Source organism: Cryptomeria japonica, chromosome 5 (assembly GCF_030272615.1).
Source record: "Cryptomeria japonica chromosome 5, Sugi_1.0, whole genome shotgun sequence".
Classification (NCBI taxonomy): domain Eukaryota; kingdom Viridiplantae; phylum Streptophyta; class Pinopsida; order Cupressales; family Cupressaceae; genus Cryptomeria; species Cryptomeria japonica.
In genome coordinates, this window is record NC_081409.1 from 288,773,613 (window position 1) to 288,845,701 (window position 72,089).

A 72,089-nucleotide genomic window follows, 5' to 3' on the forward strand; every position below is an offset into this window, starting at 1 on the left:
ACAATCCTAAAAAACAAGTCATTGTGTAACCAAAGGGAAAAGTTTGCTAAACCAAACAAGATGGGTGGTTTGCAAAGAGAGTACAAATGTGTGTTTGTCCTACACCCTTGCAAGGATTTTAATGCACAAGCTTACCTTGTGAGCTTGAAGGAAGTGAGATAAGAAAACAAATGGTAGGGAAGCCCTTAGAAGTCTAGAGTGGTAGACTTGGAACCCGGAAGGGATAGAAGCAAACCATCAAAGAAACGTAATTGATAGTAAACTAGGTAGCCTCCCTATCAATAGGCCACCTCTAAACAAGCTGAGTGAAATTCTCATACATGATCTCTAGGGTCTCCTTTGCCCCTATACTTTTCAAACTTGGGTGTTTCAAACCCTCATGGAAAAGGTGGCATATGCATGTTCCTATCAAAAGGATAGGGACAAATATTGTTAAGTGAAAACGAAGTAGTCTTCACACCACTATTGAGTTGTTGAGCGAGATTTTCTACTTGTTGTCTCAACATGTCTATTTTTGAAGGAGGAGGAGGTGGAGGATTCCCTTGATGATTAAGGTCATAGCAAAAGTAATCTCTACCTCTTCAACCATTGTTACAACTATGTTGTTCAGATGTCTATCGTATCTATGCGGTATCAAAGTTAGAGGGTACTTTAGCACCCTCTTGAGAAAGTCTCAGAAAATGAGCATTTGCATTGTTTCTAAGGATTCCGTCAAAGAGTCTATTGAACTTGGGATTGTGTTGTGCTCTTTCTATATCTTTGGGAGTTGGAGTGCTAGGATCTTCATCATTTGTGCCTCCTCTAACGGCCTCTTGAAAATCGTTGAGGTTTTCTTCCTCCTCGTCTTCGATCTTTGGTTGTCGGTTTCTCATTGATCTTGTTTGAGCCATGTTGTTGAAAGTTAGAGGTTGGTGAAAGTGATTATGAGGTGGTGATAAAATTTTTGATGGAAGATAAGTGTTTGTGAAATGTTTAGAAAGATGGATCCCTGACACTAAAGGTTGGATGTTAACAAAGTTCTTTGTGAATTGCTCTTGTATTTTCAACAATTTTGATGTGATAAGGTATAGCAAGGTTTGAGATGTGTTACAAACCAAGCTACCTAGCAATGAGAGGATGCACTCATAAACTAGATTTAACCTGTATAGAAATGCCTCTTAGGATGATTGATCCTAGATGTAGAGACACTCTAAAAGTGATATGTTGGTTTGATTTAAGCAATATTTAAAAGAACTTAGGACAAGACCTTTTTTTGTTTTGAGAGTTGAATGGTTTTGTGATGTGTGAAGGTGAAAGTGGATAGAATATGTACCTCAATAAAAAAAATTTGTAACAAAGGGGGTTTCTACTTCTTCATCTCTCTCAAGGGTTGGTGGTTCCCCTCAAGCTTCATTGTAGGTGATACAGATTTTTGGAAAGAAGCAGGGTTGATCTTGCCCCCCTTGTTTTTGTGACAATCCAAGGCTCCATACTGAGTAAAATCTCTATTTTTCAAAGGCTCATTGTCAAATTCGTTGGATTTTCCTTGAAGATACAAGTGCATATGACGCAAGAAGGCTTTGTGTGAGAGAAAAAAATGTCTATTGATATAGAAAAACTTCCTTCTTTGGATAAAAGATTTTGAACCCAATTGTCTCTTTTTCAATGTGGTCTTTTGATGAAGATTCTTTTTTCTCAAAATGTGAGTGATGGTCATACAAATTGATATTTTGTTTCACTTTTTGATGTTTGTTTTGTTTATAAATGTTGGATGTAAATTGTGTTGGATAGATACTTGGTTTAAAATTGTTTTTGAATTCTTTGACAAGAAAACATAGCAAGCACATAAGCACAATAACCTTGCCCCTTTTTCAACAAAAGGGAAAAATAGGTGTGGGTCTAAAGCAACACAATCATGAACTTTTTTTTAACCCTTTTACAAATGTATTTTATGTTTCCCAAAGCCTGAAGTTGGCTCAAATTGTTACTGGTCTGACACAAGACGAAGACAACTCAAACACTTTTTATCCCTAAGATCAATGACCAGTTGCGATATTTTCAGCCCACATCTTGATAATTCTTCGACTTTGGTACTACATACCTTATAAATCCCACCGTGGTAGGTAAGGATGTGATATACTAAGTCTTGCACGAGCATAAAAGATAGATGATCCCTATGATGGGGGAGTCACCACTTTCATCAAGCTACAAATAGCTTTTCAAAAAACCTCGTTTCTACTCAAAGAAATATGTATGGTGAGTATCTTGGGAGCAAAACCATCTATACTCTTGCACTGAACTTTTCACAAATATCATCAATCAATAGAACGGGTGGGCTTCTATAATAAAAGGTGTATAGTAATGTTTGATGTCTTTGGATATAAGTTCATTCTGCAGTGACTCACTTAAGAGCCTTGTAACTTGTGGTGGGGCCCATATGTCCTTATGGCAAGTTACACTGTAGGAACAACTACACCCAAGGCTACAACTTTCTCTCTCACCTGATTTCTATAGCGGCTTGAAGGATTTACCATGCAAGGTCGTTCCTAAGAGTGATGTGTCTCTTGGCAGGCCTCTTTTAAAAATAGAAAATTTCGAGCGTTACTAACACTTTTCTCTTGCACCTAGGACCACGAGAGCCAAAGGAGAGGATACTGTGTGTTAGAAATGGGACCACTCTACAAATTTTGCACAAGTGTGCCAAACACTGAAAACACTTATTCTTTTTAACTGTTTTATCACAATGTGATCTATATGCTATTTGGAGATGTTGCTCCAACAACCATGGTGTTCTTTTTAACTTCACAAGGCAATTTGTTTTCTAACTAGGAATTTGAAAAATCCTAGTCAACAAAATTGAAAGCACGTTGCTCAAAGTAAAACCGATTTTGTTTGTAAATGGACAAGTTGCTTGTTCTTTTTAACTTGCAAAAAAGTTGATTGTGAATTTTATCTTTGCAAGAAATGAAATTTGTTTTGTTTGTTTTAAGCACCAAAATGAAAAATTTATTCCTAACTTGCAAAAGAAAGAAAATTTTGTTTGTTTGATTTGTGGTTCTTTTTAATTTTGCAAAATGAAATTCCTTTTAAGCCCAAATTGAAAATTTTGTTTATTTTAGTCTAAAAGGAAAGATGAAGTTGATTTTAGTCCAAAAGGGAAAGTGAATTCTTTTTAATCCAACTTTAAAAGTAAAGCTTAGAAAGAATAAAGAAATAAACTTTCTAATCCCTAACTCCTCGAATCCTGCAAAACAAGAAGTTAGCAAAACCTTCACAAAAAACAAAACAGTTAATGAAAAAGAAGGTTTTTGGTGGGCTTCTACAAGCCTAAAATTTTGATTTTTTCGGTTACACAATATTTTTTCAACTCTCTGTTACAAAAGCGCTACTCTGTGTAAACACAGAATCGCTACTTTAATACAGACGCGCTGAAAAACTAACAAAGGCGCTAAAATAACAAAAAAAGTGCTACAGGATGTACAAAAGTGCTAATTAAAATGGTCAAACAAAATGAAATCTCTGTCAGACAGAGAGCACAACCACACTAAAAGAGTTACAATAGTGCTATAACTCAGACAAAGGTGCTACTTCTCTAACAGAAGTGTCAGAACTCTGACAAAAGCGCTGAATCCTCAGCTATCAAAGACGCTAAAACACATTCTATAGCACTAAAGAGCAACCTGTGTGTGGCAATTTGGCAATTTTCACAAAAAAATTAGTTTGTTTTATATCAGAAGGTTGCATGTTCAATTCACGTCGGGTTCACTAAATGATGCACTGCAAAAAGGAACACCAGATTCAAACGTTAGTGTTGTTAGTATCAATAAAAAATAAAATAGAAATGAAACTACAATCCTAAGCATGCATATCAAGAGATATATTAAACAGATTATAGAAAGCACACAAAAATGAAGGAAAAACACAAAACCCTCCCAAATGCTCTCCAAAATGCTCATAGTTGCTCCTCCCTCATTCCTCTACTCTCCAATTTCCACATGAGTGTAGCTCTTAGCTTTTTGCACTATTATGGATGTCTTATGGAGATTCAAGATTATGAAAAATGACTAATTATGCAAATGCAAGCTAAATATGGCAAAGTATCTAATTAATCTATGTTAATTTTATTCAAAATAACAAAGAAATCTGCTCCTAGATGCTCTCTCAAATTTGGTATAAGTTTGATGCATACAAGATATTTTGATCTGGATTAAGAAGGAATGGGCTCTATTTATAGGAAAAATAGAGAAATGGATGGTTGAGATTGAGTAATCTCAACAAGGGCCAAGATTGATGGGTTTGTGATCCATGTGAGGGCTTTCAACCCAATCCCAGGATGACAAATGTCAACATGAGATGGCTTGAGAGGAGAGGGAAGAAGCATTAAATGCTTGAAATTACTTGAAGGTTATCTTAAGAGGTAATGTTAGGCTTGATTTGAATGAATAAAGCCTTTATTCAATGAATAATGCCTTTATCCAATGGACAAACTCTTGTGCAAGAGTTAGTGGGGATAACCATGGTCAAAGCAATGAATGCTTGAAGAGAGCAATGAGTTAAATGAGAGTTGAGTTAGAGGGAAAGCCTCTAACCATATGGGCAAGTTGAATTAACCATTAATGGTTATGTAAGAACCATAAATGGTTATGTAAGAGCCATTAATGGTTTGGAAGACTTTGGGGGTTAGCTTGTTGGAGACATAAAACATTTAATGCTTTTCAAAGACGTTGGAGATTTTGAGAAGTGACTCCAAGTTGCTTAGGAATGTGACAATAATTAGGGAGGGTGATTAGGATGATTAGGAATGGTTTAGAAGAATCTAGAATGGGTTAGAAGAGTCTAGTGGGTTTGGTGGGTGAGAGAAAATAGGATTTTAATTAAAATAAAATTAATTATTTCAACTAAATAGGTGCAACTTGCATTTGTAGGAGAATGCAAGTGGGGGGTAGTTTAGAGATTTAAATAAATATTTGTTTATTTATTTAAATGAGGAAAGGGGGTTAAATTAAATAAATGTGTTTTATAAATTTAACTGATTTAGAGTGTGGCTTAATGAATTAATTTAAATAAATTGAATAACTTATTTAACTAATAGGAGAAGAGGTTGAGGATGAAATTAATTAAATATTAATTTGATTAACAAATTATTGATGGTTAAATAATCAAATATATAGTAAATATTCATTTAATTAAGTGGACAGATTTATGTGACTATAAGAACTTAAAGTGCAAGTCATCAAGACCAATTAGTAAACTTTATAGACTCTCTTTCTAGGGCGTATGTGCAAGTGGAGGATGGTAGCATGATGCACAAACGTCTTGTATGGATGAAATACAAAAATCTGTACCAAATAGCACAAAATAACCAGAATTCAAGTTCTAGATGCTAAACACAATGAAAACGAAAGTAGAAATATAGATAAGCTAATGAAAAGATGAAGAAAGGGAAAGAAATATTCGCAAAGGATCTAATAGTGAAGCCTCTTGTAGATACTATATTTTTCCTTGTCAAAACTACACACAAATGAATGGGGACACAAATGTTAGGGTTGTGATAAGAAGTTTGGCTCAGTAAAACCCTTGCTTTGGTATTTCCACCTTTATGATCAACTAAGCTAGATAGATTATATGAAAATGATAAAAAAAGAGAAATGAATGATAACGAACACCAATTAATATGCTTAAACAATGAGAGTAAAATAACTCAAGAAAGAGAACTTCCCTTCAACACCAAAAGTCAAGGAATTGTTGGAGTGAAGAAGAATACAGGATTCTCGAGGTGATGGAGCTTTAATATGAGTAATAATGGAGGTACAATGAAATTAATGAGGTGAGAGAGAGATTACAAGATATTCAACGAGCTTAAAGAGAAGTCCCAATATTCAAGAATTAAAGAGAGGAAAATAAAGCAAGAAAGGCAAGATAAAAAAGACTAGGTAACGCCCTGAAATTGGTGGGTGTAGAAGGAGGCATTACAATGCCAAAATTAGCAAGTGTGGCGTCTTAATGGCCAACTTCAATATGAATTGTTACAAGATGAATGTGTGACACGTGAATGTATCCATGATGTATAAATGTCCATGAATAAATCGGTCTATATGATCAGGAAAGTAAAACAAAACAGATGATGAAAAAGGCTAAGTAGGTGAGGTGGAAGGACAGTCATTGATTCTAATTTAGCTTAAAGCGAAGGCACTATGTGATGTGGAGTTGCATGAGGTTCAACTTATGACATTATATTTTTCTCCCACTTTAGCGAGCATATCAAAAAGGAGATGAAAGCTAACTGAAAAATAAAGTTGAGAAAATTATCCTGAAATACAAAGGGGAGGAAGAGTGTTCTATCCACACAAATTTTCCCCTAGGGAAGAAACTTGAATCGACCCTTCATAGAGTAGTGTTGAGATATATCATCACAAACATGTTAGTTGTAGACAAAAATGTTAGATGAAAAGTAAAAATTGAGATAAAAAAGTGATTTATAATCAAACATAGATTGTAAGATAACAATCATTAAGATAGAAGATCGTTGAGATGGCACTAGTATGGGTAGAAAGTTGTGTTATGCTAGATTTCCATATGATTAGTTGGCATGTGACATACAAAATACATTTTAGAATGGACACATAAAAGATACAAATATTAATTTAGATAAAATGTAGTGATATAGCCCCCATTAGAGGTAATCAATGAGATAAAAGATCCAAGATAAAAATAACTAATATATATGAGATATTGAGATAAATATGCTATAAATGTGGAAATCATGGTCTTCTTATATAATGATATGCATTACAAGGAGGTAACACAAGTCATTCTAAGGAGAATATAAGTTGTGTCATTTCAACATAACAAGATGTTTCCATGGAATGCTACCTTGCAATAGATAGCACACGATACCCACAACATCAACAAAAACACATAAAGAGATAGGGAGATTTGATTATTCGATGATAGTAGAACTCATAGCAGAAAAAGTAGATCATAAAGAAAGGTACATGAAGACAAAAAATAAAAATAAAAATTGAGTCAACATGGAAGAAGGCCTAAATACCCTCGATGCTTTGCATCATGCCCGAAATGTCAAAAAGGAAGATACAAAAAAGAAGAAGAAATATGAGACAAATAGAAGAAGTGCATGATAGATATTATCCCATGTATCCAAGTAACTACAAAGTAACTTGGGTCCTTCAGGATAGCACATATAAAGACAAGCATGTGAGAACACAAAAAATGCATGCTCTATTCTAAGAGATAAGATGAGCACTGATTTAAGGATCCTCCACAATTAGATTATCATTCTCTCAATCTTGATCATATGGGGAGATAGGAAGAGCCCAAAGAGGGACAATCACCAAGGCAACACCAAGCATCTCACCAACAACAAGAGCCAAGGATGTGGTTGCCTCAACATTCTCATGCAACCACTCCTGTTAGACAAGAGTCAATGATTGTGTGAAGATTTTTGACAATGTCGGGATCTCCTCTAGAGAATTAAACATGTACCTCTTCAAAGAACTGATAGGTAACTCACCTAGAAGCTACAAAATAGGAGCAACATCTGTTAGAGTAATTGGGTATTTACTTAATTAATTAAACAATATTTGTTTAATTCTTTAAGTTCCCTATTATCTTTTTACACTTAAGCTAACATTAGGTGCATAATAATTAATTCTTTTATTAATTATTATGTGCAAGCCTAGGTTTTCCCTTTTAGGGTTTCTTGACCTATTAGAGGTTATTTTTCATTTCTTTGTATCATTATCACACTACACTTTTTTTTGGTGAATATTGAACTCTCCTCTTTTGAGCATATTTTGTGTATTGTTCTTCAGATTGCTTTGCTTCATTGCTTCTCCTTGTGACAGATTGTTTTAGCTTGCAGAAGATCTTTAGGCTCCTGTGGTGTTGTGTTTCTCAACTCCAACATGGTATCAAAGCTCAAATCTGTAGCCATATGTTCCTGTTTTTAAGATTTTTTGCATTGGAAGCAGATCTGGGGTTTAAGGCAATTTTTTTGTGTGCTTAGAGATATGCCTTTTTATCTAAGCATTTTGGGCCTAAACATACCTCACCATTGTGCTCAGAAGGCCCAAAAACCCCTATAGTCATATAAAACTTGTCTATTTTTTACTCCTGAGCATCTAGGTGATTTTTTTCTCCAACACCAAACCGTACGACTTTGACACGCAAATCGAGAAAAAAATGTGCCTTTTTACGATATGCAGGTTGGATTTTTTATTTTTTTAAAAAATTCACAAAAAAAAGGTGAAAAAAAAAAAGTTTTTTTAAAAACATTTGTTTTGGGATTTGGGGATTGCGCAGGTACCCATACTGACAGTCTGGCCGCCGTACGACGACCGACCCTACTAGTCAGGCCCGCGTGCAGGTCCCCGCCGGCCCCGGCCACTAGCGGCACCCCCGCCGGCCATCGCCTTGCCGACTCCCCCACCAGAACTCACCACCGCCAACGGCATTGCTCACCGCCTCCGCTCAGCCCAGAATTCACCACCTCCGCTCAGCCCGACCACCACCACCGTCGCCCTCCAGCCACCTCCTTTTGGCTTCTCCACCCTCTAGCCTTTTTTGCGGGGGGTTTGGTTTTTTGGTTCTATCTTTCACATTTGGAGTCATTTTTTGGAAAATGAATAGGCGTCGGAAAACTGATTCCGAGCCGGACGTCATGGTGTTAGATTTTTTTTTCCGACTCTTCTATTTGACTGTACTTTTTTCCAGTCAAAGTCGGGCTTCCTTTCTGCACTTCCGCGGCCGTAGAATCTGCAAACAGACTCCGTTTTTCGAAAACAAATAGGCATTGGAAAGCTCCCAGCATGCTCTATTTAGATTTATGATATTTTTTCTCAGAATTTTCATCAGGTACATAAGATATCAGTTTGAAGTTTTTTTGCTTATGCACTACTTCCTTCTCATCAGTATGTACTAGGGTTTGGGTTTATCTATTGTGGGGTGGTGTATTTTTCTTGCTTTCTATCATTTATATCAGAAATCCAGAACACCAAAACTCTCAAAACAAACAAACAAACCCTTCTGCATCTTCTGTATATTCTGAAAGATCACATAATAAAACAACCAACAAGCAGGTGCAGGTGCAAGTACAGAGTTTTGTCCTCATGGAAGATCCTTCAGTTGAGTTGTTGACTTCACACAACTATCACACCTGGAAGCCCCGCATCACGAGGCTTCTTAGGGCACGAGGGTTGTGGTCCTATTTGGATGAGGTTTAGCCAGTATTGCAGCGTCTTTATGAGCTTCTTCAGCATAGGAACAAGATGGATGAGGCCATGGGTTTGCTCTCTATGCATGTCTCAGACAGTCTTCTATTTCACCTTGATGAGTTGCTCACTCCTCGAGCTATGTGGTTGAAGTTTGATTCTCTCTTTGGGAGGGTCAATGAGATTCAGGCATTGCAGATTGAGGTAGAGTTGGTTTCTTTGGCACCTGATTCCTTTCCCACCATTGAGGATTTATTGAACAAGTTCAAGACTACCAGATCCGTTCTTCAGGGATGTGGCAAGATCAAGACAGACGCAAAGTGCATTCATTTGATTCTTTCAAAGCTTCGGGGTCATTTTCAGTTTTTTGCCTCTGCTTTCTACTCCACCATGCATGGCTTGGGTGCTTGTTTCACCATGCCTACCGTTGATGTCTTTTATGAGCGTTTATCTCATGAGAAGTCTCATATTTCTCAGCTGGATATGCTTTCAGGATCCAAGAACAAAGCATTGGTTGCTCAGTCCTCTAAGGAGAAACAAAAGAAGAAACCGAAGCCAAAGAAGCCTTCTGCAGGTAGTGAGAATCCCTCCAAGCCCACCAATAAGTCTGAATCTAAACCACCATTTCCTCCCAAGCATGGGAAATCTTCACAGTCTGGTGAGTCTTCCTCCAAGACTAAGAAGAAATCAGGAGATACTTACAGTTTTTGTGGCAAGGAAGGACATCCCATTTCCAGGTGTTGGAAGCGTTTAGAGGCTTTAGAGGAAGCCATGCAACAGCATCACATCTCCTCGCCTCAGGCATCTTCTCCTTCCACAGGGAAAGGTCATGCTCTCACTGCTCGAGCTTCAACCTATGGGTCCACATGGATACTTGATTCTGGTGCTTCTCACCATATGACTCACACTCAACAGTTGGTTACTTCTCTTGCCTCTTGTGGCACTTCACAGATTGCAGTGGGTCACTCAGTTCAGCTTTCAATCTTCGGTTCAGGTTTTGTCTCATTGGATGGGGGTACTCTGAAGGATGTTCTAGTTGTTCCTGACATATCTACAAACCTCCTGTCCATTTATCAGATTTGCCACTTTGGCCCTGGTAAGACAGTTGAGTTCTCACCACATGATGTGGTTATTCGGGACCTCCATGATTCTGACTTAGTTGTTGCTACTGGGAGTGTTAATATTGCTTCTCGTCTATACAAATTTGATGGATTTGATCCCTCTGTGGGTGCTGGTTCGTCTCTTATAGCACATGCAGATTCCGTGAGTAAGCTTTGGCATGAGTGCTTGGGCCATGTCAATTATAGATATCTTCAACAGATGAGTACACAGGCACTTGTTCTTGGGCTCCCACAAATTTCTTGCACTGATGGTGTTTGTCATGGTTGTGTGCTTGGCAAGCATCACAGAGATCCCTTTCCAAAGGGAAGAGCTCCTCGTGCTTTGACACCCTTGGAGTTGATTCACAATGATCTCATGTCATTTCCCACTCATTTTTCTGGGGCCAAGTATGTGCTCACTTTTATTAATGACTTCTCTAGACGCACATGGGTGTACTTTCTTAAGTACAAGTATGATGTCTTTGATTCATTTCGAATCTTCAAGACATTTGTTGAGAAGTAGTTAGGTTGTTCTATTCGACAGATAAGTACAGATAATGGGGGAGAGTATGTGAATCAAGCTTTCAGAGATTTTTGCACTGAGCATGGTTTGCAGCATCAGTTTACTGTTCCCTACACCCCTCAGCAGAATGGTGTCGCTGAGCGCAAGAACAAAACCATAGGGAGATGGTAAATTGTATGATTCAGTCCAAGTCCATGGATTCGTCTTTTTGGGCTGAGGCAGTCAATTGTGCCAACTATATTCAGAATCAGATGCCTCACAAGGCTATTTGACATATGACTCTTGAGGAGGCTTGGTCTCATAACAAGCCTGATGTTTCTTTTTTTCGAGTGTTTGGTAGTGAGGCATGGGCTTTTATTCCCAATGCTCAGAGGATTGCCATGGAGCGGAAGAGCCAACCTCTCATTTTTGTTGGCTACTGTGAGGATGTTAAGGCGTATAGGTTGTTTGATCCTAATTCTAGAGAGGTCCTATTTCGACGGGATGTTCAATTTGATGAGTGCCTTCCCACTGTGGATACCCCGACTCCAGTGTCTACTCCTCTACCTACTCCTTCCACAACATCTCTTCAGGATCTTTTTGAGGATGATTCTGATGATGGTGCTGATGATCCACCATCCCCACCTCCACCTGCTCCACCTCAGATGCCCAAGTGGGCTCGCTTTACTATTGAGGCGGCAAGTCCTCTGGTCGGTGATCCTTAAAATACTTGTCGGACTCGTTCTCATACTGTGGGTTCTAGTCTTTTGAGTCATGCTATTTCAGATGATCCTCAGAAGTTTTCAGAGGCTATCGTTCATCGTGAGTGGGATTGTGCTATGGAGGAGTATTCTTCTTTGATGAGGAATCATACTTGGGATCTATGTCCTCTTCCTAAGGGCAGAAAGATGGTTAGGTGTCGCTGGTTGTATCGCACCAAGTATGTTGATGATTGTTCCATTGATAAGTACAAAGCACGTCTTGTTGCGAAGGGTTTCTCACAGGTTGAGGGTATTGATTACTCCGAGACCTTTGCCCCTATCGCCAAGATGAACTCCATTCACTTTGTCCTATCTCTTGCAGCTTTTCGGGGTTGGCCCGTTTTTCAGATGGATGTGAAGAGTGCCTTCTTGCATGGGGATCTACAGGAGGAAATCTACATGGAGCAGCCTAAGCGATTTGTGCAGGATAGTTCTTTGGTTTGCAGACTTCGACGTTCATTGTATGCTCTCAAACAGGCTCCTCGGGCTTGGTATGAGAAGATGGATTCTTTCTTGCTCTCCACTAGGTTCACCCGCAGTCATTCTGATCACACAATGTATATTTAGCTTCTTGAGGGTGAGATCTTGATTCTTGTGCTATATGTTAATGATCTCCTCATCACCGGTAGCTCATCCTTTATGATTCAGCATACTCAGTGAGCCTTGATGGATCAGTTTGAGATGACAAATCTTGGTCTTCTGCACTATTTCCTTGGTCTTCAGGTGATTCAGTCTTCTGATGGGATCTTCATTTACCCGTAGAAGTATGCTCTTGACATGCTTCGGTGCTTTGGCATGCTTGATTGCAAGCTTGCTCCCTCTCCATTTTAGTTAGGGGTTGTTTTGACCACCACTTGCCCCACTCCTTCAGTAGATTCTACACTTTACAGGCAGTTGGTTGGCAGTTTGTTGTACCTGACTCACACCCGTCCTGATATTTCCTTTGTGGTTGGCCTTGTCTCTCGATTCTCCCATGATCCTCATGAGAGTCATTAGCAAGCAGCCAAATGTGTTTTGTAGTACATTCAGGGATCTAGTTCTCATGGCATTCACTATACATCAGGGGACCCTCACATTGTTGGCTACACTGACTCAGATTGGGCTGGTGATGTCACTGATCAGAAGTCTACTTCTGGCTTTGTTTTTTGTCTTGGCTTTGGTCCTATCACATGGTCTTGCAAGAAGCAGACTGCTCATGCATTATCATCTACAAAGGCTGAGTACCGAGCTGTTGTGCTCACCAGTCAGGAGATCTTATGGCTTCAACAGTTGATGACTGAGTTTGGTTTTCCTCCTGATAGTCCCACTATTCTTTGGTGTGACAATCAGAGTGCTATTCATATGTCCCGCAACCCGGTAGAGCATCAGCAGACGAAGCACATTGAGCTTCACATGCATTTCATCCGCCGATTGATTCAGGATGGTGTTCTCATTCTGGAGTACATTCCCACTGCCGAGCAGGTTGCAGACATCTTCACGAAACCTTTTGCATCGTCGCGCTATCTTCAATTGCGCTCTATGCTTGGGGTGAAGGAAGTTGTCCTTGGGGGGTCTTTATGAGGCCTTCCTTCCTTCTTCTTTCAGCATGTTCTTTTATCTCTTTTTGGAGAGGAGTTTTTCCCATTGAGTTTTCTCCTTTGTCTCTGTTTCATAGAGATTTCATTGTATTTGGGTCCCTAATCAGGCGTTGTTGCCAGGACCCATCTTTCCTACTTTTAGTAGTTGTTCTAGGCTTTAGCTTCTCCCTAAGTCTAGCTTAAGGGGGGGTGTTAGAGTAATTGGGTATTTACTTAATTAATTAAACAATATTTGTTTAATTGGTGCATAATAATTAATTCTTTTATTAATTATTATGTGCAAGCCTAGGTTTTTCCTTTTAGGGTTTCTTGACCTATTAGAGGTTATTTTTCATTTTTGTATCATTATGACACTACACTTTTTTGGTGAATATTGAGCTCTCCTCTTTTGAGCATATTTTTTGTTTGTATTGGTCTTCAGATTGCTTTGCTTCATTGCTTCTCCTTGTGACAGATTGTTTTAGCTTGCAGAAGATCTTTAGGCTCCTGTGGTGTTGTGTTTCTCAACTCCAACAACATCGTCAAACCCCAAAATAGGGAAAATGAATTTTTTTTGAGAAGTCAGAGCATGCTCTACAACAAGCACAAATGCAGAGAGAGATGTCTCAAGAACTATTTTTTGATGATGAAACTCAAGAATACTTTTCATGCTTGAATTTATGCTTAAGTAGATGAGGCGAGGGCTTCTTGTCAACTATGAAAAATCTAAGGACCCCATGAGTGCTATGATGAAGATGTGGATCCAGAGGAAGAAAGAGGTCCAAACAACGTTGCATTGGAAGCCACCTATGTATGTAACATGTCTATAGGTTAGGAAAACAAAGGGATATCAGAAAAATAGGTGGTAAGTGGCAAATCTGAGGAGGGAGCAATGAATACCTATACCCAATTAGGGTGAGGATCATAATCACTCTAGGAAGTGGCAAGAACAAAGGATGCAGAAAAAATGAATGTAGAGTTGGTGACGAGAGAAACAAAAAAAAGTAGACATAGATATAGACAGAGTAAAAGTAGACACTGAAGAGTCACCCTCATTCTTCAAAGTAGCCTCACATTCCCTAGCCATCACCTATTGACCATGCTTATGCTCGAATACAAGTTGATTCCAATATATATGGATACCATGAAGAGAGGCCTAAGAGGACTCAGTAACCTTGTTCCATAGGAGAGGTCATCAATGCTATTGTTGGTCGTGAGGAAGGCCCAAACAATGAAGTAGGAAGTACCGCTATAGTAGGTATTGCACTCAACCATCGACACCTTTTCTCATTTTTCTCTAGGAACAATAGAAGGAACAAGAGGATCCCTCAAAGGTTGGGATGCATGAGCCAAAGGAGAAGGGATATCAAATGGTGAGCACTTATCCTTTCCATATAGAGTAGGTTGAGGGATATCTACAAGACTCAAACGAAGGATGAGCCTTGGACTTCAATAACGCAGGTGCCTTTCCTTTATCTATGCTAAATGTAGTTGCAAGAACATAAGACACTACTAGAGGTTGTGTGGTCCTCAAAAGACAGGGAGGTCTACCCCAAGTAACAAGCTTGTCTTTAACCCTTAACAAAGAGGGAGAGGAAGATGCAACATTGTGCAATACAAAAAAAAACAATAATAGAGTAGAGATAGATGCAGGGGTGTTATATTTGTGAGAATTTTGTCATTGATGTCAAACCCAATAATCCAGTTAGGACAAGATGTGGCATGTTGAGTAGCAATGGAAGATAGGTATCTATGTGATATGTAGCAGTAAAGCACGTATGTTCTACTAGAGTCATTTCTAGAAGATCCCCTTCTCCAGATTCTTGTGTTTTGCTTATCATGGTTTGTATCCAGTTCAGGTATTAGTTGTATCATTTGTATCTATTGTATTGTTATCTGAATGATTATATAACATTATGGCTTACGGTTTTATATTTTGGAATCTATGGAATTTGTATCTTGAAGTTAGGAGTCGTTGTGCTTGGAGTTTGCGCTTATGGGTCCGTATCTATGAGTCCGATAGACCCCCGTTTTCTCCCAGTAATTGAGGTGTATGCTTTGGTAAATAAAGTGTGTAGAAAATTGGTGAAGGCTGACTTGGTTACCCTATTTTTGGTCCAAGCATATTTTGGATAACGCGTTGATTGGAGCAATGCATTATTATGTAAATTATTTGTGCTTGGCCAACATATTGTCTTGGTGTATGTGTGATATATGGTGGAGTATGAGTGTGGAATAGCAAGAGTATGTGTGTGTTGTGTGGCAGAGTAAGAGTGTGTGAGTGACATTATTGTGGATAGAAAAGCTATTGCAGTAAGAGAGAAGTATAGAGTGCGAGTAGTGGAATATGATTTATGAGCGAAGGTGTATGAAGAAGAGTCAAAGTGTAGACAATGCTGCAATAATCCTTTACCAGATTTGGTGCAAGCAGTTGGTTTAGCAGAGTGCAGTCATAGTGGTGCAGTAATACTTTACTGGATTTGCTGCAAGTAGTTGTGGACAGTTTGGAGAGATCCCTTACCAGATCAACTATGAGTTTTTGTGAGTTGATATCTGAGCTTACCTTGGAATTGACTTCATGCATTTGGAGATGCAATTTTCCTAGGTTCATTCCTTTCTATTGTAGCGAGCATTCTGGCAGTGAGACACTTTGTAATTTGGTAGTGAGCTATCTGATAGTGAGCCACCCATTTTCTAAACACCATATAACTAGTTATATTATCTTGAGAGTTAACCCTCTCCGTGGTTTTTCCCATTTGGGTTTTCCACATACAAAAATCTGATGTTCATTTGTGGTTGTGTCGTTTGTTTATTCTGCATTTGTTGTTTTATGTTGATGAGATTAATATTTCAGTAAACAATATATAAGTGTGGAAATATTAATTCACCCCCCCTCTTAGTATTCTGGTCCATTCATCCATTCAACAATTGGTATCAGAGCTTGATCCCTTGTTAGATAGCTTAACCGCTTGAGGGAGATCCTTGTTGGTTAAATCATGGCACTAATGAGTATGACAAAAGAATATCATTTGGAAGATGAGTTGAATACTTCTCTTGAAGATTTGGAAAGTGTGGAATCTAAGAATGAAGAGTTGAAAGAGAATGTGAAGATAGCGATTGAATGTGTGCAGAAGCTGAGAGAACAAATTCTGGAAGTTCAGGTTGAGACATAAGGAAGTTAGCACACAATTGAAGCAGGCAAATGAAATTGTTAAAGATTTAATTATGAAGATTGAGGAGAAGAACAAGAAAAAAGAAACCCTGACAGAATCAATTAAGCTGAAGACTAAGGAATGTGAGAAGTTGGAACAAGAAGTGAAGAAGTTGAAGGTAGAAAGTAAAGTCCTTTAAAGTAGCAAGCTTTTGGAAGATTTGATTAACATGCAAAAAGCTCATTGAGACAAGACTGGACTAGGATTTCAAACCGATGAATGTTCAAATTAGAATGATAAAGAAAAAGGCAAGAAAGTCAAGATTGAAGTAGATAAGAAATTTGAAGATGCAAGAAAAATACGGAATCAGAGATCTAATGCAAGAAAACTACCGGTTGAACAACCGAATGCACAAAGGTACCCATCATTTAATGGTTATTGTTTTCAATGTAATTAATTTGGTCATAAGGTTGCATATTTTAGAAGCATTCAATGTTATAAGTGCAAGAAGTTTGCTCATAAAGAAAATTACTGTAAAAATCATGCAGTGGGTCAGAATCATAATTTGGTTGGAATGAATAAGATGACTATGAACTTTCATGTATATTGTCATCTATGCAATGGTTATGGTCACAAAGCTAATCAGTGCAAATCTAGAACACATTCAACAAATCCAATGCAGAGAAACATCAATTAAGTGCAAGCAATCCAAACATTATGCTAATCAGTGGAGAAATGAAGTTGGTATGGAGAAGTCTATGGAGAAGAATGTGATGAAGGCTAGTGAATCAAAGAAAAAGAAAGTCACGATATGGAGAAAGAAGGAGGTGAATAATGAAAACAATCCTGGTGTACTGGAATCCAGTGCTTGCACCTCTTCTTCTGATAACTAAGCTTATTGCTTTGGCTCATGGGGAGTTTCTCAAGGAAAATCATTTGGTCCCCTCTTCTGAAGTTGTTCATGTCATGAGTTCGACATGACTGTGTTTGAGATGTAATCCGGTAATTCAATATATGTGTTGATGTCATCGACAAGATATTTTTTGGCTTCAAAACCCTAAAAGAAATTGGTAACATAAATTTGACTATTTTAGATCATTTTCTTCATTATGCGAAAATAATTGTTTGAAGAGCAGGTGTAAAGTGAAAGAGTGAAAAGAAGAAAAGAAGATCAAGTAATCATGGAAACAAAGATGATTGTTGGAGAATCAAGCAACATAGGTTTTCAATATTTGAAGAAGGTATAGTTAGATGATTTTGACATGTAAAAGATTAGAAAGATGGAAAGAAGTTTAAGTGAAGTAGATTTGCAGAAGGTCAATGAGTTAGGTCATAAAGGAATGGATTTGTCGACTAAATTCTCATGGTTCGACAATGAGGATGTGATTAGATTAATCTCGAGTCACATGCAGAATGATTGTATCATATTGGATAAACCATATCCGATTTCGAAGGATATCATTTCAGCTATTATTGGTTTGTGCGAAAATAGGTGTTTATCGATTAAGAAGACTGTAAAGAATAAGGAATTTGAAACCCTAACCAATGTGATGAGGGATCAGAGAGCGTTATTGATTGACAAAATCATTAATCCTATTGTGAGGTATGTTGCATATGGTATATCTTACAAGATTTATTTCAAGATTAAGGAAGGTTCTACTTCAGCTATTGTTGTGTATGTTGTGCACATGATTGGTATTGAAGATGTTCTATTCGATTTGTGTGAATTGTTAAAAAATCAGTTGCTAGAAAACATTAAAATGACAAAAGAACAAGGTCACCCCTTATGGTTTGGATCGTTGCTTGTATGTTTGGCAATGTATTGTTTGAGATCTTTACCGGCGAAGGAAAATGTGATATGGGAATTTGGAGTCCTGGTTGCTATGCAGATCTTTTGGTATCTTAATGGATTGAAAAAGAGAGAAAAAGCTTGTGATGTTTACTTTAAATCATTTTAGTATATGTGGTGTATTGGTCTGATATCCCCTGCTACCTATTTTGTTGTGGAGGGTTCAGCCTCCAGAAAGAGGAAGCTAAAGGAGATTGTGTCCCCTGGTTCTCCAAAACCTAAGAAGAAATAGAAAGAATTGAAATAGGAAGAAGTAATTGAGCTGGATGATTTGGAATCCCTTATGGTTAAGGAAGAATTGGAGATTGCAGAACAAGGGAAAGATGATTCAGAAATAGAGGCTCATAACTTGTAGGATATGTTGGAGAAATGTGAAGATGCTAAAAGGAATTTATCCAAATGCATAAATGAGATGAGAGATAGTATCAATAGTGCTAGAAAAGTTTATAGATATTGTCTACAATGACCAATTTATATGTTGAAGCAAAAAGCTAAAGTTGATTTTGTTGAAGAAGAATTGAGTTCTTTGGGTAAGTCATTTGATTTTCTGAGCGACAAAGATGGTGAACAAAGAAAAAAGGTAAATTCCTTGCAGGCTGAGTTGCTATTTTTGCAAAGGCATAAGGAAGACTATGTGTGTCCTTTCTGGAAAGTTAAGGAGATTGTTGAGGCCAAACTGGAGCACTTTTCAGTATTGCTTGGTGATGCAGTTGAGTATGAGCGGGAATCCGTCTGCTCCAGACAATTTTTCGCATGCTATTGATGTGTTGGTGGAGTGCAAAAGTTTATCTATTAGTATTAAATTGGTTGCTCATTCATGGAAGGTTCTCCTTCTGGAGCTTAAATAGAAATACAAGCAAATATTTTAGAAGAAAAGGAGTTAAGGAATCATTTTTTGGTTGACATACAATTTCAATTGGCATTCTTTTTAATGAGCACATTATTATTTTTTTCTTTCTTTCTTTTTCATCAAAGGAACCCTTTGTCCTTGATGTCAAAGAGGGAGAAGGAGAAAGGTAAACATAGATATGAGTCATATGAGAAAGGGAGAGTTTTACATGCAGAGTTTCATGCAGATATGCTTTTGAGATTATTCTTTTTGAGATGTTTTGCCATTAGTGACGAAGGGGGAGATTGTTACATTTATGTGAATATTGTCATTGATGTCAAACTTGGTAATCTGGTTAGGACTGGATGTGGCATGTTGAGCAGCAATGGAAGATAAATATGTATGTGATATAAAGTAGTAAGCCATGTATGACCTACTGGAGTCATTTCTAGAAGATCCCATTCTTCGAAATCTTATCTTTTTCTTATCATGGTTTCTATCCAGTTATGGTATTAGTTGTATCCGTTGTATTGCTATCTGAATGATTATATTGCATTATGGTTTATGGTTTTATGTTGCAGAATCTGTGGCATCTATATCTTGAATTTAAGAGTCGTTGTGCTTGGTTTCGGTAAATGAGGTGTGTGAAGGAAACATGTAGAAGATCGGTGAAGGCCAACTTGGTGAGGCATATTTTGGGTAAGGTATTCATTGGAGCAATGAATTATTGTATAAATCATTTGTGCTTGGCTGACATATTATCTCGGTGTATGTGCTTACCGGTACATATATATTGAAGAGCACATAGTTATACTGAAAGGGGGGGAATAAGTATAACAAACAATTTAAACTTTTTCAACTTCAATCACAAATCTTTAACTTATTCCATTTACATATTCATTGCATATCAACATTGATATGTGATCTAACTAATATGAACACAAGTAGAACACAATATATATACATGGAAACCCTTATGGAAGAAAACCATGGTAAATCAATGTTTTTATATGAATATATTATTTACAATGTTTGTAGGCACCAACCTACTAGAGGCACCAACCCCTACGTTTGTGAGCACCAACCGACTGGAAGAACCAACTCCCAAATCTGATTTAGTGAGCACCAACCCATTGGAAGCACCAAACCCCACTTTTGAATATTGTGAACACCAACCCACTGGAAGCACCAACTCCCACTTCAGATTTTGTGAGCACCAACCCACTTCACATAAATATGATTTTCCAACCTCGACAATATTGCTATAACAGCAAATGATGGATACTTAATTTATTTCTTCAATCTGCTATGATGAACATTACTAACCACTCCAATTTGTCTTCAAGTCTGCCACAAGTCCAATCATATCATATACGATCTTCATTATACATATATACATTTATTCTTTAATCATAGGCTACATATATTCCTCAATATGAATCTGAATCATATATACTTCATATTTCTTTCCTTTCTCTCATAATTAATTCATTATTTACCTTTTTGTATAGATCTGAAAGTGCAGATCTGATATCTCTTTTATTCTATTCTTACACTAAATAACTCATATACACTTCTTTCTGTCTGATTTAACAAAGAAGAATGATCATCCAAACAGAACTATATCGCACCACTTCTCATGAGAATAGGACAAAATATGAATAATACAAAAAATACTTCACTTTTTGAATAAGACATATTTGTCTTATTATGGGGAGTGTTGATTTTACAAAATAATTCATTCTTTATCAAACAATCATCTCCTTAAATAGAATTGTTGCTCATATAAATCACTGACTTAAATGTTGCCTTTTTAAATACGATAATCACATTCATTATGATTGCTTTCTTGTCCATTATTAACTATTGCAGTTTAATTCTTAATGGTCATTGATTGCACATATATTATAATCATTGTATAACGAATCTTATAAACTAATTATGAAATATGATTTAGATCCTTAATGAACATCTAAATTTATTATTTGCATTAGCCTCTCCACATCCTCTGTCAACTTTCAAGAGCTCACGAGATTCTCATAATGATATCTTGTGTGTTGTCTCATGTATTTTTGTTGAAGTCTTCATTATATTTGAAGCAATATTACTGAGTTTACCACTTGGATATTCCCTAGATCATGTTTTTTCTTTGTGGTTTATTTCTGCAACAAAACCACGATCTATCATTTGGTATCTTTGAATTACGGTCTGCCATAACATCCATCCACAGGTGTATAAATATGATCTGTTATTTGTTATCTTTGAAGTACAGTTTGCTACAGTTTCCATCCATAGATGTATTCTGAGAATTCTTCTTGTTATTATAAGCCCTTGTATTCTGAATTGGGTATTCTAAAGTTAATCTTAGTGAATAAGATTAACATTAATAATTCAACTACAAATGGGTACAAATAGGATATCTTCAAGCCAACGTAGTATATTCTTGATCAGATTGTAATTGTATGATCATTGTGTGATCAGACTGGGACTATATGATCAAACTGTAAAATATTTATTAGATTTAGGACAAAAGTTCATCAACTATATTAATTCATTAAGCATAATGGTTCAATATGTTCATCAATTTCCATTTACAAATTCTTTTGACATCAATGACAATTTTTCCATCATTATATATATAGCATTATGGTTTATGGTTTTATGTTTCAAAATCTGAAGTATCTATATCTTGAAGTTAGGAGTTATTGTGTTTGGAGTTTATGCTTATGGGTTTGTATTCATGGGTTTGGTAGACCCCTGTTTTGTCCCGGTAATTGAGGTGTATGTTTTGGTAAATAAAGTGTGTGAAGGAAGCGTGTCGAAGATCGGTGAAGGCCAACTTGGTTACCCAATTTTTGGTCGAGGCATATTTTGGATAATGTGTTGATTGGAGCAATGCATTATTGTGTAAATCATTTGTGCTTGGCTAACATATTATCTCAATGTATGTGCTTACCGATGTGTGTGTGTATATATATATATATATATGTAGAGAGAGAGAGAGAGAGAGAGAGAGAGAGAGAATGCATATGTGTGATATACGGTGGAGTATGAGTGTGGAATAGCAAGAGTATGCATGTGTGTTGTGTGGTAGAGTAAGAGTGTGTGAGTGATAGAGTTGTGGACAAAAGAGTTATTGCAGTAAGAGAGCAATATACAGTGTGAGCAATGGAATATGATAATGAGCGAAGGTGTATGAAGAAGAGTCAGACTACAAACAGTGTTGTAGTAATCCATTACCAGATCTGCTACAAGCAATTGGTTTAGCAGAGTGCAGTCATAGTGGCGCAATAATCCTTTATCGGATATGTTGTAGGCAGTTATGGACATTTGGAGAGATACCTTATCAGATCAACTATGAGTTTTTGTGAGTTGATATCTAAGTTTATCTTGGAACTAACTTCATACATTTGTAGATGCAATTTTCCTCAGTTCATTCCTTTCTATTGCAGTGAGCATTTCGACTATAAGCCGCTTTGTAATTTGGCAATGAGTCATCCAACAATGAGCCACACATTTTGTAAACACCATATAGCTAGTTATATTATCTTGAGAGTTAACCCTCTCCGTGGTTTTTTCCATTTGTGTTTTCCACCTACAAAAATCTAGTGTTAATTCCTGGTTGTGTTGTTTAATTATTTTGCATTTTCTATTTTATGTTGATTAGATTAATTGATGAGATAAATATGTCAGTAAAAAAATTATGTGTTGGATTACTGATTCACCCCCCCTCTCAGTATTCTAGTCCATTCAACCATTCAACAAGGGGAGCCAAAGAAACAATAGGTTAGACCAATCTCAATGCTAATTCCCCAATTTTATACTTATAATAAGCCTTATATAACAAATCACCCTAAGGAAGCATAGATCAAATCAAAGCAGGCCAAAAATGATCAAGAGAAAAGCCCCAATCGACACTAGTGACTGATATCCAGTATCCTAAATAGTGTGCATGACACTCTTGTGAGGAAACTTAAAACACCTATATACCACCAAGGGGACCTCATTCAAAGCAACCATCTAGATAATACCTAGCTCTACACAAAATAGGTTAGATTAGGTATAAGAATAAATGTACTAGATACCACCTTGGGTCCCATGAGGGTCATCAAGGTGGTGCACCCCATAGGTGGAACAAAAAGTTCACCATGTGTCCATATGGTAGCATGACACTCATCATATTTTTCTTGATAAATGTCACTGATGAAGAGGGCCTCCTCCATAATTACATCAGCTATGCATGATGTGTCAACCATAACACTTGCAATAGTGTTACCTTTAATTTTAGTAGGGATGTAGAGGACCATGCTCTCCACTATACAACAAGTCCAAAGGTGTGAATGACATGTCCATACTCTTAGTCCTTTAACTTGGGGGAGAAATTGAAGTGATAGTGACCATGTTTACGTAAGGACAATCACTCGATGTAGGAGCATATGATGCAGAAATAAAATTTGATGAATGGGGTAAAAATAGATCAGTATAATCCATAGACTTATTAGATTGCTTCTTTTCATTTCTGGCTCAAATGGTACTGCTATCTATATGGTCTTGGACGATGTGTCTTAGATTCATACAATGTTTAGTATCATGACTAGGCACATGGTGATATTGGCAGAATTTTGAACCATCATACTAGCGAGGGTATTGTCAGTTGTCTAGAAGAGGTATAATCTTAGGGAGGGTTACCAGGTTATATTTCAACAATTTTCGCAACACGCTCAAATAATAATTGGATAACTTAGTGAATACCCAATTTCACTAAGGCTCTCGTGTGTTTTTCTTAGTGGCCTCATGAATTGTGATTGCATTAGCCACACATTCATTCTTTTGGGACCCACTCGAGGAGGATGCACCACCAAAGGTATCAACACGAGAATTTAGATAAAAATCTTTAGAGTCATTGTATGTTGATAATTAGTCAGAGCAGTGTAAAGATTGGTGAAACTTGAATAACTATTAAAGGAGAGCTTATCCCTCAATGTCGGTTGCAAACTACCAATAAAAATTCTTTGAAGATCATCGTCTAGCAAGACATAGGAGACTTTAGTAGATATAAATTGGTATCTCGAGATAAAATTAGTTGTTTTTTCATTCACTCTTTGTTTATAATGATTAAGATCGATGATGGTGACCTTGCTGCCAATGTTAGCCAAGAACAGTTTCAGAAATGCATCCATCAATTGATAAAAAGTTTAAACTGAATAATTAGGTAAATAAATATACCACTGTAACATAGTCCCTTTAACAGATTGAAAGAATAGTTTAAACAAAATATGATCCTGAATGTTCAATTTGAATTCCTATTTGAAAAACCTAGTTCCAACCACAAAACCCTAGACATTCACACATTTGTATGGGTTTGATCTTCATTGTTTTTCTATCTTCAAATTGATCTTATTTTTTATATGGTTGCTCTTTGATTTTTATGCTTGCACAAGAGCTCAATGGTGAACGTATGTGGTTGTGATGATGTAGCTTGATGTAGCCTAAAGTCGATTCAGCACAATGTAAATATGTTCCAAGGTTGCTATATAGAAGAGAGAGGGGAGGAAGTCCCTCATATAGAGAGCATCCTAAAAATGAAGGACTAAGATTAAGAGGTGAGATAAAAGATGGTCGACTAAGATTGAAGAGTAGGCAGAGGAAATAATAAAATAAAAGGAGTGGTAAAGATAAATGAGGGGAAGAGGTTAAATGAATGGATTAATTAAATTAAGAAACTTATTTAATCAACAGAGGGAGGGACTTATAAATTAAATAAAAAATATATTTATTTAAATCAAGATAGACAAAGGCTTAGAAAAGGATAAGTGAATTAATTAAACAAATAAAAATTTATTTAATAAATAGAAGAAAGGGGAATAATTAATTAAATAAAAGTATCTATTTAATTAGGCTAGGACAATTTTAGGTATCTACATTTGCCCCTCTTTGAGACAATGATATTTATTGTGTTGTTTCAAAAAAGATGATTAACTGATATGTACCCTAGTTTGGAAGGTGATGGTAGACCCCCTTGAGAGATTGGGTGGACAATTGGCTAAAAGGTTCAGACAATTTTAGGTGTCTACATTTGCCCCCTTTGAGACAATGCAATTTATCGTGTTGTTTCACAGAAGATGATTAACTGATACGTGCCTTAGTTTGGAAGGTGATGGTACGCCCCCTCGAGAGATTGGGTGAAAATTGGCACAAAGGCTCAGACAATCTCTTGATAGAAAGAACAAATAGGGTAGACAAAATGATAAAATATGTGTGTTAAAGTGGAAAAGAACAAACCAAGATTAGGTCACTAGGGTTATGCGGGAGTGCAACAGGGTAACATAAACAAATAGGGTTTTAGCATCCATAAATAGGAGCCTAGAGAAAGGATCTCCTTAAAAAATGTGTGTTGAATTGCTAAACATGTGTGCATAGAAAAGTTGATAAAAATCAAGGGCTAAGGGTACAAATGTGATAGACAAATGCAGTTGATAAAGTTGAAGTGACAAATGTGATAGACAAATGCAACTGATGAAGCTAATAAAGTTGATAAAGCTATTAAATCCAATAAAGCTATTATTGATGTAGTGATCACTATGATTGCAGGTTGATTTGGCGCCAAGTATTTGGAGATGACTTGGAGATTTGAGGAGGATACATTAGCTAGGATGAGATGGTTTGATAAGGAGATGTTCTATAAGATGACACATAGGTTGTCACATGGCTAGGGGAGAGCGATGGAGGAGATAGAGGTGGAGGGGCAGGGTCATTAGGAGCGACATGATTGATAAGGGTAGATGACAAGACCACCACCATTACCAATAATAGGGACATGAGGGATTGTACCATCATCAAGGACTTAGACACCTCTGAGACTGATTGGTTCCGAGGGTGGGAGTTCATCATAGCTCCATCTAGTCTAGATTTTGTATTAGTTTTTATTGTACGATAATATACAAACACTTATGGGTAATTTTTGGCGCTCCTAGTAGTCATTATGATTTTGACATCATTGTATATGACACGTTATTTTTTTGATATATATAAGATGAAACTTATTCTTGGCGACGACTTGTATGCATGCGTTCCTATGATGTTTTATATGATGTGATGATTCTTTATGCTTTATATGATGTAATATGTATGGATGATGATGCATTATGAGATGACCTATGTGGATGCAAGATGTATGCTTATATGATATACTTATATATGCGTGACTAACATGTTGTGATGTAGGATGGATGCTAATGCAATGCATGCCCCTAGTATTTTTGGTGTGTCATTATACTCAGTCAAGAAACCCAGGATTACATGAGATGAAGATCAAGGGGGAGGCGATGAAGGGAATGATGAAAGGTAGAAGATATGAGAGTGATGAGCTTTTGTGCATTTATCACCACTGAGCTTATTATGGCAACGGATTGTGACCATCCAGATATGTTTTTGACCTCGATAGTCAACATACCATTTGCATGAAGTTAAGACATTTTCAAACAAGGAATGCCCCTGTTCAAACTAGTATCATTATTTCCTTGATGGTCATAGGTCACCATATCCTTGGACGAGCCATAGTTCTACTAGAGAACAATCCACAAGCAATGATAAGGTGAGCAGGCCCCATCTTGGCCACTCTAGTCCATAGACATACTTAAGAAGCATAGGAAACATGTCACCAATAGTTAAAAAAAACAAAAACAAAAAAAACCTAAAACCAACAGACAATGAAATCCTCATGCCACAGATGTTTATTGCCATAGATTTTTAAAGTTTTTGATAAATTCATAATATTGATAGTATCCTGATAAAGGACAAACATTTTAATAAGGCAAACATGATCACTAGTCCCACCAGTCGATCTACCCAAAAGATTGATTTTGTTGAAGCTTGATTGTTGCTCATGTCCCATATGAAAATGTCTCACTCCATGAATTAGATTCTTATTGCGAAGAAAACAAAAACATTATTATGGACTGACAATGCACATGAGACTATTGTGGATCGTGAGCAAAAAAAAGTAAGTTATAAAAGTGATGCTCCTCATAACATGCAATGCTAAGGATCCAATATGATCTCTAGGTCAAGGATATGCCCCTAGTTAGAGATAAGATCTAATTATTATGGGTGAAGCAAGGGTGATTAAGGATTTATTATGGAAGGTAAGGACCCTCGGTAGAACAATGATAAGCCATGATGGGGATGGTAAGTTTATTATGAGATGATAGGATGTGAGTGTGTGCAAAGTGAACGAATGATGCAAAATCTTAAAGGAGGGAGTAGAAAAGTCTCTACACATGGCGTTGGTTGCTCGATTTTCACCATGGTACTTTCCCAAGGCATCACTAAAGTGGTTTTCACCTTTGGAAGAATTTATTTCTTTTTACTTTTTTTTTGTTTTTCATTTCTTTTTGTGTCACAGGAGACGCTTGTTTTTCAGGTTTTCATCAAGGTGACAATTTCTTCATTTTTTTTTTGTATTTTTAAGGGATTCTCTGAAGGAATAAGTTTAGAATATGTGAAGGTGCATGCTATTAATAGGATATTCAAGTAGTTCACCTTTGGGGGTAGATAACCGATATGCGCCAAAGCCATAAACTGTTGTGACAATGTAGGGGCCAAGCCAGTTAGGTTCAAATCTTCCTCGTTTCTTGATCTTGATGATTCTTAGGATTTTATTTGAGAACCAAGTCACCTACCTCAACGTGTGAGGTTCAACCTTATGATTGTAGCTTCGACTTGTGCACTATTAGTATGCTCTGAGATGATTGAAAACATGGTGTTTGTAGTCACATAAATCTGTCCATTTTAATTAAATGAATATTGGCTATTTATTTGATTAATAAATCCACTAGCCAATAGTTAATTAAATTGACATTTAATTAATTCATCTTCAATCATTCTCCTATTAATTAAATAAATTATTCAATTTATTTCAATTAATTCATTAAACCAAATTCACAATCAATTAAATGAATAAATTATATTTATTTAATTTAATCCCCTTTCCTCTTTTAAATAAATAAATAAAACATTTATTTAAATCATTAAATCCCTCCCTACTTGCATTCTCCTACAAATGCAAGTTGCAACCACAAGTTGAAATAAATTAATTTTTTTTAATTTAAAATCTTATTTTTCCTCACCCACCAAACCCACTTGCAATCCTAAATCCCCTTCTAGACCCTTCTAACCACTTTCTAATCATTCCTAATTAGCCTAATCCATCCCCTAAATATTGGCATATTCCTAAGCAACTTGGAGTCACTTCTCAAAGACTCCAAAGTCTTTGAAAAACATTTAATGTTTTATGTGTTCAACAAGCTAACCTCTAAAGTCTTCCAAACCACTAATGGCTCTTACATGACCATTAATGGCTCTTACATAACCATTATGGTTAAATCCACTTGCTCCCATGGTTAGAGACTTCACCTCTAACTCAACCCTCATTTAACCCATGGGTCTCTTCAAGCATTTATTGCTTTAACCATGGTTATCTTCACTAACTCTTGCACAAGAGTTTATACATTGGATAAAGACATTATTTATTGAATAATGGCTTTATTCTTTCAACTCAACATTAACCTTGCCTCCCAAGTTAACCCTCAAGTCATGTCAAGCATTTAATGCTCATTCCCTCTCCTCTCAACACATCTCTTGTTGACATTTGTCATCCTGGGATTGGGTTGAAAGCCCTCACATGGATCTTAAGCCCTTCAATCCCGACCCTTCTTAAGATTTCTCAATCTCAACCCTCCATTGCTTCATTTTACCTATAAATAGAGCTCATTTCTTCATAATCTAGATCCTGAAAACTTGTATACATTTAACCTATAGTGAAATTTAGAGAGCATTTAGCATAAGCATTTACATTTACTCTTTTGGACTAAAATCAACACTAGATTAGATAATAGTCTCATTTTTAACTTGTTCACATTTCCATACTTTCACAATCATATCACAATCTTGAATCTCCATAAGACTTTCATAGCAGTGCACAGCTGAGAGCTACACTCATGTGGAACTTGGAGAGAAGAGGAACAAGGGAGGAGCAACTATGAGCATCTTGGTTAGCATTTGGAGGAGCATAGTTTATCTATTCTATGCTTGTATGTTTTTTATTTTATGCTCAATATCTATCTTGATATGCCTGTTTAGAATAATCTTTGGTTGCTAACACTAACGTTTGCTTCTTGTGTTCTTGTGTGTGTTGCCATCAAACATATTTTCTAATCCTTTTTGCAGAGCATTAGTGTCTATGTGTAGTGTCATAAAATTGTGTCTCCTGCAATTTTAACCACATTTGAGGTCCTCACCTTGGCAACGACATCCTCCTTCCTATCCAAGACCTTTCTGTGCATTTTCACCCCTTGTCCCCTTCCTGTTTGAGCCTTGAGGTAGCCTCAGGACCCTGTCTAGGCCCCAAGATAGGGTAAGACAGGGGCGTGGTGCCCCTGTCCCACCCTCTTAGAGTGGCCCCAAGATAGGTCCTCCCGGCCTCATCTGCACTTCATGATCCTAAATCTCCCCGATGTCGACCTTTTATGAGATGAATTAATCTTCAAGAGGCATGTATAAAAGGGAGTTGGTTTTCTCATTTGCATAAGCAGGAACAAGAGACAAAGTTCAAGTAGGAATTAGATAAGCAAGCAAAGGCGAAGATATACATCATCAAGCATTCAAGTATTCTTCATTCATCCATTAGAGAAATATTTTAACATTTATTTGCAAGCATGTATGTGTGTTAGGGTTTTGTCATGTTACATGTCATTTCATGCAACACTTGTGATTACATTCAAGAAGCAAAGCAATCATCATCAACAAGTTGTAGATCTACAAGGTATACATTTCCATTGTTTACATTCAAGAATTTTCAATTACTTTCTGTCAAGGTTAATTCCTCAATCGGGGTTTGATTGAGGAAAACCCCTATCCACAACCCCCTTTTCCTCTCTTTTATGTGTGTAGGTTGCAGGTGCGCAGCTGTAATTGCAGGTTTGGGCTTCATTTGTAGAGACAGAAGAACCCTTTTCATTTCGCGGATTTTGTGGAGGACCATGTACATTCTTGTCATGGTCCCGACGACTTTTCTCCAAATTTGCAAGGTAGATCCATTTAAGTCTAATTAGCTCAGATCTTAAGTTACAACACAATCCCGAACTAGTAGCTCTTCATTTCACTCATTTTCTCTCTCTTTTCCACATAGTTAACAAGTTAAGTTTCTCATTTACAAAAGAGGCCAAATCAAACTTCAACCCTTGCAATCCTCTTGGAATTCACATCCTTGTTTCCCTTGGATTTGGATCTAGTGGATTCAAGCCCCTCTTTTGAATGCGGATTTCCTCCAACTGAAAATCATCCTAGTGGCTTCCTTTCTATCTCCTAGGTGGGGAGTCACTAGGATCCAATTTTCCACTTTACACTATGCTCATCCAATAATTCCTAATCCTAAAGTTAAGAGACTTTGTAATCCTCATCACTAATAAGATCGTGCAAGGAGAGTCGTAAAGATGGTTCATCAACCCCAATGGAAAAGATAGCTTTAGTGTCATAGACAAGTCAATATGGTGTCACACTAGTGGGGGTACACACACTTGTGCGATAGGCCCACAAGGCAGGATTAAGTTGTATGTGTCAATTGCGACTAGCATCATTGATTGTCTTCTTGAGTATCTTCAGGATAGTTTTGTTAAATGCCTCATCTTGACTATTGCCTTGGGTATAATATTGAGTGAAGATATGGTGTTGGATATGGAACATGTCACAGAGCTCATGAACATCTTGATTCTTGAAAGGATGCTTGTTATCCATGATGATGGAGATGGGAACATCATACCGACATATAATGTAATTGAGTATAAATGTGGTGATCTTCTTACCGGTAACTTGTGTGAGGGGAACGACTTGAATCCACTTCATGAAATACTCAATGGTAGTGATTATGAAATTATGGCCATTCAAGGATGAAGGGTGAATCTTTCCCATGAGATTGAGTCCCCATTGATAAAAGGGCAAAGGTGTTGTGATTGATTGTAGTTCTTGTGCTAATGAATGTATTGAGTCTCCACGAATTTGACATTTCTTGCATTTTATTAAAAACATGACATGCATCTTTCTCCATAGTAGGCCAATAGTAACCAGTCCTCATCATTTTCTTAGCTAAGGTTGGATCACTAGAGTGAGCCCTACATATACCTTCGTGTACCTCACACAATACGATTTGGACTTCCTCACACTCTAGACATCTAAGGAGAGTAACATCAAGACCTTTGTGGTAAACCATGTCAACAATGATTATGTACTAGGAGGTTTGAGAGATAAAGGTACAACGTTTATTATTGGAAAGGTTTAGTGGAAGGGTATTGTTACAAAGGTAAGTGAAAATGTCACCATACCAAGGGAAATCAAAACCAATAATACATATAAGCTCAAACAGAGGGATCTCATGCATGGAGACCCAAAGATTATCCATCAAGAACTCACAATGGGTTGTATTTTGCAACATGTCAATCAAAGAAGTAATAATAACCATTGCATCAACAACTCTATTGTTGTCTCTAGGAATCTACTCAAATTTTATATCTATGAAGTATTTCTTAAAGTCATCCACCATCTATTTATAAGACATCAATTTTTCATCCTTTATCTGATAGTCAATGTTTGTTTCCTAGATAACTAACTAGGAATCACTAAAAATATCAAGTTTATGGATCCTTCATTGAACTGCAATCCGAAGACCTTAACTAAGTGCTTCATATTTAGCTATGTTATTTTTATAGGGGAATGATAGTCTATATCATTTTGGACTACAATCCCCCTATAGTGTGATAAAAAGGATTCTTACATCGGTTCCATGTTCTGTAAATGATCCGTAAAAATAGAGTTTCCATAGATTTGAAGTTGTGACCGCTAAGATGGATTCATTGAGAAACTCTGAAATCAATGGATGATCATCTATCGTGGGTGCATCTAGTAATTGATCTGCAATAACTTGTTCTTTGATGGCCTTTCTCTTAACATATTTGGTATCAAATATGCTAAGAATCATTACCCACTTAGCCAATCTTCTTGTAAGAGTTGCTTTGTTAAGCAAGTATTTGAGGAGATCGATCTTTGCAATGAGCTTTGTTTTGTGAGTGAACATATAGTGTTTTAATTTATGTGAGGCAAAAACTATGGCAAGACATGCACACTCAATAGGAATGTAACTCAACTCATTTCCCAGCAATGTGTGACTAATGTAGTAGATAGCTCGTTCTTTTCCTTCATAGTATTGTTGTGCTAAAAGTACCCCTAGTGTTGTTGTTGTTTTTGATATGTAAAGAAGTAAGAACTTTCTCTTAATTGGTGGCATGAAAACAAGATGATTCATATATGATCTTTAAGAATTTGAAAAGTTTGTTGATATTGATCATCCCATCTAAATTTGATGCTCCTGTATAACAAATATGTGAATGGATGGAACTTATCTGCAAGTTGAGAAATGAATCTTCTGATTGATTGTAGCTTCCCTTATAATGACCTTAGCTTATTCATATTCCTTAGTGGAGGCATCTCTAGAATAGCTTTGACTTTCATCGAATCAACTTCAATACCTCGTTGTGACACAATGTATCCTAGGAGCTTCCTATAGGTTACCCCAAAGGCACATTTCTTGGGATTCTATCATACTTTGTATTTCTCTAGTTGTGTGAAAATATTGTTTGAAACATCCAAATGGCTTTCTGTGGTGAGTGATTTTCCCAAGAGGTCATCTACATAGTCTTCCATTAAAGTACATGCATCATGTCATGAAAGATTTTGGTCATAGCTCTTTGATAGGTAGCACTTGTGTTCTTTAAGTCAAAAGCCATAATATTCCAACAATAAGTTCCCTAGGTACATGTGAAAGCAGTCTTATGTTGGTCCTCAAGTGCAATCTTAATCTGAGTATAGCCAAAGAATCTATCCATGAGAGATAAGATTGTGCATCCAACTATTAGATCGACAATTTAATCTATGTTGGGTAGTGGAAAGTCATCTGTAGGACAAACTTTGTTGATATCTCTAAAGTCTGTGCATACTTATATTCAACCATCTAGTTTTCCAACAAGTACAAGATTGTAAATTCATTCTGGATAATCAATAGGTCTGATGAAACTGACGTCTAGGAATTTCTCAAGCTCAACTTTGACTAAAATTGCCACCCATGGATGCATTTTTCTTAATTTTTGTTTGATTGGTTTTGCACTCAATGCTACCATTAGATGATGCATAACTAAATTACAATCTAAACTAGGCATATTAGCCTATGATCATGCAAAGTTGATTTTCCTTTCTTTGAATAATTTGATAAACTTGGGACATTATTGTTTTGTCAATGATATTATAAGATAAATGATATGCAGATCCTCTTTAGTCCCAAGATTACTTTGTATTGTCTCTTCCACCAACACCAGTGATCTCTCATGATATGATGTCAAGGAGAGAGTGTCAATCCTTCCATCCTTTGGCACCTCAGAGTGGTTTTCACCATCAGATACGTCCTTTCTTTTTACTATTCTATGGTCTAAAAGTCCTATAGTGTGGTTTTCACTAGAAGACATTTTATTATTTATTACTTTTATATTTTTGCAACTGAAAGGTTTGGCACCCTCTCCAAAGTAAGTTGCATTGTCAAGTTTAGTGATGAATCCTAATCTATGGTCCCCGATAGGAAAATTGTCTCATATTCCAAGGTAATCAATGATAGCATCATCATTTTAAAATGTATCAAGTTGTGGAGGCCCTTGTTGGTGTTGATCAATGAGTTGGGGATGTACAAGTGGAAGGCCATTAGTTTGATCAAGATTAGAAGTTGTAAGGGTGGAGACACATGATTCTTTGTGTATGTCGATGATGTCATCAAGGTCATTTCTAGTACTCTCCTCATCAATTTCAATAGTGAAAGATGTTTGATTGACACTACTGGAAGGACACTTACCAATGAGAGTTCTCACCTTTCACGGTTTAGACCTATAACTTTGAGATGTAGAGGGTTTTGGATCCAAAAAGGTTTTTATCCATGCTTCACCACTAGCATTCTTACCTTGGGGTCTTTGATTTGTTGATGTATGACAAAATTTGAAATTTTCTTCAAAAGTAGGTTCATTGGGCTCTCTAAAAGTTTCTTCAAGATCATAGTCACTAGATGACTTATCAGTGCCCCATTCTCATTCATTGGAATTTGTATAAGGATGATTTTCTTTAGATGGTGTAGTATGATTAGATGAACTTTAAGGACCAATTTGTAGTGTTGCTTGAGGTTTAGAACCACACAACAACAAGGGTGCAAATCTCAGTCCTTTGGTTTGTTGTTTCTTAGGTACCAATTCTGGTTGCATAGATTCTATGATTCCTTGTTTTTGCAAGCCAAGAAGACCTTTACCATCATATCCTATTTTTTGTAGAAATTTGAAGCCTTTTCTATATTTCTCAACAAGTATCTTGATATTACCAATATTTGGTTGTTCTTCTAGGTTGTTGAATAACATCTTAAAAAGGTCCACATCTTCCATTTCACCCCATCTAGTAAATATTGCAAGATCCCATTTGATTGTAATTACCATCACAGTTTGTGAAGACTATGGTTTGCCATAAATTTTGGGGGAGTCCATAAGTTGTGTAAGATACATGGATTATTGCAAACTATATTCTCCCATTGCATTATTCTTGACCTTAGACTTGATCTCAAGTTGTTTGGAAGTAGAAGCTTTTAATGACTCTAGATTAATGTATGATGAAGATGAACCAACTTCTCAATTTATAAGCATTGTAGCTTGTGGCTTAGGCCAAATGTTATTGCAATACGCATATGGATTTGGATTTGTGGGAATGGTAACTTCAATTTTGGTATGTGGTAACTTGATGCATTGGTGGTATGTAGACAACACTACTCACATAACATGGATCCAAGGAGGACCCAAGAGGATATTATATGTGAGATCAGGGTCCAAAACTTGGCAGACCACATTTTGTACTATTGGCCCAACACTAATAGGTAAGATGATTGTTCCTTTAGATGAGAATTTTTCATCATCATAAGCTTTTATTGTTATCTTTCTTTTGGAATCTATATGCCCTTCTAGAACAACTTTCAAAGTGCAAATGTTTAGACTAGCTCCTCCATCTATCAAGACTCACTTTATTTGATGTTTATGGAGAAAAGCTTCAATGTGGAGAGGTGACTTATGAGGTTGTTGGGGGGATGTGTCATCTTTCTCGATGAATGTAAGATGATGAGGTGAGGATAAGTGTCCCACCATGTCTTGAAACTAATCCACGTTTAGGTTAGTAGGTACAAGAGTTTCTTGCAAGGTTTTATCTAGGTTAGCCTTATGTGAAGGAGATATGCGTAAAAGTTCAAGGATAGATATGTGGGATGGTGTTTTGCCAAGTTTCTCAACAAGGTCATATTGGTTGGAGGATGAAGAAGGTTTGGATGTAGTTCATTGTAAAGCGACTTCACCCTAACAAGTTGTTACATTGCATTCAGGTTTTTTTTCCTTAATAGTTATGGTAGATACATGATGGTCCATCTCAAAAATATGGTTAACTCTATATTCATAGGAAACATTGACATAATTGGAATTGGAATCAGAATTAGTCTTAGGAGATTTTTCTTTATCATATTTTTGGAAAGAATGCTTAAACATCACATGTTCTTCATTGTCATTCCACCATTTTGGCTTAACCTTTATCTCAAAAGGTCAATTCTCTAGTGAAGTAATGAGCTTATTTGCAACCAACTTATGCAATGTCGATTCAATTGGTTCTCCCAAAGGTGTGTATTTCCTATGTGCCATAGGCCTTGTTGCCCTTTGGTTGTTCACTTGATTGCTTGATGAGCCAATTTTGGGAAAACTTATAGGTTTTACCATGTTTTCATCTGCAACCCCATCATTGACAATATTCTCGTTCTTTTTCCAAAAGTGGTGGTTTTCCTTTGTATTAGGATCATCTTTGTTCTCTTTAAATATTTTGATAAGACCTTGCTCAAGAAGGACCTTCTCAATGGATAAACCTTTCTCAAAAACTTCTTGAAATGTTTTTAGGCATGACTTTTGAAGTCCATATCCAATTTCTCTATCTAAATTTTGTGAAACATTTCAACCAATTATTTTTGTGGCAAATGACAAGAACAATGACTAGCCAAACTTTTCCATCTTTCCAAAAATGATGAAAATGTTTCTCCATTCCGTTGTTTAGTGGTACAAAAAAATATCACTGAAATCTCATGCTCAATGTTATAGGAGAAGCGTTGGATAAATTTATCAACCAGTTCACCCCAAGATATGATGAAAAAATGAGGAGGCTATTGAGCTTTTTAAGAAAAGATATGATGAAAAAATGGGGAGGCTATTGAGCTTTTTAAGAAAAGATATGATGAAAAGTTTGGGGAGATCAACCTGAAAATGTAGAAAATTGAGGTTGCACTCAAGAACATAATGGAGAATAGTGCAGCTATACTGAGAATGTCTACTACCAACATGTCGACGATGATTGCTAGATTGGAGAAGATGCATAATGACAGGAACTTTGTGGATCTAGAGATAGATGTTGGGGTTTATAGCTCCAAGGATTTCAAGGAAGCTACAAAGACCAAGATGATGCTAGAGAAAGAGGCTACTGATGGCCTCAAGATTTTTATATAACTGGTCTTGGTTTCTTTTTGTTGTTGTGCTTGCCAGCACCTTGTTGGCTTTTTGTCGATCTTTTCTTTGGTTGTTGTCTTTGTTGTCCTTTCTGTAGCAGCATGTTTTGTTTCTTTGTTATTAGTATCAGTCTAGTTGCTTTAATGCTCTATCTTTGGATTCTGATGTAAGGGGTTTCGGGTCTCCTCAAAACCAACTCCTCAAAACCAATTTTTGCTTAATCAAAAACAAGATCAATGGAGATAGGAGAACAATGAAGATCAAACCCATGTGAATGTGTGAAGATCTAGGGTTTTGTGGTTGGAACTAGGATTTACAAATAGGAATTCAAATTTGACATATACATTTTGGCATGTTCAATGTGACCTAGATCTCTATTGGATCTGTATTTTTGTAGGTTTTCCTAACCTTATATTGCTATTTTGTGTAAAAAAATTGGAGACTAACCTTTTGCAACTAGGGTTGGAGATACAAGCTTAGGGTATGGAAAGATTTGATCACATCTTTCAAATAACTATGAATTTTCATACAAAGAAATTTCTAGAGGTTAATGATGGCATCAAGAGATCTCTGTCCAAAAATAAGATTTTACTCATCACTTGTGAGCGATTTATAAATTTTTATGTTTTTTCATGAAAAATTACTTTTGGAAGCAAATCTGTGTATTTCTCATATTTTATTATATTTTTGTAAAGCTCTTAGAATTCAAGAGGGGTTTTGTTCTTTGTGCTTCTAAATTTGATGAAAAATAATTAGTAGAAAAACATATCTTCACATAGCTTAAATGGCCATGATTTTATGCACAAAAAATTTATTGCTTCTTAGAGATGGTATTAAGATCTTGCAATAAAAAAATCAAAAGTTTTGCATTAGTTTTGAGCGATTTAATTTTTTTTTATGAAAATTTGATTTTGGGAGAAAGATAGTTTTTTTTTGGATTTTCTTATAGTTTTGGAAATCTCTCAAAATTATAAGGGGGTTTTTTTCTTTAAGTTTTTAATTTTGACAAAAAATCATTAGTGAAAATTCAAATCTTTGAGAATTAGGGTTTTTCAATAAATCTACTCTCTAGGTTTCTCAAGGAATATTTTATCACTTTTTACATTTTTAGAAAGCTCACAAAATTTTAGCAGGTTTATCTTATTTGCATTTCAATTTTTGAAGTCAAAATAATTTTAAAAAATAAAATCTTGTTGACTAGGTCTAAAAGCCAAAAAATAAATTTGTAATTTTATTTTTTTTGCATTTCTAGATTTTTGGCTAACCCTTGGTACTAACAAAAGTGGTGCAACTTACTTTCAATTTTTTAAGGCTCCTCTTTACTTGATTGTATTATCTTGTCCTAATCTTTGTGTTTGCAGGTTGGGGTTATCATTTGAAACTACTCATCTATTTGTACTTGTGGGGGTAATTTAGGTGTGTTTGCGATTTCATAGAATAGCTCACATTTTGATTTGGTGTATTAAAAATAACCTTAAAAAGCTCCATAGCCTCCCCATTTTTTCATCATATTTTTGCTTAAAATAAGTCTTGAGGAGACCTGAAACCCCTTACATCAGAATCCAAAGATAGACACCAACATTGTTTACTCCAAACAAATAGTGACTAGAAACCTTATTTTAGAGGCCCATCCTATTGATTGAGTTGTTGGTGTCTTGCTTAGTGTGAGGGTGTAGCATCACACCTTGAAGTTACTCGCCATAAGACTCCCATGATTTGAGGCAAAAATCCTCGGCTTTGCATAAGTTATATGTAGCTTTCCAAGGAGAGGGTGATTGGTTCATCCTTCTAGTCTTAGAGGCCCCTACCTATCCTTTTCACGCAAATACAAGGGTGACCAACCCTCCTTAAGGGGATTGTTTACTTAAGTTAATGAAGATTCTGAGTGTGGGCCTGAGTATAGCTACCATTGGACATTGACCTTAGGCATAGGAAGTGTTTGGTGTGTTTTTTATTGCTATAAAACCCATGGAAATCGGGGTTGAATTTGGCTTTGAACATACACATTCACATAAAATTTAAACAATAACACAAACATATATTGTATCTTATTGTTTACCGTATTTTCTTTCCACATTTATCATCAAACAATTAAATTGGTCACATTTATACCGAAAAATGACATTCAAATTTGGACAGACATTAGAGATAACATGTTTTTCACCAAAAACATGTATTTGGTCATTATTGTCACATTTGTGGCATTTTCTAATGCGTATTTGAGATATATTGTCGTGTATCTGAGACTCTCTAGTGCATTTCTAGGACATTGTTGCATTTGTGGTTCTATAAAACAACATATCTGAGCATTATCAATGCATATTTGGACATTCTTGCCATGTAGCTAGATTTTTATTAGGCGTTTGTGGCATATATTACCATGTATTTGGTATCTTCCACGTATTTGGTCACAAGGATTGAAAGAGCTTTCTAGTTGATTCCTTAGGATCCTCGATTAGTCAATTATTAGGTCACCATTATTGCCTTTCCATTTTCAACCCATTTAGGCCTTCATTCGCCCAAAAAAATCCAAAGATTAAACATTGCCAAAGTAAAAAAGGTTGTTTTGTTGTCCTCAATATCTTGCAATCAAACTTTGTTATCACTTGGTGGTCTCCCTCTTAGATCTATCATCTAGGGTACAATTATAGTTTCTTGAGCTAGGATACCTTACCTTAGAATTTGTCATCTCCTAGGAAGTCATATCTTGCTTGAGCTATCAATTTGTGGCTATTTGTTGTAGTCCTAATCTTGTCATCATTTGGAACCTCATTTTAGGACCTTTGCAAAGAAAACTCTCGACTTTTGGTCATTATTACATATTTCCTCTATCATTATTCTTAATCATCCTTCCACTTCACCCAAGTTAAACATTTATCCTTATATAGTTGAAACTAGAGCCCAAAGACTTAGAAGTGAAGTCGAGGAAGCTCCAATATATCAAGACATGGATACTTACACATATGATGAAGAAGAATTTTACAATACTAGGACTTGTGAAAATTGCAATAGTGTGCAAGATTCAAATAGTGATTCAATAACTTTAATAGAGCTTCAAGATTGTTTGTCCAATTCAAAGTTCAACAAGGTACTTGAGATAATTTTATGCAAGAGCCCACAACGTTATTTCATAATGTTAGCATAAGATGTTGTCACGTTACCTTAATCTTTTTATGTATCTAAACTCATGAAAGAAAATCACAATCAAGAGGATATTGGTACTAGCAATGGTAGACATAGAGATATCCTTGGGTCTAAGTCACCTTCATCTCTTTTGCAAAAACCAAATATTCCTATCAACACATGCAATAGACAAAATTGTGAGCAAACTCATACCAATGACCTTCATAGCCGAAGGGCTACTAATCAACATACTAATGACCAACATCAAACTATCAATCAAGCTCATAATTGAGGTCATGTTTCTATTAGGCAACCTCATACTACCTTTGATGAGCATATCCAATATCATACTCAAGGCCAACGTCAAGATACCCACCAAGACCATTATCATGGTCATGGTTATAATAGACAACCTTGTGTTACATTTGAAGACCAATACTAAGGTCATGCTTTTAATGTTAATCATGCTCATGGTCATAATGCTCACACTCATCCAAGGCCTCATACTCGATACTACAATTATGGTCCACATGGATACATTCCTTCACCTGGCACTCAATATCCCAGTTATATATGTATTTATACATACATACATGTATGTATATGTGTGTGTGTGTGTGTGTGTGCGCGCGTGCATATATATATATATATATATATATATATATATATATATATATATATATATATATATATATATATATATATATATATATATATATATATATATATATATATATATATATGTATATGTATATATATATGTATATGTATATGTATATGTATATGTATATGTATATGTATATGTATATGTATATGTATATGTATATGTATATGTATATACATATATGTATATATATATATATATATATATATATGTATATATATATATATATACATATACATATATATATATATATATGTATATACATATACATATATATATATATATATATATACATATATATATATATATACATATACATATACATATATATATATATATATATATATATATATATATATATATATGTAAATACATATGTGTATATATATATATATGTATGTATATGTGTGTGTAAATACACATATATGTGTGTGTGTGTGTGTGTGTGTGTGTGTGTGTGTGTGTGTGTGTGTGTGTGTGTAATAGAGAGGGCGAGAGAGGGAGAGAATAAAGGTGATAGAGATAAGTAATACAAAGAGAGGTATAAAGAGAGATGGAGAGACAGAGAGGGGGGAAAATTGATAGAAATAGAGATATAGATATGGAGGGGAAAATAGGAAATATATGAGTGAAAGAGAGATAGATATATAAATATATAGAGGGAGAGAGTGAAGTGTGTGTATGTGTGTGTGTGTGTGTGTGTGTGTGTGTGTGTGTGTGTGTGTGTGTACATATAAAAGTCAAAGAGAGATAAAAGAGGTGATAGAGACAAGTAATAGAGAGAGGCTGAGAAAGAGAGATATAGGGAGGAAAAACCAAGGAGTGTGTGTATGAAAGTGAAAGAGAGAGATAGAGATGGGGAGGGAGAAATTGGGAGTGTGTGTGTGCATGTTTCTATTTGGGAGAGAGATGTGGAGATTGAGCGGGAGAGGGAGAGATATAAATAGATAGAGAGTGCGAGAGAGAGGGAAAAAGACAAGTAGAGAGGTATAGGAAGAGGGGGAGAAGGAGATAGGGATAGAAAGAGAGAAAGAGAGTAGGATATAGTGGGAAAGATAGAAGGAGAAGAGAGAGAAATGCAAAAGAGGGAGAAGGAGAGAGAGGGGGGTTAATTACACCATTAACTTTAATATTTACAAATATGATAATTCTTATCTTATTTTCTTTAAATAATTTTTAGATATTATAAAATAAATTTTAATTAAATATATTTTCCAAATTATTATTTTTTTTTTTTAAACTGAATAATTAAAATTAATTTTTAAGGACCAATATTTAACTATGGAATCCTAACTTAATATAGGTTTGATGAAGGGCCTAAAATTTTACCAACCATAGAGTTATCCATTTTTGAAGTAGCTACTATGTACCACCGTATCAAGAATACGCGATTTCATCAAAATCAAAAGAAGCATTAAGTAAAACAAAGGGTCCAACATACAACCTTTACATTTTGGGGGTCCCACTTCACCCCTGCATGCACGTTGGTTGATAAATGAATGAATATGGTCTACGGTACAAAATTATTATGGCATTATTATGTAACTTGAACTTAAAACCAACAACTATTATATGCTTAGAACGCTGGTCCCATATGTTTTTGAAATAATTCTAATACATACTAGGGCCATGCATAAATCATCAATCTGTTATTTCTTAAGTCTCTATGTCCATCACTGAAAACTTATTTACATTCATTCATTTTCGTGAGTGCAGATTTCACTGTTATTTTCAAATTTTTTTATCAAAACTTAAAATCATTACATTATGTATTTATAAAGGGTTTGGCTCTTTATTCTACAAATCCACCCATTAAAATGTCTAATGCTAATCTGCTAAACTGGTACTAATTCCTATTTTTTTAAAATCAACTATTAATAAATACATGTAGCTAACAACTTAGTTACACATGGTCACTTTAGAATGCTTAAAACGTAATATGAGACTCAAGTTGATGACCTTACCTGGAATCATTTAGGAGGATGGCATAAGCTCAAACATTTTTGAATTTGTTGGTCCATCCCATCACTACAATCTACCTCTCACCAAACAACACATTGTTTACTCCAAACAAATTGACAAAACGCCCATATTCACCATTATTCCCATCAGTGTGGAGAAGGCCATAAACTGAATCTTGTCATGATCCTTATTCTCAGAGGGGGAAACATAAAATCGATGGCCTCTTTCCAATGTGGGTAAATGAGAATCAAGTGTTTGAATCAGCGGTGTATCCTCTCACCAATATGCTTTGAATCCAATAATCAATAATCAGGCTCTAAATCTAAAAACTATAGAAGTGAGTGAAATATTGTTCAATATAAGAAATTTACTTTTCTATCAGTTCATTGTAGGTTAAATTTTGATTTACTGTATATCAATTAAAAATGGTAACAAGGTTTGTGGTGGGTTGTTATCGATAGACAATAAAATTTATGTAATTTTTTATAAATCAAACAAGATAGTATAAAAATTCTAACTGAAATAATTTAAGGCTGCACTATTTTTTCAATCAACTTTACAAACGTAATACTGTTCTTCTCTTGGTTGATTGTTAGCCATAAGGCTATGAAAGACAAGATAGTGTCTCTGCGCAATGAGGCAAATCAAACTAGTATAAGTATTCTGTGCTATGAAGAAGAGCTCAACGAATCTTATATCATCTTGGTAAGTGGAGTAATGTTAGGACACAACAATGCGAGAAGAAAATTTGCAGTCTTTCTTCTTAGCACTACAAGATAGAGGCCTTCTTTTATGCAATCCATTTTGGTATTTGAAAGAACCCCAATAGTCAAAACAAAAGAGTCTGTTGGTTAATGATGTCTCTGATAAGCCTTTGCATGTTGCTTTTTCTATATTTGATGCACAATCTTTTCCAATTCTCCCTGTATTTAGTTCCTGCACAAGAACTACAAGGGTTTGGATCGCAGCTTTCCAAAGTGGAGGAAGAACAAGCTACTGAATCACCAATATGGTCTAAAACTACAAACTCGTGGTGCATACAAAATGTTAATGTGCTTTGATCTGTTGGAACTTGTGTGTTGATGCACCGGTCAGATTCCCATAACTCACTGAGTGGAAAAAATTGAGAGGGGGTGAGAATAATAATGCGGAATGTTAATGGTCTTACAAGCGGGAGGAATCAGTTGGGGGCACCGACAGTTTCACGGCGGAGGGTGTTTTCCTCAACAAAAATAGGCAACAAAAATCAACGATCAAGATCTTCACATCATCTTAGATGTCTCAAGAGGACTATATCCTTAAAGTTTGGTCATTTTTTTTCATAAGAAATGCCTTTGGTGTAATAAATTATATATTTATTTTTCATTTTCAATTAGATAAACATTATAGTTTTCAAATAATACGATTATTATTATTTTATTTTAACCATTAACACATCAATAATACATTTAAAATTCAACAATATATTAAATTATCATAACCATTAAGTTGATCAGTTTACTTTTAACTTCAGAGATCATACAACAATATCAAAACTTAGGACAATTATATGAATGACTGTGGTGTGTGTGTCAATTCCCTCACACCACTTACAACCAAAAAGCTAGATACGTCTACCTCAACTAAGTTCTCGCCTTTGACATTACCCACTTGCATTCAATTTGTCATCACTCATAACAAAACAAAATTACATATATTGCGTCATCATTGCATCTATGATTAAGAATTAAATTCATAATGTAAATATGCATAATTAAATCACATCAAATAATTATTCACATTTACCACTAAATATTCTATTTCACAAATTAAGTCATTATTCACATTACCACTAATAATTATTTCTCACAAAGCAAAAGTTGAGATATGACATAATATAAGGAGAGCTTAGAGGTCAAAATGAGGGAGGTAGCTTGCAGAATGGAAAATATAATAGATGGGGTTTGAAAGTGAATCATAAGAAATGGAGCTTGAGATTAAGTGCATTTACTCTAACAATCTCCCCTTGTGTTCAATTTGTAAGTGGTTGTTAAGCCACTTACTTTTAGATTACCATTTCAAGTTTATGTTCAACTATTTTGTTTTGACTCGACCTTAACACACTATGAGGTAATTAAACTACTTTTAGCTTTTGGTTGAGTTTGTTTGACAAGGAATTTCTAGTGAGTTGAGTAGTTAGGATTTTATAGGATTAGAGTAAAGCTTTGAAGGATATAAGGATGAAAAAAAAAATTATGAGCTAAAGAAGACTAAAAAATAGGAGAATCTTATTGTTAGTAAGTCAATATTGTATTAATGTTTCAATGTTACAATTATACTATGCAATTTTATAGGATGGAAAATATAATAGATGGGGTTTGAAAGTGAATCATAAGAAATGGAGCTTGAGATTAAGTGCATTTACTCTAACAATCTCCCCTTGTGTTCAATTTGTAAGTGGTTGTTAAGCCACTTACTTTTAGATTACCATTTCAAGTTTATGTTCAACTATTTTGTTTTGACTCGGCTTTAACACACTATGAGGTAATTAAACTACTTTTAGCTTTTGGTTGAGTTTGTTTGACAAGGAATTTCTAGTGAGTTGAGTAGTTAGGATTTTATAAGATTAGAGTAAAGCTTTGAAGGATATAAGGATGAAAAAAAACATTATGAGCTAAAGAAGAATAAAAAATAGGAGAATCTTATTGTTAATAAGTCAATATTGTATTAATGTTTCAATGTTACAATTATACTATGCAATTTTATAAAACTAAGCAAGCATTCCTTTTGGTTACTAAGTGGTGTATCTATGCTTCCATGATTCCCTTTATTGAAAATGTTTTTATTCTTCATGGGTAAGTTATATCAAGGGGATTAGCATTATTATCAAGATTGTCAAAGTCAAATACACCAACAATATATAGTCTTTAAACAACATTTCAAAACATAAGGAAATTATTATTATTTAGATTATAACAAATACTTAAAATGTACTTCTATAATTCAACTATGAGATCACAATTTTCTTTAATTTGAAATTTTCACTATGAATATAATATGAATGATTTTAAAATCATAAAACATTGTTTATTTCAAATGAAAATAGCTTTACATAAGCTTCTCTTAGCTTCAAGAATATTTATTCAAACATTCTCTACTTACAAGGCCAACCACATGAAGGTGGAAGTTTGCATGGCCTCCCCTAATTGACCTAAGACAACACCAAAAAAACAACACATCACATGAAACAACACAACATCACACAAAAAACACAATCCATACATTTATTTTTTTATTAACATATCTTTAAATATGATTAATTAGATTACATGTCAAGTTGCCATAATTTATTATTTGTTATGATGCATTGATAAAAAATACAAATTATTTTAAGCTCTAAAAGCAATTAGGTGTGGAAATAAAATATAATGTTAAGACATCATTGATCAAATAAGGCAATGTCTTTAGTGATTTAAGTCATTTGCAATAATGTTAATATGTGCAAATTTAAAATACACATTTTATTATTATGGTGACATGTTATGAAGTGAATTGTATTCATAAAATGAGTAAATTTTGTTTTCTTAAGGGTAATTATTTATAGTTATCTTTTGTCAAGTAGGGGGTTTTGTGTTGTGATTCATAAATGATAAATTTATTTTCAAATGTGATTCATAAATGATAAATTTATTTTCAAATTCATGATTTCTAACTTTAAAGTTGAGGTCAGAATTAGTAAATTCTTAAAGAAAAAAAAAAATTAACCAAAATTATTCAAAAATGCAAAGAAAACAAGATATAAATCTTAAAGAATGGCCTAGGCCTATCGCCCATTCTTTAAGTTGTCACACAAACACACAACCTTAAGGAATAACCATGGCCACTGGCTATTCCCTTTGGTCTTTAGAAGGGGCAAGTCACTAATATCGTGGGGCTGTGGATGCACGTTCTGGGGATCTGTTGACATTGAAACTGATGAATCAACTGGATTGAAACCCCGATCGACTGGTCCATTCACTGGTTATGATTATGAAACTGGGCGAAGGTAAGTTGCCCCCTACTATTCTAAAGCGCTAGCAGGTTAATTAATAGGAGATGCAGCTAGTTCTTTATAATTTTTTTAATTATTAGACAGTATATTTGTACATATTACAATGCTATTAGGTCAATGCGTTTGACCAAAATATTATTAAATAAATGGTCAATACCTAACTCCATCCCTTGCTGCTCTGAAAACACACCAAAAATATCACTCCTGCAATTTCTCCCACCAAACCGTGAAAAATAACTAGCTCAAAAAATTGTGACACTCTTTAGGATCTCCTCTTTATCAAACTGTTAGACAACCATTCTTAGAAGAGTGGCTTTCAACCTACCTATTCCAAGAGCAGCCAAGTACATCTACAATGATTTTTCATACAACATGCTACCAACCTATAATCTATTTGTGAGACAAAATAAATATATGGATAACATCTTTTAGAGAGAAGAGAAAGAATATAATCACACAAATGAATCAACCTATCAATCTTAATTCTGAATTAAAATTCATTTATATTCAAAGCAAAAATGGAATGAAATGCATACCAACGCTAAAAGACCTCAAATCAAAAATAAATCTTAAAACGTCATATACAAGAAACACACAAAACAAGGGCAGTTAGTTAAAAAGAATGGTGATAAAAACAAACTAAAAAGTTAGGCACATATACGTACTAGGTCCCATTTTTAATCATTCATATCAACCTCACAAGAACTTCAACTTCAATAATCCTGGCACTCTTTTCCTGAGTTAAAAAAATGGGATTTCAAATCTCTATTCTATAAAATATGCTAACCTGAAGCCAAGGAAAATTGTATCATTGTATCCCATTTGAAATAGTAAAGAAAATGAATAAATCCAACTAACCTACCAATAGCTTCCAAAACAAGGAATCCAAAAAAATATTAAATCCTGAATTCAAAATTACTAAATTTCAATGGTAAACAAATTTCATGACTTAATAAAATACATAACCAACAAAGCTCAACAGGCTGATACTTTAGCTTGCTATTGTAGATGATTTGCAATTTTGCATGTGCAAAATGTTTAAAGGCCCATAAACAATACAATGCTACATCAACAAATTGCAAAGTAGGGCATTTATAGACATACCAGAAGCCCAATAGGGCATTGCAGCTGTATGTCCTATGAGGTTAGTGAACTGTTGAACTGCATCTAATGGAGACGAACCTGCAAAGATGTAGAAGACCAATGAACCCCCCTAATAACCTGCTAACCTAAAGCCAAGGAAAATTGTATCCCTGTATCCCATTTGAAATAGTAAAGAAAATGAATAAATCCAACAAACCTACCAAGAGCTTCCAAAACAAGGAATCCAAAAAAATATTAAACCCTGAACCAAAATTACAAAATTTCAATAATTAAAAAAATTTCATTACTTGATAAAATACATAACCAACAAATCTCAACACGCTGATACTTTAGCTTACTATCGTAGATGATTTGCATGTGTAAAATGTTTAAAGGCCAATAAACAAGAAATTGCTACAATAACAAACTGCAAAGTAGGGCATATACAAACATATCAGAAGCCCAATAGGGCATTGCAACTGCAACAACATCTAATGGAGATGAACCTGCAAAGAAGAAGTCCAGTGAATCCCAATAACCTTAGTTGTTCATCAATAGTTGCTCATAAATAACCTTTAATATGTCAGCTTACAGCCAGTATAAAAAAATTCATCCCATAGTTGTTCATCAGTAGAACTCTATAATAAACATTTAGTAATTTATAATAATATACAATTAGGCTTTCTAAATCCATAACTATCAAATGAATATTTTTTAATCACAAAATAATTTTAAGTAATGACTTTTGGAACATCATTTTGTCATTCATGTTTTTCACCTACAAAATATTTTGATGGACAACAAAGTATGGAACACAGGAGGACTTCTATAATCATTTTAATGATATTAAAAAACCATCATTTATAAGAAATATTTGATCCCAACATAGGAAGATAAAAAAGACAGAATGGATAAAAGGTGCAGAAAGCACAATCATCCCCTCAACAATTTCATATCTACTCACCCAACCAAAATTACCCTTCCTTTTATTAATCAATTCAAACAGAAGTATTAGTGAAGCTGATGTGGGAAGGCTTGTACCGATTACCTCTACATGAGAATTGTGCTTGATAGCAATTCCAGATTGATTACTGTGCAGGAGAAGATCAACTCATTGCCTGAGAACACAGAGAATTCAAACAATAATTTAGCTGTTTTGGAAATATGTCTTGCTTCTAGAGCAACTAATAGTGATCTAGTAAGCAGGTCATAAAGAACTTTCCATCTCTTCTTCTCTGCATTGGTTGTATGAACTCTTGCTAGGTCCTGCGTCTCATGCCTGCATTAGAATCTCACTTCATAAAATGTGTAACCAACAAAGCTCAACAAGCTAATACTTTAGCTTACTATTGTAGATGACTTGCAAGTACAGAATGTTTGAAAGCCAATAAACAATACAATGCTACAATAACAAACTACAAAGCAGGGCATCTAACATACCAGAAGCCCAAAAGGGCATTGCAGTTGTATGTCCTATGAGGTCAGTTAACTGTTGAATTATATCTAATGGAGACGAACCTGCAAAAAAGTAGAAGTCTGATGAACCCCCAATAACCTTGTATGTCGGTGTACATCCATTATAAAAAAACATTGCTCCCATAGTTGTTCATCAATAGAACTCTATAACAAACATTTATTAAAAATATTTTTGATAATAAACATTTAGGCTTTCTAAATCCATAACTATCAAAGGAATATTTTTTATCACAAATTAATTTTAAGTAATGACTTTTGGAACACACTATTTTGTGATTCATGTTTTTCACCTACAAAATATTTTGATGGACAACAAAGTATGGAACACGGGAGGATTTCTATAATCATTTTAATGATATTAAAAAACCATCATTTATAAGAAATATTCGATCCCAACATAGGAAGACAAGAAAGACAGAATGGATAAAAGGTGCAGATAGCACAACCATTCCCTCAAAAATTTCATATCTACTCACCCAGCCAGAATTACCCTTCCTATTATTAATCAATTCAAACAAAAGTATTAGTGAAGCTGATGTGGGAAGGCTTGTACTGATTACCTCTACATGGGAATTGTGCTTGATAGCAATTCCAGATGGATTACGGTGCAGGAGAAGATCAACTCATTGCCTGAGAACACAAAATTCAAACAGTGGTTTAGCTGTTTTAGAAATATGGCTTGCTTCTAGAGAAGCTAATAGTGATCTACGAAGCAGGTCATAAAGAAGTCCCCATCTCTTCTTTTCTGTATTGGTTATATGAACTCATGCTAGGTCTTGCGTCTCATGCCTGCCTTAGAATCTCACTTCATAAAATACATAACAAACAAAGCTCAACAAGTTGATACTTTAAACTTACTATTGTAAATGACTTGCAAGTGCAAAATGTTTGAAAGCCAAAAAAAAATACAATGCTAAAACAACAAACTACAATGCAGTGCATCTAACATACCAAAAGCCCAATAGGGCATTGCAGATGTATGTCCTGTGAGGTTAGTGAATTGTTGAACTGCATCTAATGGATATGAACCTGCAAAGAAGTCGAAGTCCAGTGAACTTCCAATGACCTTGTATGTCACCTTAGATCCAGTATAAAAACAACATCCATCCCATAGTTGTTCATCAATAGAACTCTATAATAAACATTTAGTAAAAATATTTATGGTAATAAACATTAAGGCTTTCTAAATCCATAACTATCAAATGAATGTTTTTTAATCACAAAATAATTAAGTAATGACTTTTGGAACAGTATTTTGTGATTCACGTTTTTAACCTACAAAATATTTTGATGGACAACAAAGTATGGAACACGGGAATCCTATAATCATTTTATTGATATTTAAAAAACCATCATTTATAAGAAATATTCGATCTCAACATAGGAAGATTAAAAAAGACAGAATGGTTAAAAGGTGCAGATAGCACAACTATTCCCTCAACAATTTCATGACTGCTCACCAAACCAAAATCACCCTTCCTATTATTAATCAATTCAAACAGAAGTAATAGTGAAGTTGATGTGGGAAGGCTTGTATTGATTGTTAATTTTAGTAATCAGATTAGCATTAAAGAACAAAAAATCAGAATCAAACACAAAATTAACATATGACACACATATACCCTGGGAAAACGTCCCTCTTGGAGGAAAAACCCAACAACAAGGATCTCAGATCTGATTATATTAAGGGCAAAAATAATCAATTATACATTCACCCAGATAGGGCACAATAGGAGCAAACTCATCTGGATATTAGATATGATCTGAGCTTCATTAATTTCAGAATGATGATGAGCGGACCCTGAAGACAACTCTCAGATTTGGCTCAGTAATATGGAAGAGCTTCGCTTGCCAGACCTCTTGTAGATTGCCTGAAATCAAGTTCGCCTTGTATAGAACCGAGTTCGTTGGACTAGGGAGAGGGTTCGTTGTCTTCTAAGATGAAATTCGCTGACTTTGTATTGCAAACCTGAATTTGCTTAAGGCAGAGGATGATTGTTTTTTTTTTCTTGATGTAGAATGAATTGCATTGCCTTGTATATATATGAGATACAAATGGCCGATTTGTCTTAGTCGGCTAAGGATCTTGGCACCAAAATATAATGCTTTGAATTTTATTTACAAGTTACATGACATTACACGCTTCATTTGTATTTGCCCTAGCACATTTCATTTAGTTTATGTGCCAAAGTAGGACCAATCTCATGTGCCCACAAGTTACATTAAATTATTACAATATGTTATCGAATTTAAATAATCCGATCTAGCTATTAATTTCAACACTCCCTCTTAGCTAGGGAGGATTATAGCAAGTAACCACATCATGGACCTTTCATGAAATCCATCTTGCATTGCTCGCAGAGGATGGATCCACCTTGCATTGCCCGCAGAGGGTGGAAGATGCAACTCAGTGCATCACTGAGACTGAGACTCCCTCTCAGCCAGAGTTGTGTTCTCAACAACTCCAAGTGTCTCTTTGAAGTATTCAAACTCCACACGAGCTAGAAGCTTGGTTAGAACATTTGCAATCTGCTCATCAGTACTGACATATTTCAATTGAATGTCACCTCTCTGTACCATATCACGAACATAGTGATAATGAGTTTCCACATGTTTTGACTTGTCATCAAACACTAGATTAGCAAACATTTTAATACAACTCTAATTGTCACAATGAATGACTGTGGGTTCCCAAGGTTGTCCAAACATCCCAGCAAGAAGCTTGTGAAGCCACACTACTTCTCTTGATGCCACACTCGACGCAATGTACTTAGCTTTTGCAGTACTCAATGCAACTGAGGACTGTTTCTTGTTGGCCCTGGAGATCATGGCAGAACCCAAACTGAAACAAATTCCAGAAGTGCTCTTCCTATCAGTTACACTTCCTGCCCAATCAGAATCAGAGTAGCCTTCCAAGGTGATGATAATGTTCATTGGATACTTCAACCCGTAGCCAACTATGCTTCGCAAATATCTCAGGATATGCTTGGCTGCAACAAGATGAACATGCTTCGGCTTGTTCATGAACTAGCTGAGGGCACTCATTGCACAACAAATATCTGGTCTAGTGTTAACTAGATACATCAAGGATCCAATTAACTGCCTGTACTCTGATGGATCTGCAAAATCAGAGTTAGCTGCAGATAAACTCAATTTCTTCAAGTTAGTTTTCATAGGAGTAGACATAGGTTTACAATCCATCATACCAAATCTTTTCAATATATCAATGGTATATTTTCCTTGACTAAGAATAATTTCATTAGATCTTTGCCATACTTCTAAACCTAGAAAGTAATGCATTAGACCTAGATCCTTCATTTCAAATTCAGTGGCTAATTCTTTCTTACATCTAATGATGAGACTATCTTCACCAGTCAGAAATAAATCATCCACATATAAAACTAGAATTAGCATTTCACCATCAAATACTTTAAAGTAAAGGTTAGATTCAACATCATTCTTACAGAATCCTAAACTAACCAAATACTTATCAATCCTTTCATACTGTTGTGACCATTTCACACATCGCCCCATTAGAATGGGGACCCCCTCTTTTTCTTTAGGTCTTGCTTTCCCTTAGTTGGGTTTTCTCTCTGCTTGCTAGGATTTGAGTGAGTCAGTGGTTGCCTGTGATGGCTAGATTAGGGTTTATTTCTGAAAGCTCGTATTAGGGTTTCTTTCAAGCTGAGTCTAGCCTAGTTTTGGGAGGTCGTTAGTTGTGAATCAAGATGGTTAGATCGAGAAAGAGGGTGAGTAGGTCTCAAGTCAGGGTAGGTCTGGATTGATGGTTTTCTTGTCAGAGTCCTGTTTTCCTCCAGGTCTGAGTCGATTGAGCAGAGTCGGTGGTCAGAGAGAGATGGAAGTGGTGATTTTAGAAACTGATGAACAAATGCACTTGATGATGATTGAAGGAGTTTTGAAAGATATGACCAAGGTTGTTGACTTTTAAGGCGTAATTGAGAAAGTTGATACATTTTTTGCCTTGAAGAAGAGTTTTTAGACCTTGGGAAAATGAAGATTTTAGCCCAAATGGAGATTTTCGCTCCTGACCCTTCCAAAGGGTCCAGAGCGAAATCTTCCTTTTTTGCCTTCCTTTGACCTTGAAACCTAGTTTGACCTCACCTAGACCCAGTATAATGGAGATTTGTCTTGATTGCGATAAGAGGAAGTTGATTTGGCCAAGTTTGTGTGAGAATGAGTTGAAAGAAAGATGAAAAACAACCTAAGAAGTGATTTTTGCTCCTCACCCTTCCAAAGGGTCCAGAGCGAAAATCCTTAAAGACGTCAATTTCTTCATTATTCAGGACAAGCTTTTGGTTTCTAAGGCATGCTTGATGATGTTTCTGAATGTTCTAGCCTTGTAAAGATTGAAAGATGAAGGATTTTAGTCAAGAAGATGAATTTCGCTTCTGACCCTTCCAGAGGGTCCAGAGCGAAATTCTTGAAAACTCTCATTTTTCCCTTGGCTAAAGTCAGGATCTTGATGGAGATGTGTGAAGAAGGATCTATGTTTGCCTCTCAAAGAGAATTGGAGTTGAAAAGGTCAAGAGTCAAGCCCAAATCATGATTTTCGCTCCTGACCCTTCCAAAGGGTCCAGAGCAAAAATCTTTGTAGCCCACATTTCCTTCCCAATTTTGGCTAAGTGTTGGTTTCTAGGGCATGTTTGAAGATGAATTGGTTTGATCTTGCCTTGAGATGGAGTTGGTGGATTTTTGAAGAGCAAGATTTTGGCCTAAAGGAGAATTTCGCTCTTGACCCCTCCAAAGGGTCCAAAGCGAAATTCATCATAAACCTCATTTGTTGCCTTGAATGGACTTGAAACCTTGTTCCTAAGGTGGAAAATGATCTAATTTTGCCTTTTAAGGTGGTTTGAAGTTTGAAAAGTGAGTAATCTAGCCTAGAATGAGATTTTCACTCCTAACCCTTCCAAAGGGTCCAGAGCGAAAACCCTCTTGAAGCTCATTTCCTCCTAAGTTTGACTAAATTTTGATTTGCAGGGTATCTTGAAAGGAAGGATGGACATCTTGTAGCCTTTGGAATGTTTGGAAGCATTGAAGTGTGAAGGATTTTGGACCAAAAGGGTGAATTTCGCTCCTGACCCTTCCAAAGGGTCTAGAGCGAAATTCCTAAAAACTCTTTTTTTTCCATTGAAGGAGGTCAAGTCCTTGGTTTTTTATAGTGTGGATGGAAGTGAAGTAGCTTGTCTTTGCCTCTTGAGGTTGTTTTGAAATGGAGAAATGAAAAATCTAGCCCAAGTCAAGATTTTCGCTCCTGACCCTTCCAAAGGGTCCAGAGCGAAAATCTCTCTAAGATGCATTTCTTTCCTTGTTTGGCTAAAATTTGATGTCCAAGGCATAATGAGAAGGAGAATGAACTTGACCTTGCCTTTAAGAGTGTTTGGTAGCTATGAAAATGAAGGATTTTAGCCAGGAAAGTGTTGTGACCATTTCACAGATCGCCCCATTAGAATGGGGACCCCCTCTTTTTTTGCTTTTTGTTTTGCTTTCTCTCTGCTTGTTTTTCTCTCTGCTTTTAGGTTTTTGAGTGAGTGAGTGGTCTGTCTAAGCTAGCTGGATTAGGGCTAAACCTTGGAAGCTCAGTTTTAGGGTTTCATTCAAGTTAAGTTTAACCAAATTTTGGAAAATTGTTAGTTTACCTGAAGATCCAAGATTGTCAGAATGAAGTATACCTTTCAGGAGAATCAAATTGGTTAGGTCAGGGATAGGACAGGTCTCAGGTCAGGTCTTGATTGAAAGAAGGTTTTTTGGGTAAAGTCCTGTTTGTTTCCAGGTTTGAGTCAGTTGAGCGTGGTAGATGAAGAAAGGTTGTCCATTGGGTCAAGGGAAATGGAAGAGGAGATAGGTTAAGGGCCTAGAAGTATCAGATTCGCTCCTTACCCTCTCAGGAGGACTAAGGCGAATTTTATTTTAAAAAACTTATCTTGAATAGGCTTGCAAAATTGGTCCCTGGCCCTGAAGATGATCTAATCTTGCCCTGTGAAATGATTTGAAACTTAAAATTTGAGCAGCCTAGCCTGAAATGAAGATTTCGCTCCTGACCCTTCCTGAAGGTCCAGGGCGAAAATTTTGTTTAAGTTTATTTGTCACTAATTTTGGTTAACTTGTTTTGTGCAAGGTCTCCCGGAGAGAAGATTGGATGTCACTTGATGCAATTGAGGGTTTGAAAGCATGAAAATTGATGAATTTTGGGCAACAAAAGCAAATTCGCTCCTGACCCTTGCTGAGGGTCCAGGGCGAAAATTTCTATTGGAGTCATCTTTGGCCTTGTTTGGTCAAATTGAGGTGTTTAAGACATGAGCGAATGGCGAAATGAGCATGATGAATCCCCCAAACTTGTTTGAAGATGAAGGAATGAAGGAGTTTTGCCCAAAACTGCAAAAGTCGCTCCTGACCCTTGCAGGAGGTCCAGGGCGAATTTCCTCTCGAGCATTTTTTTGAGTTTTCTTGGACATGAAATCCTATTCATAGCATAGTACAAGATGAAATCTTACTTGGCAAAGAGGTTTCAAGGTGAAAAGTGAAACATTTTGGTCAAAATTGCAAAAGTCGCTCCTGACCCTTGCAGGAGGTCCAAAGCGAAATTCTCAAAAGCACCTGACTCTTGCAAGTTCAAAGCAATTTTTATAGTTGGAGTAGGTGTAAAGGAGTATGTTTGATCCTTTGAAGATAATTTGGATGACCAACAAGAAGTAACCTAGCTTGGAAAAGGAAAATCGCTCCTAACCCTTGGAGAGGGTCCAAGGCGAAAAACCTAGAGACTAACTTTTCCTCCAAATTTTGAGCAAAGCTAAGCCTAGGCATGAGTTTGAAATGATGTTTGAATTGCCTTGAAGTGAAGAAGGATTGTTGAAAATGAAAGTTTTGAAGGCAATTATCAAAATCGCTCTTGACCCTTGGAGAGGGTCCAGAGCAAATTTCCAAGGTTCTTTCCTTTTTTTGTAGAATTAAGACAAAATCTTGCTATATCTTCCTTGGATAGGAGAAGGACGCAATGTGTTATGCCTTAGAGGTGATTTGAAGTCAAAAGAATGAAGGAATATGCTTAAAATTCAAAAGTCGCTCTTGACCCTTGCAGAAGGCCCAAGGCGAAAATCACAAAAACTACCTATTTTTTTGAAGATTTTGCTAAGGCAAGGATGCACTAAGGTAAAGATGCCCTTTAAGATCATGATGAGTAGTGGTTTGCTTCAAAACTTGATGATTCTAGGCCAGGAGAAGAAAAGTTGCTCCTGACCCTTGCAGAAGGCCCAGGGCGAAAATTTGAAAAACCTCCACTTTGCCCTGCAGAAACAAAACAAGCTTGAATGAGTGGATGAGGAAGGACATTACCTAGCGAGGAATGAAAGATTCGAGAGAAGTTGATGAAGGAGTAAGCCTAAGGAGAAAAAAGTCGCTCCTGACCCTTATAGAGGGTCCAGGGCGAAAAACACCAAAATCACACTTTTTCTCCTAAGTTGGATAGAACTAAGTCTGGAATTTAGTGAGAAGACCTATTTGAGATGCCTTGAAGAGATTTTGAACTTTGAAAAATGACAATTTTGAGCCAAATTATGAAAGTCGCTCCTGACCCTTCCAGAGGGTCCAGGGCGAGATTCCTCTAAAAGCATTATTTCCTTCAAGATTTTTTGATGAAGTAACTCAGTGGTGCAAGGAAATGGAGCTTGGAAATTGCGTTGAGAGTTCAACAATCAAGCTAAGGTGGATTATAACCTAAAGTGAGAAAATCGCTCCTGACCCTTGGAGAGGGTCCAGGGCGAAACCCACATTTCCACCTAAATTCCTCATGCAGAATACCAAAATTTGAAATGCAAGACCTTAACTAGATATGAATTCACCCTCTAGGAGATTTTAGAGTCAAGGTATGAAATATTCAAGGCTAAATTTGGAAAATCGCTCCTGACCCTTGGAGAGGGTCCAGGGCGAAATCATTAGCAAGCTTCATTGAGACCTTGATCAAAAAAATTGATATTCTCCAGTTTGCACTAAATCACCAAAATTGCTAAATTTGAGACATTTGGAAAATTAAATTTAAATTCGTATTAATTTAAAAGCATTTTGCATTTAATAAATTAATGTTAAGCCTTGAAATAATCAAAATTTTACCTTGGGAGGATTAAAATTAATTTTTTTAAATTTAAAATGAGCGCTCAAGGGAATTGTTTTGCCTTTATAGGCAAGTCGGCCACCCTTTTTTAGAGATTTTTTTTTTGCCCCTTTTTTTGCTAAGTCGGCCTTGAAGGGAGTATGGTAAGCGCTCTATATAATGGAGGAGTGTTGCTTCACGTTTGAAATCATTCATTCATTCCTTCTAAGTGCGAAATTGAAGAGCAAATTGAGGAGCGAAATCCAGCAGATTGGAAGCGAAATTTTGCTAAGAGCTTCTAAGTGCGAAATTGAAGAGCAAATTGAGGAGCGAAATCCAGCAGATTGAAAGCGAAATTTTGCTAAGTGGGGTGAAGCTCTTTTGGAGGCTAAGAAAGGCGTAATTCATCCAAGAGAGGGCTATGATTTAAACCTTGCCTAGCAAAATCCATTTTTCTTGCATCATTTTCAAAGGTCTTAGAGTTTAGTACTCAAGAGAAGGTATGGACTCGTTTTGATATTCCTTGTCAAGGCTTGTTTTAATAGCTTTTTTTTGTAAAGCGTCTAAAACTTGTGAATTTTTGATTTATTAATTGAGAAATGAAGGATTCTAGATTCATCATTAATATCTTAAATCTTCCTTTTGAGTCTTATCCTTTAATGCTCAGGGACTAATTTTGAAATGTTGTGTAGGTGCCAAGATGGCGACTCCAAAGGCCGGAGTATCTACTAGTCGCCCAGCTCTCATCAAAGAAGATCAGAAGAATGACGAATTGGAGACCAGGATCGTGTCCAAATGGAGTAATATCGGAGACACCAACTTAGGCAACTTCAACGTGAAGAAGTTTCGAGAGGTCCCCTACATTGGCAAGCCATCACCTGTTGCGAAGAGGATAATTGAAAGTGGCATCATCAAGGCTGCAGGTTTCCCTCCTGCCGTCAAGTGTCATGAGTTGATGATCGAATGTGCCCGCCACTATGACACACAATCAAGAACGATCATATCCAAGGACGGGAACATCTTAGCTTACCTTTCAGAGGAGGCTATAAGTGAAGCTCTTCACCTTCCAGAACATAAAGATATGATTTACAAAAGCCTAGAAGGAGCCAGGTCAATCTATGAAGATGATCTCGATACTTGTCTGAATCTCATCAATAAGAATTGGTTGCTCAAAAGTCGGCCTCGCCTGAACAAGATTCCCAATACACCACATAGGATCGACTTCCAGGAGGAATACAGAGATTTGATAACTTTGCTCAATCGAGTTACAGGGGCTCCCCTCAAGCTTTCTACTTCGAAAAGTGGATGTTCTTCATTCAAATGATAGTCCAAGGAAAAGGAATGCTTCATTGGGCCAGAATTATTAGCAATTGTCTGGATGTGCAATTGAGAAGGCTAAGACCCACCAAATCGTTCCATATGAGCTCATATGTTACATATGCCTTAATCAGGAGTTTCGAGTATGCAGGGCTACCTCACAGAGGAGTGATCGAAAGAGGACCCGGGGAAATGAGAGTTTGTGATTCTTATGTTCATCTGCATCATCCGCCTAGAAGTGACTACAAGTTAGTCAATGACACCTTCACGATGAACATTACTAGGGTATTGCAAGGTGGGATTCATAATCGACTATCTCTGGATGCACAAGAGCTTATGAAGAAGTATGGTGCATGGTTCATCCAGTTTCAAAAGTTTACATACATCAGAGTTCATGGGTGTCCTTCACCTCCCTACATGTTGCCGAGGTATCCAACGGACAGGATAGTGCTACTTGAGGTGACCAGACAATTGGCAGCTTATGCAAAGACATCTAGACACAAGCATGGAAATGGAATTCTCGTGCCCATCATACTAGGGAATTCACTTGAAGTATGTCCTAACACTCAAGCCTCAGAAGATGCAGAGAAGGAATTATCTTTATATTCATTCACATCCTTTGCCTCGCGGGAGAATTTTGATCCTCACAATTATATGGAGGAGACAATCGGCAAAAAGTACAAACATGAGTTTCAGGTGGAGGACTTTTGGATGAATCTCCCAAGTGATTTAGAGGTTAAAAGAAAGATGCATTCCAGGCTACCCTTAGATCTCATCAGGAAATGCAAAGTTTATAAAGTAGCTGATCAAGCCCAGGATAATGGTAGATACCTCTAGTCATCCTATGAGAAAAAGGACAAGGAAGTGAAGATAGATTGGAATGAGCCCGAGGTCTTAGACTTGAGAGTTTTGATGGCTCCTGTGTTATCGTGCACTCGCAGATGGGTGGATGTACAGCATCAGAAGTTGAGGGAGCAGAATGTATCAATGACTTTTACTTTGGAGGCAAGACCAGAAGAAGGAGAAGCAAGCGTGAGTGAGAACACTTCTCATCCCAGAGGTGCAAAGAGGAAAGAAAGACCTGAGAAAAGGGAACCTTCCAAGAAGAAGCAAGGAGCCAATCTTGGTCACCCATCAAGCACATCTTCTCGTCATGAAAAGAAGGCAAGCCAAGGGGAAGGTCAAGGGACAATGGTACCTGAAGTTGATGAATCTATGGAATCCATGGTACAAAATGACAAGCCAGAAAAGGGACAGACGTCTCAACATTCATCAAGTCAATCTCCCCAAGTTGATGCTAATGAGCTACATGAAGAGAAGAATGATGATGAAGTGACATCTCCTTTCCGAGAGGATGGACCACCGCTTAAAGAAATACAAGTAAGAGAAACAAGATCCACCATTCTGGTTTGGTTAAAAGAGAGACTGACAAGGGTGGTTGTGGTTGAAGAGGAAGAAGATGTATTTGATTTAGAAAACCTTATAGGGAGTTCTCAAGAGGTGATAGAAAAGAGGAAGGCCACAAAAATGTCCAAGGTAATTCGAGATGAGACAGGATCCAGGAAATTGCAAGTAGCTACGCCAGTAGTGGACAAATATGAGGGTGAGATTCTTGCAGATGAGTATGACTTAGAAACATTTGAGCTTGGTCCACTTACCACCGAACAAGCGATGGAAGAGGCAACCGATTCATTTGAAGCACTTAAAGACAAACTTAAAGAAGAAATGGAAAGGAATAAGAGGCTTGAGAGAGAGAGAGGTGCTTGGAGAGACTATTTTAGTCATCTCAATCAGCCCTTGAGACGTCAAGATCCAGCAGTATCTCCTTTACAGGCACTTCCTCTTGTATCAGTTGGCGAAGCAGAAAGGGTCAAGAGCTTGGTTCAGCTTATGAGCTCTTGGATTGATAAATCCCATACAGTAGCCGTTGAATTTGCAACAAGAATGATGAAGACAGTTCATTGAGCTATCCAAGTCCTTGAGGTTATCCGTAATCTAATGATAACTGTAGCCGCTTTCACTCACACTAGAGATGTTATCATTCCTGTCCTACAAGTAATAAGGCAAACACCAAGGCGGATCCTGGCACAAGAAAAGATAATGGATGGAGGAACCCAGAACCTCCTACAGTGGTCAACTCTACTCCAGATGAAAGAGGTCCTTTTTGATGACATCAGCACCAAATGCAGTCAAGTTGAAGGTGTCATCCATCCAATTCAAGATAAGGTGTTTGAAGTGTTATGTACCATTCTTGGCAGGCGGATCAAGATTGAGACAGATGTGGACATCCAAGAGTTGGAGGAGAGAGTCAAGATCATCTTTTGCAAGGAGGAGAACGTTATCACAGATGAGCAACGAGATCTGATGTTTACTACCATGTTCCTGATTGAGAAGATCAAAAAGCTTGAACCTGGATGGGAGGCAGCTCTTCTCATTGCTTTTGATCAAGTCCTTCACTTGGAAGAACGAATGAAGAATCTTCTTGAGATTCCCATTGCTGAGATTGAGGGAATTGTGTCCAGATTCGTTGGATATGCTAAAAAGGAGCATAGGAAAGGGAACAAAATTCTAGATGAAAAGTTGTTATAGGATGATGTGGCATCTTAATTCCTATTGGTCTATGTTTCCTCGATTTTTGTGCCAATTAAATATCTGGCTATGCATTTAATAATGTTCATCTAAATGGGGACCTTTTTGTAACAAACCCTAATTAGGGTTTAGGTGTCAAAATCTCAACCATTGATCTTCTTTCGATCTGGGCCATTCATTGCATTTGAGGATGCTATATATACCCTCACTCATTTTCATTTTGAATATAGTTAGAAGTTAGAGAAGAGAGAGAGCTTAAAGCGAAGAAAGTTATTGTGTAGCAAGATTGAGTAGTGAAGAAAGAATTTTGAACAATTGCTGTCCATTTGGCTTTGAGATCAATAAAATATTGAAGTTATGGTGTTTTATTGCAATACTTGTGGCTATCTTCGTGGTTGTTTATTTTCTCGAATCACTCTCAATTGAAGTAGTATTTAAGTTTAAGTTTGAAGGACTAAGTGTTGTGCTTGATCTTTGGTGAGATTCACGATCCAAACCACTAGCTTCTTATTGATTGTAAGGACGCCTTGTGTGGTCAACTGGAAATATTGAGATTGCTTAAGAATTCAATCATTTTGGGAGTATTGATATGTATCTCTATGATAGTGTCTATATCCTTAATGATTTGAAAATCACTAAATCACCTTAGAAGATCGCATCAATTCCAGTAGAGTTGTAATTTCTTGGCGATACTGAAATTGGTAGAATCTTACCAAGTCTAGCCTACATTGAGTCATTCTTAGGATTAGATTAATATTCATCCCTTGAAACCCTTATCTTTTGCTATTTTTTTGAGAATCCGTTAGTGTTAGGAAGATCCTATTCCTGCAGTCAAAAAGAGAGTAATATGGACAAGCTTTCTCAGAAAGTACATAAGACCCCTTGAAGAAACAGCATATACAACGACCACTGGTGCTTATCCACAAGTAGAGATCCTACAACAAAGAACCTTGAAGCCATCCTGATTGATCCTTTTCCGCGATATCTTCAGCATTCAGAGGCTTTAATCAAGAGAGGATAAGGTACCATTTGGGTATTTTATTCTGTGTTTGGTTGTGTACAAAATACACGTCAACAGAAAGGAAATTTTGCTCCTGACCCTTCCAAAGGGTCCAGAGTGAAATTCCTTACAAACCTACCCTTTTGACCTTTTCTGGGCTTAAAACCTTGTTCCTAGGGCGATGAAAGATGAGATTCTACCTTGCAATGAAGTTTCAAGTTGAAAGAATGATGATTTTTGGTCAAGAATGAGATTTTTGCTCCTGACCCTTCCAAAGGCTCCAGAGCAAATTTTCTCAAAACCTCTATTTGCTATCAATTTTGTGCTAGATCAAGTGTGGGCTAAGGTAAAATCAAGGAGGAGTTGCTCCTGAGAGTGACTTTAAGTTGCTAAAAACCATTTAAGATGAAGGAATTGAGCCTAAAAAGTGATTTTCGCTCCTGACCCTTCCAAAGGGTCCAGAGCTAAAATCTTAAAATCACCTTGTTTTCCTTACAAAATCAGGTCAACTTTGACTCTTTATGGTGTGGATGAGTGTGGGGAGAGGTGTTCTTGCCCTGATTGAAGTTGATTGAGGACAAGTGATGAAGGAGTAAGCTCAAGTCAAGATTTTCGCTCCTAACCCTTCCAAAGGGTCCAGAGCAAAAATCCCAATTCTACCTATTTTCTTTGCAAGGCAAAGTCAAGATTTTGATTTTTATGACCTAGATAGGAGTGAGGCAAGGTGTTCTAAGTCTTGGAGGTGATTTGAAGTTGAAAGGATGGAGAAATAGCCCTAAAACAAGATTTTTGCTACTGACCCTTCCAAAGGATCCAGAGCGAAAATCCCAAAATCTGCCTATTCCTTTCAAATTTATGCTAAACCATGCCTAGACCAAGGTGAAAGATGCCCTCGAGATTGCCTTTGAGTTGATTGTTGTCTCCAGAAGTGATGATTTTAGGCTAGAGGAGGAAATTCGCTCCTGACCCTTCCAAAGGGTCTAGGGCGAAAATCCTTCAATCACCTTTTTCTCCTTGCAAAATCAAATCAAACTTAGGTTGGATGAGAAAAGAGAAGTATTTCCTTGCCTTGTGAGGAGAATTCAAGATGAAATGACAAAGAAGGGAGCTACAAACAAGAAATTCGCTCTTGACCCTTCCAAAGGGTCCAGAGCAAAAAACCCTAAAACCACCTTTTCCTTCAAATCTTGAGTGAAGTCAGGCCTAAACAAAGATGAAAGAGGCTATTTGAAATTCCTTGGAAAGATTTTTGACCATCAATGATGCATATTTTGAGCTAAAATGAGAATTTCGCTCCTGACCCTTCCAAAGGGTCCAGAGCGAAATTCAGGATAGGTCCTATCCCTGGCTAGGCTTTTATGTAAATTTGACCTTTTGGGTCGTGTGAGGATCAAAACAATATTGGCAAGTTAAGAAGTGGATTCGAAATGAAGGAGTCTAGATGAATTGAAGTGAAGGAGATTAAAAATTTGACCTGAAGGGTGAATTTCGCTCCTAACCCTTCCAAAGGGTCCAGAACGAAATTCTGAAAATGCAATGTTTCCTCCAAAATAGTGTTGAGCCAAGTCAGTGGTCGAGATGAATGGACCTTGGAGATTGCCTTGAAGAAGGTTGTTGATCAAAATTAGGTGAGTTGTGACCTAAAAAGTGAATTTCGCTCCTGACCCTTCCAAAGAGTCCAGAGCGAAATTCCCATTTTCACCTACTTTACCCATGTGAAAGGCTAAAAAATCAAAATCCTAGGCTTTGTTAGGCCAAAACAAGTGTATGCTCGCCGTGGAGGATATTGAAGTGAAGAAAATGGGGTAACTAAGGCCTAATCAAGAAAATCGCTCCTGACCCTTCCAAAGGGTCCAGGGCGAAATTCTTGAGGACACCTATTATCCACCTTTGTTAGAAGCAAATTGTGAAATCGTGATGACAAGAGCATGGAGTGATGGCAAATCTAGGTTGTGAGGATTTTGATTAATGAAGTGAACAAAACCTAGATAAAAAGTTCAAACAAGCCTCCTTGGAGAAACCTAAACTATGAACATTCTAGTGCCTAAGGAGAATGAAGATTCATCAAACCTTGATCAAGCTTTAGCATTCGCTAAGCTAGCCTAAATCTTTCCATTAAATTTGCCAATTATACATCTTTGGGAGACTAAGACAAATTCGCATAAATTGAGGCACTTATAAATGGATAAATTAATTTTTCTAAGCCTTGAAATAAATGAAGAATCCACCTTAGCTTTGAAATTAATTTAAAAAATAAAAAAATCACACTTGAGCGCTCAAAATTCATTATTTTCCCTTTACAAACAAGTCGGCCATGCTTGTGGAGGAGTTTTATTTCAATTTATTTAAGCCTTTACCAAGTCGGCCTCGAGGCAAAGCAAGGTGAGCGCCCTATATAAGGGAGGTGTGTTTTGACAATTTTAAATCATTCATTCATTTTCCCTTTTGCGAACTTGAAGAGCAGATTTGGAGGTGCGAAATTGAGCAGGTTGGAGGATAATTTCCAGATTTTGGAAGATATTTGAAGGCTGGTTGAGGGCGAACTTCTTCTTGAAGGCTGATTAAAGATTGAATCCGTCAAAGAGAGGACCAGAAATTCAGATCAAACATCTTTGTCCAGCAAATTCTCATTCTTCCTTCATTCATTTTTCAAGGTTGATAGCTAAAAAATCAAGGAAGAGGTATGTATAATCAGATTTTTGAAAGTTTATTCAAGATTCAGTTTGATTTTCCATAGCAATCCTTTGAAAATCTAAGTCTTGTACAATCTGATTTTAATTCTCAATTAATATTAATTTGAAAATTCATAATTCCAAGATTTATCACATTATTTTCAAGTTAATATTTAGTTAATTCCTTGAAAAGACTTGAATCCCATACCTTAAGGTATTATGCTCAAGCCCTAACTTTAAGCTTTTGGTGTAGGTATCAAATGAAGACCCCCAAGACGGGTGGATCCACTACTCGGCAGGCTCTCATCAAGGAGGATCAGAAGAACGATGAATTGGAGACCAGGATCGTGTCCAAGTGGAGCAATATCCGAGACACCGATCTAGGAAACTTCAATGTGAAGAAGTTTCGAGAAGCGCCTCACATTGGCAAACCGTCACTCGTTGCAAAGAAGATAATTGAGAGTGGCATCATCAAGGCCGCGGGTTTCCCTCCTACAGTCAAGTGTCATGAATTGATGATTGAGTGTGCCCGGCACTATGATTCACACTCAAGGACGATCGTAGCCAAGGATGGAACTGTCTTAGCCTGCCTTTCGGAGGAAGCTATAAGTGAAGTTTTTCATCTCCCGGAACATAGAGACATGATCTACAAAAGTCTAGAAGGAGCTAGGTCTATCTATGAGGATGATCCTGATTCCTGTTTGAACTTCATTAACAAGAATTGGCTACTCAAGAGCAGACCTCGCCTGAACAAGATTCTCAATACACCACACCGAATTGATTTCCAAGAAGAATTCAAGGACTTGATAACCATGCTCAATCGGGTCACGGGTGCCTCTCAAGCTTTCTTCTTCGACAAGTGGATGTTCTTCTTTATACAACTGATCGTCCAAGGAAAGGGAATGCTCAATTGGGCTAGAATCATTAGCAACAACCTAGACGTGCAGTTGAGAAGGCCAACTCCTGCCAAGTCATTTCACATGAGTTCGTATGTTATATATGCCTTGATCAAAAGTTTTGAGTACGCAAGGCTACCGCACCGAGGAGTTGTTGGGAGAGGACCCGGAGAAATAAGAGTTTGTGATTCTTATGTTCAACTGCATCATCCGCCAAGAAGTGATTACAAGCTAGTCAATGACACCTTCACGATGTGTATCACAAGGATATTGCAAGGAGGGATTCACAATCGACTGTCTCTGGACGCGCAAGAGCTCGTGAAGAAGCATGGTGCATGGTTCATTCAGTTTCCAAAATGCACATACATCAAAGTTCATGGATGTCCTTCACCTCCCTACATGTTGCCGAGATATCCTACAGACGGGATAATACTACTTGAGGTGACTAGGCAGTTGGCAGCTTATGCAAAGGCATCAAGACACAAGCATGGAAATGGAATTCCCGTACCCATCCTACTAGGGAACTCAGTTGAAGTGTGTCCTAATACTCAAGCCGTGAAGGATGCAGAGAAAGAATTATCTCTATATTCATTCACATCCTTTGCCTCAAGGGAGAATTTCGATCCTCATGGTCATATAGAAGAAACAGTCGGGAAGAAGTACAAGCATGAGTTTCAGGTGGAGGACTTTTGGATGAATGTCCAAGATGATGTAGAGGTCAAAAGAAAGATGCATTCCAGATTATCCTTGGATCTCATCAGGAAATGCAAAATTTATAGAGTAGCCCATCAAGCCCAGGACAGTGGTAGATACCTCCAATCATCCTATGAGAAGGAAGATAAAGAAGTGAAGGTAGATTGGAATGAGCTCGAGGTTTTAGACCTAAGAGCTTTGATGGCTCCCATTTTATCTTGCACTCGCAGATGGGTGGACGTACATCATCAAAAGTTGAAGGAGCAGAATGTATCCATGACATTCACCTTGGAAACAAGACCAGAAGGAGGAGAGGCAAGTGTGAGTGAGAATACTTCTCATTCCAAGGGTTCAAAGAGGAAAGAAGGACCTGAGAAGAGAGAGCCTTCCAAGAAGAAGCAGAAAGTGAATCCTGATCGCCCACCAAGCACATCTTCTAGGCATGAAAAGGAAGCAAGTCAAGGAGAAGATCAGAGGCAGATAGTGTATGAAATTGATGAGTCTATGGAATCCATGGTGTAGAATGATAAACAAGGAAAAGGACAGACACCTCAGCATTCATCGAGTCAATCTCCCCAGGTTGGTGCTAATGAGCAACAAGAAGAAAAGAATGATGATGAAGCAACGTCTCCTTTCAGGGAAGATAGACCTCTGCCTAAAGAAATACAAGTGAGGGAAAGGAAATCTATCATTCCAGATTGGCTAAAAGAGAGGTTGACAAGGGTAGTTGTGGTCGAAGAGGAAGAACAAGTATTTGACTTGGAAAGCCTCATAGGAAATTCTCATGAAGAAATAGAAAAGAAGAAGGCCACAAAGATGTCAAAGGTAATTAGGGATGAGACAGGATCCAAAAAAGTGCAGATAGCTACACCAGTGGTGGACAAGTATGAGGATGAGATTCTAGAAGAAGAATATGATCTGGAAACATTTGATCTTGGTCCACTTACCACCGTGCAAGACATGGAAGAAGCAACTGATTCACTGAAAGCACTTAATGACAAACTCAAAGAAGAAATGGAAAAGAATAAGAAACTAGAAAAGGAGGTCAGTGCTTGGAGGAATTATTTTAGCCATCTTAATCAACCTTTGAGACGACAGGATCCAGCAATATCTCCTTTGCATGCACTTCCTCTTGAATCAATAAATGAGGCGGAAAGGGTAAAGAGCTTGGTCCAACTCGTGAGTTCTTGGATTGATGAATCTTACAAGGTGGCCATGGAATTTGCAACAAGGATGATGAAGACGGTCCATCGTGCTATCCAAGTTCTTGAGATCATCCATAATCTATTGGTAACTATGGATGCATTTGCTCACAATAGAGATGTTGTCATCCTGGTCTTGCAAGTGATAAGAAGGACACCAAGACAAATTCTAGCACAAGAGAAGATAATGAGTGGAGAAGCCCATAGTCTTCTGCAGTGGTCAACTTTGCTCCAGATAAAGTAAGTTCTTTTCGAAGATATTAGTTCCAAGTGCAGCCAAGTTGAGGGAACTATCCACCCTATTCAAGACAAGGTATTTGAGGTATTGTGTACAATCCTTGGCAGAAGAATTGAGATCGAGATGGATGTGGACATCCAAGAATTGGAAGACAAGATCAAGATCATCTTTTGCAAAAAGGAGAACACAGTCATCGAGGAGCAACGAAATCAGATGCATGCTACTATGTTCCTGATCGAGAAAACAAAAGAGCTTGAGCCTGGATGGGAGGCAACCCTTCTCGCAGCTTTTGATCAAGTCCTTCACTTGGAAGAACGAATGAAGAATCTTCCTAAGATTCCTATTGCTGAGATTGAAAAGATTACGTCCAGATGAATATGCCAGAAAAGAGCATAGGAAGGGGAACAAAGTTCTAGATGAAAAGTTGTTATAAGATGATGTGGCAGCTTAATTCCTATTGGTCTGTCTCCTCGTTATTTGTGCCAAATTTTATTGGCTATGGATTGATAATGTTTATCTAAATGGGGACTTTTTTGTAACAAACCCTAATTAGGGTTTAGGTGTCAAAATCTCAGCCATCGATCTTTTGATCCAGGCCGTTCATTGTATTTGAGAGTGCTAAATAAGCCCTCACTCATTTCATTTTAAGGAGTTAGTAAGGGAAAAGTTAGAAAGTTGGAGAGAAGCAAGTTTAATTTTGTTAGTAGCAAAGAATTGAGTAGTGAAGAGAGAAAGTTGAACAATTGTTGTTTATTTGGCTATGAGATCAATGAAATATTGAAGTTATGGTGTTTTGTTGCAATCCTTGCGGCTACTTTCGTGGTTGTTTATTTTCTTGAATCACTCTTAGTAGAGATAGCATTTAAATTTTAAGTTTGAAGGACGAATGTTGTGCCTGATCTTCGATAAGACTCACATTCCAAACCACTAGCTTCTTACTGATTGTAAGAACACCTTGTGTGGTCAACTGGAAACATTAAGATTGATTAAGAGTTCAATCATCATTAAAAGTATTGATATGTATCTCCCTGATAGTATCTATCTCCTTGGTGATTTGAAAATCGTTGAATCCCCTTAGAAGATCGCACCAATTCCAGTGGAGTTGTAATCCTTTGGCGATACTGAAATTGGTAAAATCTTATCAAGACTAGTCCTCATTAAGTCACTCTTAGGATTAGTTTAAGCATCACCTCCTCAAAACCTTTATCTTTTGATCTTTTTTGAAAATCTGTTAGTATTAGGAGAATCCTATTTCCTCATTTGGAAGGTAGTTGCACGAACAAGCTTTCTTTGAAAGTACGTAAGGCCCCTTGAATAACAGTAAACACAACGACCACTGGTGCTTATCCACGAGTAGAGAACCTACATAAAAGAACCTTGAAGTTTCACCGATTGATCCTTCTTTGCGATATCTTCAGCATTCGATAATTTTACTCAAGAGAGGATAAGATACCTCTGGGTATTTTATTCTGTGTTTGGTCGTGTACAAAATACACATCAACACATACCAAGCTTGAGGAGCTTGCTTGAGGCCGTAAAGAGCTTTCTTCAGTCTGCACACATGAAATTATTTATTATGAATCTCATAACCTTCTGGTGTTTCAATATAGACTTCTTCCTCAATGACACAATAGCTATAATGGTTCTAATAGAAGTATATCTAGCAACAGGAGCAAATGTTGACTTAATTATGTGTTTTTGCATGTTAATCTATCACATAATAACTCATGCACATAATTTACGCTACACATGCGCACACGTAACTCGACATAGTAACTAATTATGGGTTTGCATTCTATTTGATCCTCATGCGTAATTTTACTCATGTTATTTTCCACATGCACATTTAATTTCCACATGTTAATTATGAGATGCATGATTGTTCAATTACTTATCTATTACTTGCATGTGCAAAAATGGTTAATTTAAGTTTTTAATTATAACTGTGAGTTTAAGTTTGGTTTAACTAAGGTTAGGACAAGCGGGTCCTTACATTTTGGTCTAAGGATACAACAGACTTAGCTTTATATTTCTCAATGCTTCCATCAGCAGTATGTTTAATTTTAAACAACCATTTAGAGGATGCAATAGACTTACCTTTAGGTCTAGGCACAATATCTCAGACATCATTCTTGATGATGGATTGATATTCTTCGTCCATGGCTAACTTCCATGCTTGCTGGTTCATAGCTTCTCCTACATTTGACGGTTCGGTCTCAATAATGTTGCACATCATTTCAACATAGTTGGAGAGCTTTTGAGGTCTCCTGCTTTCTCTAAATGTTCCTTTGGGAGCTGGAAACTTTTCGGCTTCTTGGATGGTGTTCCTAACCCAAAGTGGTCTCTTTTTACTAACTGTAATGTCTCTAGGTCCATCAGTTGGATCCAGAGGCTTAGAAGAATCACAAGGTTCAATGTGTTCAAAGGGCTCAATAGGCTCCCTCTGAATCTCAAGGTTAGTATCAACATTCATATCTTGATTTTCATTAATTCTTTTATTATTATCAACCAAGGAACCTTTAAATTTCTTAAGAGCAATATTTTCTTCAAAGGTTCTCTACTTACCTCAATGTACCTTTGCCCTGGAATGTAGACTCGAAATGCTTTGGAGCATTCACTGTATCCAACAAGGATACCCTACTTTCCGGATGGCTCTAGCTTAGTTCTCTTTTCCTTTGGTACATGAACATAGATAGGGCTTCCAAAGATCCTCAGGTGGTTGATATCAGGTTTGACTCCAGTGAAGGCGTCTTCAAAAGTCATGTTCTTCAACACACAATGAGGGCATCTATTCTGATTATACACTGCAGTCTTAGATGCTTCGGCCCATAAGAAAGTCTGTAGATCCTGATCATGAATCATTTCCTTAGCCGCTTCAACAATGGATCTATTCTTCTTTCAGCCACACCATTTTGCTGAGGATTGTAGGGAACACAGAACTCCCTCTTGATTCTTGTCTCTACACAAAAATCATGAAAACTACCTGAGGTGTATTCACCTCCATTGTCAGACCTTAAAACTTTAATTCTTTTTCCAAATAGATTTTCAACTAAAGCCTTAAATTCCTTGAACTTACTTAGTATTTCATCAGATTCTTTAGTTTTCAGAAAGTAACTCCAAGTCTTTCTAGAGAAATCATCTATGAATATAACATAATGTAGACATCCACTAGGTGAAGCAATAGACATAGGTCCACATAAATCAGAATGAACAAGTGCTAATTTTTCTTTAGCTCTACTTTCACTTTTATAAAATGGACTTTTAGTGTTCTTACCTAAAGCACATCCTTTGTAAGCATCATCATGAAATTGACTAAGTTTAGGCATACCTTTGACCATCTTCTCAAGTAAGCGAAGTGTTTGGAAGTGTAGATGACCAAGCCTCCTATGCCATAGTTCGTTGATCTCAGAAGCCTCATGAATGAGGGCTTGAATAGGTTTAGCTGAAAGTTTGTATAACTATCATATCTATTACCAATGACATGAGCAGATTTAAAACTAGATTTCTTAGTCCATGCAAGTACTCTACCCTCAAAAAATGCTACTTGATAACCCTTACCTTCTAGTGCAGAAATGGAGATAAGATTCATTTTAATTCCAGGCACAAATAGAATATCACTGAGATGTAGAGAGATACCGGAATCTAAATTTAAAGTAGTACCGAGACCTCTTACCAAATATCGAGCATCATCACCGATTACCACATGAAAATTGGATTCTTTCTCTATCAAATCTGAAAGATGCTCTCAATAGACCGTGATGTCTCTAGATGTGCCACTATAAATCAGCCATGTGTTGCAATAAGTCGGCACATTGCTTGACAAGGAAGAGATAAAGAGGAAGTCTTCATTGTTTTATTGTTCTGCAACTTCATTGAGATTCGCTTCTCCTTGCTTGAGCTGATTTTGACATTCCTTCGCATAGTGACCAAACTTGCCACATCTGAAGCAGCAAATGCATGAGAGATCTCTTGGCTTCTTCCTTGAATCGTGGCTTGCTGAAGGTCTGAAATCTCTATTCCTCTTGAAGTTGCTCTTCTTCCAATTTCCACCTTTCTTCTTGATTGATTGGGCTGCAAGCATGTGATGATCTCCTCCATGAGAGCTCCTAATTGGTCCCTTAGCAGCTAATCGAGACTCTTCTTGAATGCAATCTCCTCTCAACCGTTCAAACTTGGGAAGCTCAATCCTAGCGTTGATTCCTTGAATGAATGGTTACCAAGTTGGAGGAAGACCATTGAGGGCAGTCCAGGTAAGATCGTTGTCTTCAACTTCCTTCCCAACTGCTGAAAGTTGATCCTTTAGATCAGTCATCCTCAAGAAGTAGGAGGTAAAAGATTACCCTTTCTCCAATCGGATGTGAGTGAACTGATTCCTCAAGGCAAGAATGCAACTACTGTTGTTGACTTCATACATCTTCTCCAATGTGC